At 29.7% G+C, this 72,089-nt stretch overlaps 2 protein-coding genes and 1 long non-coding RNA gene across 3 annotated transcripts; 2 read left to right on the top strand and 1 right to left on the bottom strand.

Annotated features, from left to right (window-relative positions):
* Nucleotides 1-2,147: 2,147 nt before the first annotated feature.
* On the top strand, nucleotides 2,148-3,990 carry LOC124925034 (probable E3 ubiquitin-protein ligase HERC3). Its single transcript, XM_047465014.1, has 3 exons — nucleotides 2,148-2,635; nucleotides 3,265-3,655; nucleotides 3,727-3,990. Exons 1-3 carry the CDS (start codon nucleotides 2,148-2,150, stop codon nucleotides 3,988-3,990), a joined length of 1,143 nt encoding a protein of 380 aa, XP_047320970.1.
* A 33,324-nt stretch (nucleotides 3,991-37,314) lies between these two features.
* LOC124925026 (probable E3 ubiquitin-protein ligase HERC3) lies at nucleotides 37,315-39,158 on the top strand. The gene is made up of 4 exons (XM_047465004.1): nucleotides 37,315-37,802; nucleotides 37,977-38,218; nucleotides 38,591-38,829; nucleotides 38,901-39,158. Exons 1-4 carry the CDS (start codon nucleotides 37,315-37,317, stop codon nucleotides 39,156-39,158), a joined length of 1,227 nt encoding a protein of 408 aa, XP_047320960.1.
* A 19,159-nt stretch (nucleotides 39,159-58,317) lies between these two features.
* On the bottom strand, nucleotides 58,318-58,950 carry LOC124922719. The gene is made up of 2 exons (XR_007097858.1): nucleotides 58,872-58,950; nucleotides 58,318-58,776 (listed from the first exon to the last, which is right to left on the bottom strand). It is a non-coding gene; the product is annotated as an uncharacterized LOC124922719 (long non-coding RNA).
* Nucleotides 58,951-72,089: the final 13,139 nt, after the last annotated feature.

The following is a 72,089-nucleotide window of genomic DNA, read 5'->3' as shown; positions in this document are numbered from 1 at the left end:
TTGTTTGAAAACTAAGTAATTAAGTTGGTATTTGTTTAGGTTCAACTTTGTGTTTAAATTTATTAAATTTTAATCTTATATATAGTGTCGGCCCTGAGATTTTGGCTGCCTCAGCCTTGGATAAAAAAAGATCAAAAATATTGTTGCCCAAAGTCTATTTTAAAAATGAATTAAAAAAATAGCTCTTAATGAGATTTGAACCCACAATCTACTAAACATTTTAAATATTTATCTTTCACCACTAAACTACAACACTTATTTTTTAAAATTATAAAAAATTTAATAAAATTATTTTATTAATTTTAATAATTGGGTTGCCCTAGCCCAAGGGTTTGCTAGGCTTAACCCAAGGCTGGGGGGTTGGCCCTGATTATATATTGTTAAATGATGTACCTAGAAAAATGAAGAAGAATGGATGAATAAGAATTGTTGGTATTAGATTGAATGTTTAATAAATAGATAGGATTTATATTAATTCTCAATAAAAAAAAATGTAAAAAAAAAATTATTAAAAATACAACAAGTTTAAAATAGAGACGGTCACTATTGACGAGTACTAATGATAAAGCGCTTAGGTCCTTTCTTAATTGGAATAGAATTTCAAAAAAATTTGTTTAAACACGCAAAATATTTATTTTTACTAATTTTAGAGGAAATTAAGTGACGACTTTGAAAACCAAAATTAGTCTAAAATCAACCCCAAAATTTATAAATTCGAGACGAGAGGACTATTCGAAGAGAAGGTGAATAAAAAGACATTAATATTTTTTAAGTTTCAAAATTGTGTTTTATTTAAAAAAAATATTGACAATTTTATTTTAAGTTAAGTCAAAACTTGAGGGACTTAAACAAATAAATGTCATTTTTGTGAGAATAGACGCAGTTATAAATAGTTCCATTTTCATAATTATAAACCTACCTTGCCTATCTTGTAATTTCCGCCGCCTACCTACTTAACCGAGTTTCGAGATTTCAACGCTTATCTTCTTCAATTGTGTGCAAGTTTTTGGTAAGTTTTAGCTTGAAAGTTTCTTATTATTTGTCTTTAGATTTGAATTATTTATAATTTTTTTCTATATCTTTCTTTTTCACAATAATCGTATTCATTATCTTATTGTCAATATTTTCCCTTATTCTTTAGGAATTTGTTCTTAATTTTGTGTTCCATTTTTTTTTTTAAATTTCTTCATGTTTCTCACAATCTCAATACAATCCTGATTTTTCAATCAATGTTAAAGTAAAAACTAAGATGGATTAATTTTGTTTGTTATAAAATTATTTGTTATGTACAATGATTAAAATCACTTATTCTTTAAAGTGTCATAATATGTTTAATTTGATTAAATTATTTTTTAATCACTATTCATATTTATATTTAGAACATTTTAGTTATAAAAAACACAACAAGTTTAGTTTTCTCCTTTTGAATTATGGTAGTACCATAAAACATTATACAAATTTGTCCACTTTATTTATCAAATAAAATGGTCTTTTAATTGTTTGAGGTGATTTGGTATTTTTATTATTATTTTTGGTTTACTTTAATTTGAAATAAAATCATATATATTTAAATATACAATAAGAAAAAGAGAAATTTATTAATTGTCATATTTTTAATGAATTTTCTTTTACAAAATCAATTTTCTAGGAAAGAAAGGCACTTTTCTAAAAAAAAAAAAAGAAAAAAGTAAAAGAACTTTAATTTAATGAAAAAATATTACTACCTATATCAATCTTTTTAACAACCAAAATATCTTTATTTATTAGCCATATTTATCATCATTTTTTTTCTTTTAAGATTTTCAACATCTGGTAATTTTAATTATTAAATAATAAAATAATATTTATATTAATATAAAAATGATATTCTTGAACAATAAATTATACACTTAGTCTCATATTTGGGGAGTGACTCGTACAGCGAAACGAAAGTGACATCACTATTATACGAAAGTGACCTCGTTGTTATACAAAAGAGACCTCGTTGTTATACGAAAGGGACGAGGTCTCTTTTTATAACAGCGATGTCACTTTCGTATAACAACGATCTTACTTTCGTGGTACGGAGTCACTTCCCAAAGTCGTGTTTCCTATGCTTCTTTCATTTATTAAAGTTAATTAATTTTTTATATGATTTTTACAGAGACATGACAAGTACGAAAGCTCCATCATCATCTTCGATGATTGAAACTGAAAGTCCAATTGGGACATTGTCTTCAATCTCTTCCCTTCTCCATCAGCTCCTAACAGAATACAATCTGGATGCTCATGATCTCACAAGCCTAGAAGCTTCATGTTCCTTCTTCAGCCGGATTGCTCAAGACGAAGAAACCCTCTCATGGACAGAGGCTGCAGCTTTGGATCTCTGCAAGAAGAAACTTCTCAGCTTTGAGTCTATGACAGCCTCACAGATTGAATATCTGAAGAACAGGTGTGGAGGCTTATGGAAACGCGTCTTGAGATTCCTGCTCGCCCGTGAGTTCTGCTCCAGGTGGGGGAAATCTAAAGTGCTAACCGGACCAGGTCATAGCATTGCGATCAGCTCGAACGGAGTTGTTTCTTCATTCGGGAGCAATGAAGCGGGGCAGCTTGGATACGCAACCCAAGGCATCAACTCTTTGCCTCAACAAATTAGGTCAGTTTTTTTCTACTCATGAGAAACCATGCATGCACGCATGCATGAATATAAATAAGAGATTGAATATATATATATATATATATATATATATATATATATATATATATATATATATATATATATATATATATATATATATATATATATATATATATATAATGTCTTGTGTTTGTAGATCTTTGTTCGGGGTTAGAATAGTTCAAGCGGCAGTTCGGGGGTAGAGTATATGCCTCGGGTGTAACTTCATTCGGTGAAGTAGTGCCATTTGATAGAGATGCAGTTACATCATTTGTACCGCAAATAGTCGACTCGTTGAGACACATATTTGTGGTAGACATTACAATCGGACATTACTTCTCGGCGGTATTATCTAGAGAAGGTAAGGTCTTCACGCTTTGTCTCCAAGGTAATGTAATCGGTCATCGATCCGACGTAAATAATATTATACCTCAACCTCTTCTCGGTGAGCTCCAACACCTTCCCGTAGTTCAAATTTCCGCGGGTCAATGTTTCCTTCTCGCATTAGCGTGCACCTCCACCGGAATGTAAGTGAATTTCCTTCATGAACACATGCAATTTCTTCAATACTACTATTTTTTAACACTTCATGCATGGTAAAATATTAGGTCGGTCTACTCTGTTGGATGTGGACAAGGCGGACAGCTGGGACATGGAGAAATAGAAAATAAGAAAAAATCAAAAATGATTACAAAATTGATAGATTTGAATTTTGAACCAGTTATGATTTCCGCCGGACATATTCATTGTGTCGTGTTAGGGAAAGACGGAAGGGTTTGCACATGGGGTTGTGGGTTTCATGGATGCTTGGGATATGGAGACGAAAAATATCAAACAGTCCCTAAAGTGGTGGAGTCATTGGCTCACCTCCAAGTGGTCTATGTGTCGGCCGGAGCATTTACCACATTTGTCGTGACAAAAGACGGTGATGTATATTCTCTAGGATATGAATATCCATCGAGCGTCGGACTCCGCGAGGATGAAGTTGCCGTTTTTAATGTTAGTTTGTTTTATATTTATTACATTTTATTAATTAATAAAATTAGTGACATGTCTTTTTGTTTTTACAGGATGATGTGAATCCCAGCCTTCTAAGGCTGCTAATTAAGGTTCCATATCTTAAAGAGATCTTACAAGAGCGGGTAGTACAGATTAGTAGCACGAAATCGTTGATGGAGGTACCCCATACTCTGGTTCTCACTGAATCGGGCAAGGTTTACGGTTTTGGAGCTGGAAACACATGCCAATTGGGAGTGGAGATGGTCGTCGTGCCCAACAATGTGGCTCAAAGGGCGGAACCCTTACCCAAGCGAGTTGAGATTAATTTCGGATAGGTTACCTGGATGAATTTACATGTTTATTGATAAAACTTTATCATAAAATTGAAACCCTATTTTAATAAAGAAAGAGATTGGTTGAATTTAATTTATTATGTGGAGAATGCTAATTTTATTTACTGGACTGAGTGTCAAATTCATTTATAAAATCGTAGAATTCTATTTTTGTATATACAGTTGTCAAAAAGTGTCAAAAATATTTAAGATAACGAAAACCATCTAACTGAGTTAAATTTGTATCCACATGGCATTCACGTATTATTCATCTATTTTATATAAGAAATAGAATGAGAAAACTGAAACTGAAGAATCAAAAAATCAAAATGAAGAAGTTAAAGAAAGACGTAGATGCAAAGGATGAGAATAATGAGATATCGAAGGAAATAAAAGATGAAGATTCAGCAATCAAAGATGATATCGTTCCAAACTTGCACATCGTTTCTCCTAGTCCTTAAGAAGACTCTAGCATTTCTTTCCATCCATGTTTAATACACAATCGCCCTGAAGTAACACTTCAAGACATTAACGAAAAATGTGTTACCCTTAGCCTTTTCAATCATGAATTCCTTTATTTGATTTCAATGAAGGGGAAAATTCAGAAAATTCATAGCATTAACAAACCACCTCCACAATTTAACCGTAAAAGGGAAATCAGTAAACAAATGATTTATAGATTCTTCCTCCGTTGAACACAAAATGCAACATATACTTGGATCGTCATAAACCTACTAATTCGTTCCCTTGTCGAGAGCCGATTACGGAACATAAACCTACTAATTTGTTCCCTTGTCGAGAGCCGATTACGGAAAGAAAGCCATAGAGTAATTTGATGGCGCAAGATGATCTTATAAGACCACACTAAGGAAGCCCACTCCACAATCTGCCCCTTCTCTCGAATAAACTCCCACGCTATATTTGAATTAAAATTCTACCATTCTCCATCATCCAATTCCTTAAATATATAAGTACCATTAATATGCAATGCTTGAATGAAATTGAGAATTCTTATACCTTCTAGAAGCCTTTAGAGTGTGTTCCATTCCCCATCTCTTATGTCTCTAACCGTGCAAGACAGTCTTTCCTTATTCGAATACCTCCAAAATTTTCCTTAAAAACAATAGACTAGTTTTCAAATCAAGGATCGTGCCAAAACTGGGTTCTCAGAAATCTTAATGCCCAATCCTAATTGTTTAATCATCTATCGATAATGCATTTCCTCATCTCATCATTTCCTTGCGTAGATGACCAAGTGAAATCATTTCCTAAGCTAGTTGGTTCAGTACACCGAACATTTCTAATACGGTCGTTAAAGTAAATCATAGTCTGTGTTGTGTCTATTTTAAGACTCTTCTCATAGCCAAACCTAATAACATTGAAATCTTCAAAATTGACCCATGAGTTAGTATATCTATTAAAGTCCCTCCACAATTATTTTTTAGTGCAATCAGAATTGCTACCATAGACCTCAGAAACATGAATATTAATCAATGGGACCTTACATGTAACATCCATCATGATAACATGTTCACTTGTAACAAACTTTTGACCTCCACCAAATTAGTATTTCAACTCACCCAAATTCTACCGTTTGCATTTGAATTATGAATAAGATCCCAATTTATACCAAAACAGAGTGACCTGATTCTATCCATATTCCTCAATTTGACATTTGTTTCCAGAATTCCGAAAATCATAATCTTGTGCTTTTGAATAATCTTCTTGACCTCCTTGTATTTAAGAGGGTCATTTTCATTGAGACCTTTTATGTTCCATGTTGTGATTATCATGAATGTGAAAAAGAATTAGGCTTTTTGCTGCATTTTTCTCTTAGCCGAGTTCTCTTTTTTCTTTCCTCTTTTTTGCTCTTGTTGACTTATTTATAGCCAAATCTGCATCTTCATGCCCCTGTTTAATGCCTGCATAGAACCTTTTTTCTTTAGGAGCCGGAGATTGGACAGTTTCACTTGAAAATGTTTGTTTTTAATTCTCCTCTTCTTCCTCTTCCTCATTATAAATCTCACAGAATTTGCTGAATGGAGAAACTGAATTTTTCACAAGTTTTGAACTTGCAGAAATTCCAGCAACTCACAATATGATCTATTTGCTCATTCTCAACCTTTGCTACTGAAAAATACTTGCTTTTGTTAGTGTAATCCGCTGATCCTGAGTAGATTTAATGATTTGCCTAATACCAGTCAGCCCAACATAATTCATGTCATTCTCTACCTGCTTTACCCACTTTCTACACCACCCTGACTAAATGTTGATCTTTACTAATAGACTTTTGATATTTAAATCCATTAACCTCATCATGTTGCCCTGCTAGATCATGATTCTCCATAATTCCATGAACTTTCTTCTGCTCTAATACTGACAACTGCACCTCAATAATAATTTGATTCTGAATTACTAAATCCTCCAAAATCTCCACCAAACTTTGATGTTGTCTATCTTTAAACTCGAGAATTTTCTGTTGCTTTGAGACTAGCCATGGATCTTCCGAATTCCTGTTGTCCATCCTTAACCTCATAAGTTTGTTGCTGCTTAAGACATGATATTTGTTGTTCATTCAAACAAACCCCAACATTGTCTTTAACCTCCAAATTATGATGTATGCCCTACATCAAACTTTGCACCTCATTAATCTGTCCTGCTCTAAAACTGGAATCTTCTCATTAGTAACATCTTGTTGTCAATTCAAAGTTTTGACATCATCTTTAATCTCCAAGTCTGCTATTGGGTTTTGCCTTGCTGTTGAGGATTGAGATTTTGGTTTTAATTTTTGTCCTAATTTCTTTTCTTACCATCACTTACCACCCTTCTTGGGCATTTAGGTTTAGAATGTGCAAATATAGAACATTGATTACATCGATCAGGCCTCCATTCATACTTGATCCTAATGTGAATAATGTTTCCATTTCTATCCTTCAGCTCAAGAAAATTTGGAAGAATGCTTCCCGGGTTAATTTCAATGTTGACTCTAATAATAGAGGCTCTTTCATAGTTTTTCATGGTTGAATCATATCTCAAAGGCTTTCCAAGAAGACTAACAAAATAGCTCAAAGCATCCTGTTGGCACATGGTGGGACATTATAGAAGTTTACTTATTTCTATTTTATTTGTAGAGGCTGCAGTTTACTGTTACGAAAAGAATTGAGAATTAGGGCTGTAAGCTCTAGAATAAATTGGCGGGTATAATTGTCAGCATTTATTTTACAAATAAGATGTTTTATCAGCAAATATTTTATATTTTAGTAGTTGGACAACTGTAATTGGTTTTGGAGGGAAAAGAAGTTGGGTTAGACAGTTGTAATTGATTTTGGAGGGAAAAGAAGTTTGGTTGGACAACTGCAATTTGTTTTGGCGGGAAAACTTGAAGGAAAAAAAGTTACAACATTTGAATAATTAAGAAGGCAACAATCTGAGAATGCAATTCATTCAATAAATATTTCAATCTAAGTTTAGTCATAACTATCTCTCCTCAATTCCTATTCTCCTCTACAATTCTAATCCCATCTATCTGATTGCAGAATCTGTAATCACAATTCTCTTCTTATGTGTTCTCTTCTCATCCTATCCAATCTCAATCTCTTACTAAGGTACTGTTTTGCCCTAGATCTAAATATTACTGAATCCTAATTCATAGCATATCACTAGTATCAGAGCACCTTTCTTGGCATAATAGTGGAAACACGTATGGAAACGGAATTGAATGAAATTCGAAGTCGTAGTCAAGCACAGGACGATCGATTGTCGGCGTAGGATGCTCGCTTCGATCGAATTGAAGCACTGATGGCTTCCATGGATGTGGCAATTAGACGTTTAACTTTAGCATCAGGTAGCAATAACCGTAAACCAGGAGGTGCATAGGAAAGAGACTTCCAAGGCGACAATTTTCCCAATCGTAGACGAGCTAAGGAAGCGAGAAATCGGAATGGTGATCGGGACTATCGAGATCATATGTACCAACCGACAACAAAATTTCGAAGATGGATTTCCCAAAGTTTAACGGCGATGAGTTAGATGACTGGATCTATGGAGTAGAGATGTTTTTCTAAGTTGATCGAACGTTGGAAGAATCCAAACTGGAGTATGCCTGTGCACACCTGTATGGACGAGCTCACTGCTGGTTTAGCTCGCATCTACAACACCGAGTACCTGCACGAGCTATGACTTGGACAAAGTTAAGAAAGCTGGTCCTAAAAGAGTTTGGTCCAAGCGAATTCGATGATTTTTTAGACGAATGAAAAGATCTCAAGAAAACAGAAATAGTGAAGAAGTATGGCAAGAGTTATCTAGATGTGATCTATAAACTCCATCATCTAACTGAAGAATATTCCATTAAAGGCTATCTGAATGGTTTAAGAGAAGAAATAGCTAATCTTATTAGAATTCAGAAACCAAATTTTTTATCAAAAGCTATGGGAATGACCAAGCTGCAGGAAAGGACTAATAAAAAATTACAAGATGCATTCTGTGAATCATTGGCGCGAAGAGGCTACTTATCTAATAAGGGAAGTCCACTTTTGCTTACACCGAGGTAACCTATATTTGGCAATAGAATAGGTGCTGTCTTGGCTACACTTCATATTCCAATCTTGTACACTAATGATACTTTAAAACTAGCGTCTATTCTGGATGAAAGAGTGGTGTGGAAAGAAGGAATTAGTATGAGTCAATTCTAGATTAGATAGTCTAATTCCTCCGATGATGATGCAACATGGGAGAAAGAATCTTGGCTGATGGATCATTATCCCGATTTTGTGCTGTCAGTGGGGAAAATTGATTCTGATTTTCAGCTTATTCGTGGTCGAACAAGATGTGATGGAGAGGCTAATGTTACAAAAGGAATTGAGAATTAGGGCTATACCATTTCCTTTCATTCTCAGCATCACTTGACTGTCCTTGGATATTATTTCCAGTAGGAGCAGAACCTTTGCATCAATGAGAATGTTTTTCCTTTTTACTCCAGTAGCAACTCTAGTAATTGAATTATGCCCAGTTATTAATTTATGTACATTGGAAAGACTTTCTACAGCAATATCCTGTAGTTTATTTCCAGTAATTGCCCCCGCTCCGCATCATTAACCGCAGGAGTATCAGAAGCTTGCCTTCAATTGAATCATGGTTATATTTCCCATCACCAAGAACCTTTGGCAGAGTTTAAATCAGCAGCTTCATTTGCACACATATTTCTTTCTTCCAGTATTATTCTCAACATCACATGACTGTCCTTGAGAATTATTTCCAGTAGCAGCAGAATCTTTTCCATAAATGTGACTATCTTTCCCTTTTACTCCAGTAGAAACTCTGGTTTTAACTGAATTCTTTGGGTATCCATTAAAATTATGCTCAGCTATTGTTCCATTTACGTACGTTGGGAGGACTGCCCTCAGCATTTCTAAAAACTGGTCCTCCACTTGTATCTTTAATAGCAGCCGTTTGCACAAATTCTACAGAAACATGTTCTCCAGTTGAAGCCTACTGAAGTTTCCCATTAATCACGTACAAAAGGTTGCATCATTGCAGAGCTTAAATTCGTAGTTCCATTTGCACAGTTCTTACTTTCAGCAATATTTTTATAAACATTAAAAGCTTTGAATCTCTGCAAGAGGTTGCAAACCTAGACTAACTTCATTTGGTTAGAAAGATGAATTAACATGTATATTGACTTTATCATATATATATATATATATATATAGTTAATCAAGTTGAAATAAATAATCCTATTTAAATATTTATTTTTAAAAAAAGAGATGGACCAAATTTTATTGTTCACTAAATGACTTGTTTTTAATTATTACATCTCATCATATAATTAGAAGCACAAAGAAGAGTAATAGAAATTCCAATTAATTTGATTTCCAACTTTGGAATAGTTGTTGAGACTGATTTGTTGGTTTTTGATTTTCAAAATGTCATGACTATCAACGGCTCCAGGATAGCCTTGTTCGACACTTTGTTTATTTTGAAAAAACACTTATTTTTAAGTTATGCATTCCATGTTCGACTCTTTTTTATTTTGATAAAAACCTTATTTTTAAGTTATGCATTCCATGTTTAGCATCTCACAGGACCATGCTGAACATGGCATTGTTCGGTACTTTGTTTATTTTGAAAGAAACTTATTTTTCAGTTTTGCATTACATATTTAGCGCCGAAAAGGGATATGTTAAACATTGTCGTATTCGGCACTTTGTTTATTTTGAAAAAAACACTTATTTTTCCGTCTTGCATTCCATGTTCAGCGCCTTATAAGGTCGTGTTCGACACTTTTTATGTTGAAATTTTTTGAATTTTCCAGTTGTGCATTCCATGTTCAACGCTGAACAATGCCATGTTCGACACTTTTTATGTCGAAAGAAACTTGAAGTTTTCAGTTCTACATTCAATGTTCAGTGCTGAAAAAGGGCAGGTTCGACACTTTTTATGTTGAAAAAACACTTTTATTTATCAGTTTTGCATTCCATGTTCAGTGCCTTTTAAGGCTATGCTCAGCGCTGAACAAGGTCATGTTCGGCATTGAATAGGGCCATGTTCGGCACTTTTTTATGTTGAAACAAACTTGAATTTTCAACACTTTTGTATCTGATTTTTTAAGCGAGGTTCATTTATCTATTTTTTGTAGAGTATATCAAAGGAGCCATGGGCCATCGACAACACTAAAACTACTAGTTACAACATGTCTTGATTATGAAGGGTGTGCAACTCTCCCCCTAAAAAAAGACAAAATTTTAGTAAAAACATATCTATGATGAGAATCTCGTTAATGTGCATTTACAATCTTGTTTAACAATTATCAGACGAACAAAAAGAGGTCGTGAAGGTAATAGGCTTCGAAGTACGTTTGTCACTTGGCATCTCAAAATGCCCTGTAAAATTATCTTGACATGTCATTAGGTCATTCAACTAGAGGAGGTGTGCGCTCATCCTAGAGAATGACAAAGATATCCAAATGGATGAAGATGTTCAGTGCGTACTAAACATCCCTAAAGGGAGATCGAAATCACCAAGTCAACTATAAACGACTCAAAAGACTCCAAATACGATCAAAAGTTCATGAAGTGGAAGAGAAGATAGAGAATCCTCCAAAATAGTGGCGCTCCCAAAACAACTGAAATGCCATAGAAAATTCTACAAAACTGAGCAACTAACAATAATTTTAAGATAGACTTTGTAGTTTATCTTGTCAGCAGCTTTATGTGGACCTCATAAAATCAGCAATCCAAGTATAGAGTTAATCTTAAAACTGACATTCCAAAGCATCGTACATTCATATACACTTCTGACCAATTTTTGTGATCTTTAAATATTTAATGGATGTTGATAAAATCCAAAAATTGATTTGGTACTAGTTTATCATTAAAGGATTGGTTGATTTCTGCGACAAGTGTCAAAGAAATAAAATTACTCATTTTCATGGACCTTAAACATTTCTACTGGTATTTAATCTTTTTCAAATATTAGTACTTTATTTTGGTGGTTATTTAAATGTAATTTTTCTAACATATTGAATATATATGTTTTTAGTTGTGCTACTTGGAGTAGAAACAATAGTGGACAAGTCTGTCCATTCGTTGAAGTTCGAGTAGAAACACCTCTGAAATTAGTATGTAGGATTTTGAAAGAAAAGAACGTATATGAACTCGAAAAAGTCCATATCAGACAACACCCTAATAGGAAGAATCAAACTCTATTAATGGCTCTTAGAACTTCATACTTGACAACATATTTCAAAAAATATACCAAACACTTCGAAAAGGCCAAATTAAGTCTCAAAGAAAAACGGTTTGTGGACTTAATATTTACAAATGATTTTGAATTAAGGTAACATCTTTAGAACTCTTCATATTCATTATAATGTTTTCTTAACTCTTATTAAGATGTGTTTTCTTAAATTTCTTTACAACGAATTTTATTCCAATGTCAACACACCACCATGACCAAAGAAAATATATGTACCATGAAAATTAAAACATATCTAGACTGTAAAATATTTTATGTCTAGGCTTATACTCTAGATTTGTGGAATATTAGACAACCCAGACATAGAATCCACAATTTTTTCTTCTCTACAATGTCCCATATCCAGTTCTTAACTCTATATGTTTTTTACATATTATGCCTACTCTTTTTGAAGACACAATTAAAAATATTATTTAATATATCATTTGATGACTTAAAGACTATTGGTGTTTTAAATAACCTTTCTAATATTTTATTTTTCAGCTACTTAGCCATATGACATCCTAATATGGGACTTTGCAAATCTTCATCTCTATTATACAAAGTGGATATATTATATTTTCTACATAAGCTTGACATTCAAACAAATCCAAATAATTATCAACCTTCCATTGCTAAACAACAAAATGGGAGTATAAATATTTGATTGCTTCGGCCTTGGTAATACGTTAAACTTCTAAAAAAAATTGGAACGTTCCATTACCAAATAATCTTCTTCCATGTTTATATTTTTCTTGCCTTGGTAAAATAACAGCTCGCGTTTGTGGATTTCCTTAAAAGTATTAACTCACCAAGCGCCTCTTTAATAGCTCAATTCTTGATCCGGATTTTAAAATTTTCATGGCAAACACTAAAGAATAAAACAGACTGTGGAATCTACTATATGAGGCAAGTGAAAACCTATGTATGAGATGAAACATAATAAAATTGTGATCTTACAAAATAAAATGTAAGTTATACAGTTTTAATATTTTGATTGTTTGGGAATTCTCAATACTAACATGTTGATACTTGTTTTTTTTTAAGGCTAGTGGAATAATTGAGAGGCTTAGGATAAAATATAGTGCAGTGATCTTGAAGTCTTGAAGTCAGTGCTAACACTTATAGCATCTCATTGCCTAAAAAATGTAGTGACTTATACAATGAGCTCAAAACATGAAGAAATGTGTAGAAATTTTACACAATTGTATAGATGAACATTTGACAAAAATTGTGATCGATTTTAAAAAAAAAAATTGATCGACTAGTTTGAAAATTCTGGGACACTCTTTAAAAAATTTATTTTTTTGATAATGTGAGGGGAATTAATTTTAATGTTTGAAAAGTTGAAGTTTTAAAAATAAGGCTTTGTAGACAACTACATATCTTACCTTCTCATCGAATCTGGGAGAGATTAAAAGTTTTTTAATGGGAAGTATGTCATAGGCCTTTTTTTTAACTTTTTTGAATATTAATTAACCTCACGACTAGAGAGTCTCCACCTAATTTTAAAAATTAGGAAATTAAGATATGTGAGTTAGGCGTTTGGTTACGTGTGTGAAAGAGGTTTTTAGATGCTATGTCCCACAATGCCCTTAAGGTCTCTACTAATTAATTTTGGCATTTTTTAAAAATTTTTTACACTTTACATTTTAGAAATTTTCCATTTTAAACATTTAAAGAGTTTGCATGAGATAAAAAAAGATAAAAAAAAATAAAAAATAAATAAAGAAAGACAAAAGAAAACTAAAGCAAATAAAACTGTACAAAGAAAACAATTTTTTTTTAAATTTTATTTTATATTTTTTACTTAGGGTTCTTCAAATTCAAATGGCTCTTAAAGTTTTATAAAAGTTTACTAATATATAATTCAACATCTTAGATCTAATTATTCAAATAATAATAATAATATTATAATAATAATAAAACTGTAAAAAGAAAACAGTTTTTTTTACTTAGGGTTCTTCAAATTCAAATGACCCTTAAAGTTTTATAAAAGTTTATTAATATATAATTCAACATCTTAGATCTAATTATTCAAATAATAATATTATTATTATAATAATAACAATAAAACTGTAAAAAAAAAACAGTTTTTAACCTCTTATTTACATTAAACTTTCTGTTTTTTTAGTTATATTTTATTTTAGTTACATGTTAAATATGTTATTAATATTTACATAAATCATACATAAAGTTAAAGACCCTAATTAACTAATAATCATACATACAATCATATTATATAATAGAAAAACCAAAAGCAATCTTATTATATGAAGACAAAAATCTTTCTTGACTCAAGTGGATGAACTTTTTTATTTCAAAGGTGCAGCTTAAAGGCACTTGAATATTAAAAAGTTGGGTTTTGAAAAGAGGAAGAAGAAGGTCACGTGAAATGTGAAAAGAGAGAGTAACCCCTTTTGCTAGGGTGTTAAGAGGGGTATTTATAGGTAAAACTATGAAACTCCAGAGCCTTGCACTTGAATATTAAAATGTGGGGTTTTGAAAAGAAGAAGGTCACGTGAAATGTGAAAAGAGAGAGAGGAACCCCTTTTGCACTCATATCCCTTTACATATATTACCATCATCTTATCCCTTCAAACACAAATTTATACGGACATCACCATCAATATTTTTTAAACACATATAATCATTCAAATTTGTACTCACGTTTTTAACACCATCACACTATCCCTTCAAACACATATAATTCATTTAAATTTGCACATAAATATAAAATAGTCACACAATCCCTTTAAACATATAATTCACTCAAATTTGTACTTATATATAACTAACCATCACATTATCTGATATGTCATTTAGAGGAAGTTAGAAGTCCATGTTTTAATTATTGGTTTCATGTAATTCTAAATAAAATTTAATATTATAATATTATAATATTTTTCTATTTTAATATGGTATTAATGCCATATTTTTTATTTTAAGGGGAGACGATTATAGTTGTAGAAATTTATTTTTTACCCCCTAAGTTTATAAATTAGCAAGAATCCGAGCCAAAAATATTTTTCAAAATTTATATATGCGTTCATTATACTAAATAAAAATAAATAATTATTTTTTAAAAATCAAATTTAATATGTCGTTTTTATGAAAGTTATAGAGATATGCTCGACATTGTTCAAAAGTTGTATATGCGGGTGTAAAAATCAAGTGTGTGTTTCTTCATATATTTTTTACCTTGCTCTTATCGTTCTCTTTACTGTGTTAGTCTTTATTGACTAGTTTTTAAGATAAATGACATTTTCTCCTAAAATAATATTTACTATAATGGTCATGAGTTGACCTTTAAATCCAAGTTTGTTGATTGTGATTGGCATCTCTTTTTGTTTTCAATAGGTTCTATATTGACAATTTTGGCCTTATTCTAAACATTTTGGTTGAGCTATTTGATTTATATATAAATATATGAATTGCAAAAATTTCAAAAATAAATTATTCTCTTTATGTAATTGATACATGTTCCCAATGTTCCCAAGAATTCATTTTTAATTTAGTCTATCTATTTAATTAAAATGTAATATAGAGAGAGAGCTGAAATTTAATGTAATGAATGGTCAGAAATAATGTATTAACACGTGATTGAACTTAGAAAATAAAATTTATTGCCTATATTAAATTTAAGTTTAATCAAGTGTTAATAAAATCAAATTTTTGCAACTTTATCATTACTCTTAATTAAATATCCATATCAATTATTTATCTAATTTTAAAACTAATTAATACAACGTGGATCACAAATAAATTATTTATTTTAATTTTTAATTAATTAAAATTATAAATTGAAGGGTATAAAATGAATATCTAAATCATGTAGTTAAAGATATATATTTATTTGCGAGTAAAAGTTTTGATATTTAAATATATAAAATAAGTGTTTAAATAATCAATAAAATGATAGTTGAATTTTGTAATAAAAAAACATCAATAATCACTAAATCAAACTAGACCCAAATTCATAGTGTGTTTTTTTAGTGTAAAAGACTACCTATAGTCAATTAAATAAAATGCACAAAAGTAAATTTGAGTCAATATAGAAAAGGAGTAATAATAGGGGAGTGAAAGATTTGCAGCGAATGTGCATCGAACTGATGTGGAAGGTTGACTAGGCATTAGGCATTAGACATGATGACTCAACATTTTAAATTTTATTTACCTCTCTCTCCGGATCATTAATAATTTCTCTCTCTTATCTTTATTAATCATTTATTTTTTATCTATTCTTCAATTTTTATTAAAGAATTTGAAATGTTGAGTCATCATGCCTAGTCAGCCTTCCACCTCAGTTCGCTGTACATTCGCTACAAAACTTTCGCTCCCTCTATCATTACTCATAGAAAAGTATGATGTAGGGTTGTGCAAAAAACTAAAAAATTGGTAACTTAACCGAACCGATAGTTAACCGGTTTCATTTTAACGGTTTATTGGTTAACTGGTTCTAGCGGTTCCAGTTAACTGGTTTTTTACCGGTTAAACGGTTCAGTTTTCGGTTTATCTATTTTTCTAACGGTTTAACCGGTAAACCGGTAATAATTTAAACTTATATTTTATAATTTGTATTAGTTATTTTATAAATAATAGATATATTATAAATAATATTTAATTATTTATAAATTTTTTTATTTTTTATTTTTAAATTATATTTTATATAGAATATTTTTTTAAAATATTATAATTTATATAAAATTTTACAAAATAAAAACAAACTGAAATAATTTTATTAAAATATGTAAAATTGTTTTTATAACGATACAATAATGTGGAATTATAAATTAACAAAATTAAAATAGTTAAACAAATTAAAACTTGATGTCATCAACTTCCTTTCATATTTTAACTTTATGTAGAATGAGCATGAGGTAAAAATTCCATATTGATTCGAATTAACTCATATGTTCCCATTTTTTGACGCAGAGGGCATCCCGAGAGCAGCGAGGGATTTCGTAACATTTCTAATTGGCTGTCTTCCAACACTTAGTGGGTAAAAAATTGACATAATAAATTTGAATTTTCTCAATAAACATATAAAAAACTAACAAAATAGCTATAAAATATATTATATTATTATAATAAAATAATATATTATAATATATTATAACATATTCTTAAATATATCAATAAATATAGTCTAATAATATAATATATTTTAATAATGATATATTATATTATATTATAAATAATATAATATATTATATTATAATAGAGAAAAGAAAGGATGGAGAATACTATAATAGGAGAGTGCAAACAATAATTTAAAAAAATCATTTCATAAATTTATTATTTAATTTAAAAAATTGAATTATCGATTCCTGGTTAAACACGGTTAACCGACCAGAACTGATCAAAACCGGTAGAACTAGAACCGGTAAAACCGATACCATTAATGGTCGGTTAACTAGTTTGTAAAAAAAAAGGTAAAACCGGTCTTAACTAGAACCGTTTAACAGATTAACCGGTTGAACACACTTAGTATGATATTTGAACTAGTTTTTTATATAATTTAATGTGATTTTATTGAGGAATTGTTTTTAGCTTTAGAAACATATTAAGGATCTTTTTAATTTAATATATTATTTAAATATTCTAGTAATACAAAATGTCTTTTTATATCTAATCTATTAAACATTAACAAAAACAACATATTTAAGATTATAGATGTTAAATATAATTATTTATCGAACACATATACTTTGTGAAATTTATTCACTAATTAAATAATAATAATAATAATTATTATTATATTTTTTGAAATACATTTATATTTATATTGCCACATGTAAATCAACTTTTAATCGCACTAATTGATCGTACTTATAATTATTCATTTACTTATATAATTTTATTTAATAATTTTATTTAAATTAGTAAATAATAAATTATTATAAAATTATTATTTTATTTAAATTTTAATTAGATTGATAATTTTAATTTATATACATATAATCTATATTAAAATAAAATATTTACTAAACAAATATGGAACTAAATCATTAAATAATAAAAAATATTTTAAAATAATAATTGTTTTTATTATTATAAACTCATTTTAATTGGAATGACAAAAAATTTATATATTTTAAATAATAATGTATTATAATATTATTATATATAAAAATTAAGATTATTAATCTTATTAAAAATACAAAAATTAATCATATTAAATAAATTCAAAATATAATAAAATATATAATAATTATTTTTAATATTATAAAGTTATTCTATAATATAAGACTTTTATATATTTTAAATAAGAATATAAAATAAATAGAATTGTATATATAAATAAAAATATGAATCTTATTAAAAAAATATTTTTATTCTAAAATATCATTAGTTAATTATTTAGTTGTTTTAAATAAATTATATATATATATATATATTAAAATATTTATTTATTTTTAAATAAATGTTTTGATTTAAAATATTTTATTTAAAGTTATCATTGATTTTAATAATTATAAATAGGTAATTTATAAATAAAAATTATTAACCTTATTACAATTTAATAATATTATAATTTCAAAATATTTTATTTTTTATTATTTTAAATAAAATTATTAATTAAAAAAATATATTTTAAACCAGTGATATTTAGAGTAGAAGGTAAATTATTGGTTTAGACGTTAGAGTATGTTTTAATTACTGACGACAATGACGGTTTGAGGAATGAATTTGTCATTCCTTCATTTGTCATTTTCGCGCCTAGATTTTATTTTTGAGATTTTTTAATATAATTTTTGCCCTTTTTGGTTTCGGGAAATCTCACGGGAACCTTTTATAAAATATATTTTTTAAATAAATATTATATAAACAGATTTTTTAAATATTAAAATTTTTTATTGTTAAAATGAAACAAACTTATAAGTCTTATAAGATATAATGAATAAATATATTAGTGATTTTATATATTTAATTGTATTTATATTATTCATCACAGAATCGGAATGAGATAGCAGGTCATAACGATGGACACAAGTATATTCCTGTCTCATCTAAGTACAGTTTTAGGGAAAACTGTCCATATGAACAATTTGGTTCAATTACTTTTTCAAATTTCAAACCTTGCATCTTCTTTCTTGAAATTTTTATTTCTTTTGAATTTAAATGTCATCTGTGTTTTTAATAAATTTTAAAAGTTTGGACCATAATTTGACCACAAAACAAATTTAAGGTTTTAAATTATAAACAAACTTGAAGTTATTAAACATATAAAAATTATCTTATTTATTTGAGAAAATCCATTTTAAATACTGTGTAAATTTGGGTAGGTTTTACTTTTTAACACCATCCATACTGTCCAAACCATATTTATTTGTCTTCTAAATTTGAATTATGTATGATTTCTTTGTAAATTTTGTCATTAAACTACATTCATTCTTTTTATCAATCCCTTATTATTTATGGATTTCTTCTCAATTTTGTATAGCCAGTTTAAAATTTTAAAATGTATTAATCTTTGTTATAATCACAATCATTGAAAAAATAGTTAAAATAAAAATAAATTTATTTTGATTTTTAAAAATTATTTGTTATTTTTAATTATTAAAATTAATTATTTTATATGTTGATATGATTAAAGTGATTTTTGTTTAATTTTATTAATTTATTTTAATCATTATTCATATAAAATTTTAGAACATTTTAACAGTAAAACACAACAATTATTTTTTTATTTGAATCATAGTCGGATCAATCAATATGTTCACTTTGTTACATATAAAGAAATGGTTTATTACTTATTTGAAGGTGATTTTGTATTTTTTTTATTATTTGTTACTTTAATTTGAAATAAAGTCAAATATATTAAGAAAAAATAAAATTTGAGTAATAATCGCATTTTTATTATTTTTTCATTCATTACAAATATTTAATAGACTTCATTAAATACCTTATTTTTAAATATTTAATATTTATGAATCAATAATAAAAGCATTTTGTTTATAAAAAATAAAGAAGAAAAAGAAAATCACTTTAATGTACTTAAAAAAACACTGTAATTTAAAAATATATAGAATATCAATCATTTTAACAACCATTAATATCATAAATTAAATACCATATTTAATAATTACAATTGTTATAATAATTTTTCTTTTACAATTTTCAACATCAGCTTACAGTTTAGTTTTAATGGTTAAATATTAAATTAATATTAATATAAGAATTAAAGTGATTTAATTAATATAAGAATAAAGTAAATATTAATCCTTTTAGGATTTTGTTTTAATTGTTGTTAAGTTAAGAAAAATAATATAAAATTGTTTGATAAAGTTTATATATTTTTCCTTTATCAATTTTTTTAAAGTTTTTTTTTTGTCTCTTACTTTTTTTTATTCACTTATTTACTAATTACAAGGCCACGATCTCCAGTATAGATCATGGTCGGCTTGGAACAACCAAAACTTTTGGTCCTATGCCTAAATATATTTTTTATTATTTTTAATTTAACTTTTTATATTTTATATTACATTGAAAACATTAATAATTTAGTGTTATTTTTAATATAAATAATTTAACTTAATTAGTTAAATGATATAATAGTATCTAAGATGTTTTAGGTTTAAACTTTACTAAGCTATTTATTTTATTTACAAAAAATTTTGGGACCATAAACGACTGCTTTGATTCCCTTCCCTATTGTCACAGCCCAATCTTCCTGGCCCAGGAAGAGGAGGCTTAAGGAGAATGTCACGGCCCAATCCTCCTGGCCCAAGAAGAGGAGGAGGGTTGAGCCCTCTTAAGCCCAACCCAAGGAAGATTCTAGACGGGAAGGGAGGTCCTTGATTAGCGCACCTAATTGAGAGTTAAAAGGAATTCCTTGATTAGTGTATCACTAATTGACATATAAAAGGAATGTCCTTGATTGATAATTATAAGGAATCCCTAAATTAGTGCACAATCAATGTAACAGCTAGAATTAGTCCTATAAATACATGTGAAGTATTACATTGTAAATCACCAAGTATTCGAGTAATATACTACTATTTTTTTTAAGAGTTACTCTCTCTCTAGAATTCTTGTGTCAATTCTATTAAACGTCGAGTGTTGCGTCGAGTAAGGCTGACTAGTTACTCGTTCTTGCGAAGATCGTAACTAGTGCTGCACGGATCGTTAGTGAAAAGACTGAGCCCGTGACAATTGGTATCAAAGTTGAAATGACGAGGAGATCGGAAGAAATTTCAAAGGTCGTGGACGAAGTAGAGAATCTCCCCCACGGGACCGGAGAAGATGGGAGGAACTCTCGCAAAGTTCAGGCGGGAGGAACCAAAGCTACCAAAGAAAGAGAAAGATCAAGAGATGCTATCGTTGACATTATCGCCAAGTTGGAGAAGGTAGAACTCACCGTGGCGTACAGGCAAGATAATGACGGGGACCTAGAGGAACGCATTGCCGAACTTGAGAAGGAGAGAGACGAGCTCCGAGGAGGAATGCAAGGTGCCCTGAATGAAGGCTTGTCCAAATGTCAAGAGCAAGCTCAGATCGTGGAGCAGACCCTCCTTGGTGAAATCAGGACCTTGAATGAGAAACTCGAGGTAATGATTTCAAAGTTACAAACTACCGAAGAGGATGTAGTGTTACTCAAGAAGGCGATTGCGCAAGAGTGCGGACGCGCGCCTGTAGGAGTCCCCAATCCGATAAGGATAGACGTTCCAAGGCCTAAAGGGTATTTAGGCGAGAGGAATGCGAAAGAGATCGACAACTTTTTATGGAGTCTGGACCAGTATTTCAAAGCACTCGGCCTAGTAGAAGAGGCGAGAAAGATAGATACTGCCACGGCGTACCTGGAAGACACCGCGATGTTGTGGTGGAGGCGAAGGAGTAGCGACATTGAAAAAGGTACGTGTTCTATCAATACCTGGGGTGAATTCAAGGAGGAACTCAAGAGACAGTTCTATCCTGAAAACGCTATTCGAGAAGCAAGGGCCAAGTTGCGGCGACTCTCACAAAGAGGGAGTATCAAGGAGTATGTCAAGGAGTTCATCGCTACTCTCCTTGAGATCCCTAACTACTTAGACGACGAAGCCTTGTTTGCCTTCACTGATGGTCTACAAATGTGGGCGAAGTTGGAATTGGAACGACGTAGTCTCCAAGATCTAAGCTCCGCAATTGCTGTGGCTGAATCTCTTGTCGAGATGAGAAGGAAAGAGAAACCAAAGTCGACCTATGAGAGGAATGACAATGGGGAAAATGGTGGAGACCATCTCCATAACAATGAAGACCCAGTTAAGTTTATCAAATCCAATGATAAAGGAGATCGGGACGAGAAACGTGGAGAGAAACCCCGGATAAAGTGTTTCTTTTATGAAGGGCCGCACAAAGCAAGAGAGTGCCCAATGAAGAACAAACTATCAGCATTGATGGAGGAGCAAGAACGCCTCCACGATGAAGCTCGACTGGGGTCGTTAAATCTAATTAGTGCCGTTATAGCAAAGTTTGATGAGCCAAAGTCCATGAAGAAAGGACGAGTATTTGTGGAAACTAGAGTAAGAAACCACATGGTTAAAGCTTTGTTGGATACGGGAGCCAACAACAATTTTCTAGAGGTAAAGGAGGCGAGAAGACTGGGGATTAAGTACACTAAAGAGAAAGGGTGGCTTAAAGCAGTCAACTCGGCACCAAGTGCGACTTATGGAGTTGCTCGTAATGTAAAGATCAACTTGGGGGAGTGGACCGACCTTTTGGATTTCTCCATTATCGACATGGATGACTACAAAATGGTTCTCGGCATAGAGTTCCTAGACAAGGTAAATGCCATCTTACTCCCTTCTGCCAGGCAATATGATGTACATTCTAGAGCAAGGTAATACTCGCACAATACCTCTAACAAGAGAGAGCAGGAGAGAAACTAGGCACCTATCTGCCATGCAACTCTCAAAAGGTGCGGAGGACACCTATCCATCATCTTTTGTCACTGTGAAAGAAGATGAGAAGACTGCGTCTAAAGAGAAGATACATTCAGAAGTTACAATTGTCCTAGAGAAAGGTCACGATGTAATGCCCGCTGGAGTATCAGAGAAACTCCACCATAAGAGAGAGGTGGAGAATAGAGAAGAGTTAGTCAAATGTACTAAACCATCGGCGACGGTTCTTTATCGCATTAAACCTCCCAAATTGGAGGAATTGAAGAGGCAACCAGAGGAGTTTCCATTCAAGAAAGAGAAGTGCGAAATAACCAAGACCGCCAAAAGAATAAAGAAATGGGAGGAAAAGAAGAGAAGACACTTGGAGTTCGGAGAAAACCGAGTGATAGTAAAACTTCTCCTCCATCAAGAGAGACAATTTTCCAAAATTCATAAGGGGCTTGTAAGGCAATACGAAGGCCCTTTCTTAGAGAAGAAACGGGTTAGAAAGCCAGCACGTCGCTCAAAACTTTTATCTCATGTGGAGACATCATCCAAGCCTACAAGGAGGAAGCGACGAGGACGTCGCCAGATTGAGTGGGGGAGAATGTCACAGCCCAATCTTCCTGGCCCAGGAAGAGGAGGCTTAAGGAGAATGTCACGGCCCAATCCTCCTGGCCCAAGAAGAGGAGGAGGGTTGAGCCCTCTTAAGCCCAACCCAAGGAAGATTCTAGACTGGAAGGGAGGTCCTTGATTGGCGCACCTAATTGAGAGTTAAAAGGAATTCCTTGATTAGTGCATCACTAATTGACATATAAAAGGAATGTCCTTGATTGATAATTATAAGGAATCCCTAAATTAGTGCACAATCAATGTAACAGCTAGAATTAGTCCTATAAATACATGTGAAGTATTACATTGTAAATCACCAAGTATTCGAATAATATACTACTATTTTTTTTGTAAGAGTTACACTCTCTCTCTAGAATTCTTGTGTCAATTCTATTAAACGTCGAGTGTTGCGTCGAGTAAGGCTGACTAGTTACTCATTCTTGCGAAGATCGTAACTAGTGCTGCACGGATCGTTAGTGAAAAGACTGAGCCCGTGACACTATGCACTGGTTTAGATACAACTTATTTTTGACAAACAACTCCACCGGATTGTAAGTGAATTTCCTTCTTGAACATATTATTTTAATTTTGTCATTTTTTTACATTTCATTGTTAACGGTTGGTTTATTCGAATTGATGTTGATCGATATGGAGATACAATAAGTAATAGAAGTGATTAATGATCTTGGGACATAATTAGTTTGTATATATTTATTTTAGTTGTTATTATTTTATTTTATTAATAGGATTAATGACATTTTTTTTTGGTTTTTTATAGGATATTATGTTTCAGTATTGATTTAATTTAATTTAAAGTTTAAAAGAAAAATCGAATAATTAAAATTCAATCCAAAATTACTAAACCCAAATTCAACCAACTAAACATTAGACAAAAATTTTAGAGATAAAATTATTTAGACTATTTTTTTTCTTGTAATTACGTACAATTGTTTTTTAAATTTTTTTGTTAATTATGTCACCACTACAAATAAAAACTTGAATAATTTGGAATCTAATTAATTATTAAAAATAATTGAAAATTTAAATAAAGTTTTATGGAGTTTAAAGTATCTATTTTATAAATAAATAATATATATATATATATATATATATATATATATATATATATATATATATATATATATATATATATATATATATATATATATATATATATATATATAATGTGCATTTAAAACATAAAATAAAAATAAAAAGAGATAATTTTATTAATAATTACAATTTTTATTGTTTTTTCATTCATTACAAATATTTAATGGGATTCATTAAATACCTTATTTTTAAATAATTAATATTTATAGATCTATAATAAAAAGCATTTTGTTTAGAAAAAATAAAGAAGAAGAAGAAAATTACTTTAATGTACTTAAAAAACACTATAATTTAAAAATATATATTATTAAATATTAAGAATGCCAATCATTTTAACAACCATTAATATCCTAAATTAATTTTAATAATTACAATGGTTATAATAATTTTTCTTTAAAAATTTTCAATATCGCCTTACAGTTTAGTTTTAATAATTATATATTAAATTAATATTAATATAAGTTTTTATTAAGAAAAAATAATATAAAATTGTTTGATAAAGTCTATATATTTTTCCCTTATCAATTTTTTTAAAATTTTTTTCTCTATTATATATAGTTCCTACTTCTTTACCTTCACTTATTTATTAATTACAAGGTCATAGTTATATATAGTTCCTACTTCTTTACCTTCACTTATTTATTAATTACAAGGTCACGATGTCTAGTATAGATCATGCTCTGTTTGGAACAATCCGAACTTTTGGTCCTATTCCTAAATATAATTGTTATTATTTTTAATTTAATTTTTTATATTATATTGAAAATATTAATAATTTAATATTATTTTTAATATAAACAGTTTAACTTAATTAATTAAATAATATAATAGTTTTTAAGATTTTAGGTTCAAACCTTATTAAGCTATTTATTTTTTTACAAAAAAAAATTGGGACCCTAAGTGACTACTTTGATTCCCTTACCTTATGTATTGGTTTAGATACAATCTGTTTTTGACAAACAACTCCACAGGATTGCAAGTGAATTTTCTTCGTGAACACAGTATTTTAACTGTTTTTTTTTTTACACTTTATTGTTAAGGGATTGTCTCTGCGTTTGGTTGTGTTATAAAATTATTTTTAATTTTACACGTAACATTTTATTTTTTATTAATTTCATGGTCGTGTTTAATGGCACGACAGTGGCGAACAATGCTGCTTGCGGTGCGTGTCCACCGCCCAGCCAACTTCTTGAACAACTCTCTAACATCAACGTCTGAGTCGTTCACCCCTTAGACTCCTGGAGCTCCTTCGACTAAACTCGTTGGCTCCGCGTTGCTTGGTCACCTTCAGCACTCGACATGGGAAGACAAGAAAAGAGAAAGTAATATAAGTGATTAATGATCTTGGAAAATATATATATATATATATAGTTTGTTTGTTTATATTTATTTTAGTTGGTATTCTTTTTTTTTTATAGTATATTATGTTTCAGTATAGATTTAATTTAATTTAAAGTTTAAAAAAATAGAATAATTCAAATTCAATCCAAAATTAACCAAACCCAAATTCAAAGTTTAATTTACCCTATTTTTTTCTTGTAACTACAATCAGTTTTCTTAATTATGTCACCAATGCAACTAAAAACTTGAATTATTTAGAATCTAATTAATTATTAAAAATAATTAAAAAAATAAATAACATTTTATGAAGTTTAAAGTATCTATTTTATGAAAGTCCAGTTGGTTCATTGTCTTCAATTTCTTCACAAACCTATGTTCCTACTTCAGCCAGATTTCTCAAGATGAAGATAACCTCTAATAGACAGAGGCTGCAAGAGGAAACCTAGAGGCTGCAAGATGTATATTGACTTTATCATATATATATATATATATTGAACAAACAAATATTTGTCAAAATGGCCTTGTAGGCTAACTATATAACCTGACCTCCACTTAATTTTAATTTCTTTTTTATATTTTACAATATAATAATAATTAATTATATAATGGTAATATTATTATTATTATTATTATAAATTAAACTTATATCTAATTCATAATTATACATTCTAATTTTATTAAATAATTATTATTATTATTTTATTTTATATAAATAATATTTTATCTTATACAAATATTTATAATAATACATAAATTTTAATTAACATATAAATAAAATTTATTTATATAATTATATAAATTAAAGTATAATAAATTATATAAAAAACAGTGTTATAATAATACATCAATTTTAATTAACATATAAATAAAATTTATTTATATAATTATATAAGTTAAAGTATAATGAATTATATATATATAATAGTGTAAATTATATAATAATATTAATTATTTTAAAATTATATTGATAGGATAATTATATATTATTTTTTTTATTAATTTTAATATAATTAATAATACAAATTATTTATAAGATAAATATCAAAACAATAATTTATATAAATATAAGAATAAAATATTCTTTTATATTTTATAATTTTAAATTATTTTAAATTTATAAAAAAATATAATTAATATTCAAAAACAAATTAAAACAATTATATTAATTTGGTTATTTAAATAAATAAAAAGAAATGATTGTGGGAGAGAATTTGAAACGAAATTACTAGCGCAATCTGAAAATTTAATAAATTTTCTCACTCTCTTCTTTTTTTTCTCACAATTTATCATTTTTTCAGCTAGTGATGTGGTGACACGTCATTCCCTCTCCCAAATTCCCTTCACTCCTCATAAATAAATTGATATATTATTTATTTTTCCAAAACGGTTTATAAACATTAATATTATATAATCGTTTTCTTTATAGACTTTTGATAAGATCATTGTAATCAATAGAGACGGGGTCTAGCGATTGATGACAACTTCGTACAAAAACGGTTTGATAGAAATCCTGTTAGGGATTTAAATCACTTTCTATTCTTGACAAACCCTTGCAAAATCTTGAACGATTCAAGTGCGGAAACGTTTGTTCAGGTTTGAAGCTAATAACCAAAGAAGGTGAAGATGAGAGAATATAAATGACACAAAGAGTTGTTTATGGATGTTCGGAGCAAAACTCTCTTACGTCACCCCTTCTTTCAACCACCGGAAGGATTCACTCAGGGCTGGCCCTAGGGTAAGCCCGGCAAGCCCTTGGACTAGAGCAGCCCAATCCCCAGGGCAGTCTAATTATTAGATTAGTAAGATATTTTATTAAATTTTTTATGATTTTAATTAAAATGTGTTGTAGCTTAGTGGTGGAAGATAAGTATGTAAATTTTTTAGTTGATCATGGGTTCAAATCTCACCCAAAGTTATTTTTTTAATCAATTTTTTAAATTAGACTTAAGGCAACAACAAAAATATCGATTTTTTCTACCCGAGGCTAGGGCAGCCCAAATCTCAGGGTCGGCGCTGGATTCACTATACTTTTCTTAGAATCAAATACAGTTGCACGGCTAGCTCACTGTTGAACAGAACAGACTCTGTTCAACCTACGGGTGCAAAGGACTCATCAAAGTCGATGCCTTCCTCCTGTCTGTATCCTTGAGCAACTAAACGGGCATTGTTTCTAATAACTAGGCCATCTTCACTAAGCTTGTTTCTAAAGACCCATTTTGTTCCAATGACTGTCTGATCTATCGGTCTAGGAGTTAGATGTCACACTTTATTTCTCACAAATTGGTTTAACTCCTCTTACATTGCATTGATCTAGTCTGGATCAACCACAACTTCACCAATTTTATTGGGTTCAATTTGAGAAATAAAGGCAGAATTGGCCATTTCATCCATCAATTGGCGTTTGGTCCTACGAGGAGAGTTAGGATTCCCGATGATCAATTTTGGTGGATGATTCTTGTTCCATATGAAGTTGGATCCTAAAGGATTGATCATCTGAACAAGTGACTCTGCGACGTCCGAACTCTCAACAGTTTGTTGAATATGAGTTTGTACGTCTAGTTGGATTTCAACCGGATCAGCCACAAGATCAGACAACGAAATCCGTTTATCTAGAGTTTCATCCTCACTTACAGACTCAAGACTCATTGCTTTTAATCTGTTAGCGAGGTCAATGGGATCGATGGAGTTACTCTCAACAGGCTCATCAAAGATGACATGAAGGGATTCCTCAACAGTTTGTGTTCTGTTGTTATATACTCTGTAAGCCTTGCTTACTGAGGAATATCCCAGCATGAATCCATCATCTGCTTTAGCATCAAAAGCGATCAAATAAACCTTTCCATTGTTATGGATAAAACATTTACACCTGAATACTTTAAAGTATTAAACTGTAGGAATTCTTCCGTAATTCAATTCATAGGGATTTTTTATCAAAACATTTGTTAATTATTGACCGATTTTGTGTGTAACAAGCTATGTTGCTTCTGCCCAGAACTTCTGAGGAATGTCTAATTCAGCTAGCATAGATCTCGCTGCTTCCTTCAGAGTCCTCACTCTTCTCTCAGCAATGTCATTCTGCTGTGGAGTTCTGGCACTAGACAACTCGTTCCTAATTCCAGACTCCTCGAGATAAGAGAAAAGGTATCTGTTTGTGAACTCAATTCCCTGATCACTTCTAATGCAAGTAATATTCAAAGATTTATGATTCTGAATTCTTTTAAAGATTCTAATCAAATTTTCAACAGTTTTATCCTTTGATTGTAAAAATGCAACCCATGTAAATCGTGAGAAATCATCAATAACAATTAGGGCGAATCTCATTCCTCCTATGCTTTTCACAGGAATTGGACCAAACAGGTCCATGTGTAACAGTTCTAAGCAGCAGCTGAATTGGGATTTCCCTTTACTTTTGAATGATGATCTCCCTGTTTTCTTAACTAGCAAGCAGAACATATCTTGTCCTTAAAAAACTGTAGTTTAGGAAAATCGAATACTAGATTATTCGAACAAATGTTGTTGATGGTTATGAAATTTAGATGGTTTAACCTTTAATGCCATATCTATTTCTGGTCATTTTTGACAATCATGCACATAGGATTAGATGCTTTATCCTCCCAGTTCATTTTATATGAATTTCCTACTCTACTTTCAATTAATAATGTATTACCATGTTGATCCTTAACAAGGCATACATGAGTTTGAAAATCAAATGACAAACCATTATCACATAATTGACTAATACTAATTAAGTTATATCACAAATTGTCAAGAAGTAACACATCATTAATGGTTAGATTACCATGGATAATCTTACCCTTACCCATGGTCTTAACCTTCTTGTTGTCACCAAAAGTGATCTTAGGTCCAGAACAATCTTCTACATCAGAGAGAAGTCGTCTATTTCTTGTCATATGTCTGGAACAACCGCTATCCAAATACCAAACAGATTCCTCCAAGCCGTCACTCACATTTACCTACACAAAATAATATTTACAATCGTTTGGTACCCACATTCAATTGGGTCCTCAGTCAATCAGTCCCTTAGGAATCCATATTTGAGTTATTCTGATGGATTTCCCATTTTGTGTTGTGATTAATGCATATGATTTTGACATAGCAGACGCCTTCTTGCTAGCCTCTGATCCCTTAGTCTTTGAAGATGATTTTATTTTAGAAATGCTTGACTTCTTGTCAGGTTTCAGATTGCTAGACTTACTTGATGCATTTAACTTATTTTTCAGCCAGCTAACAGTCGGCGGAACATAAGTTATTTCATTCTTCAAAGCTAGCTCTTCATGAATTGGATTAGATTTAGTGTAAGTTAAACTCCCTTTAACAAAACTTATTGGCTTAAGCTTGTCAGTTGGTGAGTTTGACTTTTTGTGGGACTGGTTTGGGTCATTGCTATCAAATCCTAAACCGGATTTAGATCCAGCAAGCTTCAACAGACTAATCTGATATTTGACAGCTTCTCTAGACCTTGTCCACTCACTAACAACGTAGTTTAACATTTTGTTTTCAGAAGAAATAGTTTGGATTCATTCTTTGAGCATCTCATTCTCGGATGAAATCTCAACTACTTTCTTTTCAAGGACATTTGATTCAAAAACGTTGTGTGAAGAAAAAGTGTTTGTCTCATATTTTACTTTCATTTTATAAAAGGAATCTGATAACTTCTTGTACTCAATGGCCATGTCATTGAGTGCAGTAGTTAACTCTTTGTTGGGAAATTCTGGTTGGGAAATATCATTTACCTTAGATTGATCATCTACCATCAAGCATGTGATGGTTTCAGTATCCTTTTCAATAGGAGAATCCTTTGAGTCGCTATCGGCCCATTTGGATTTGTTCTCAACACACATGAAGACTTTATGATCTTTCTGGTTCTTCTTTGCTTGAGCGTTTCAACCATAGATCTGAATTAGCTTCTCCCAGATTTCTTTAGCAGAGGAGCATGATTTGGTCTCATGGAATATTTTCATGTTGATCGATAGATACAAGATATTTTTGGCCACATTATCCAGGTTGTTCGTCATCTTATCTTCAGTTGTCCACTCACATCTTGGCTTTGAAATTTTTATGGGACCATCAATAATGACACTCCACATATCACAATCAAGAGCAGCCAAGTGAACTTGCATTATCATCATCCAATAGTCGTAGTTATCTTTCGAAAACAGAGGGATCTCGTTGATGATAGACATGATTTAGGTTCTAGAAGCTTGAGACGGGGTCTAGCGATTCATGACAACTTCGTACAAAAACGGTTTAATAGAAATTCTGTTAGGGATTTAAATCACTTTCTATTCTTCACAAACCCTTGCAAACTCTTGAACGATTCAAGTGCGGAAACATTTGCTCAGGTTTGAAGCTAAGAACCAAAGAAGGTGAAGATGACATAATGTAAATGACACAAAGAGTTGTTTATGGATGTTCGGAGCAAAACTCTCCTACGTCACCCCTTCTTCCAACCACCGGAAGGATTCACTATACTTTTCTTGGAATCAAATACAGTTGCACGGCTAGCTCACTGTTGAACAGAACAAACTCTATTCAACTTACAATATATTGAAGAATATCACTTAGTTAGACAATACTTTTATTCTATCTCTCTTGATGTACACACAGTAAAGCAAGAAAGCAATTCGTGAGATTGTAATGTATCAAGTGTCTGGTTGATTGGTAGTTCGGTGATTCATCCGTTGTCATTGAGAATCTTTAAATAGAGAGCAGTTACCAACAGTCGAATCTTCTATATATATATATATATATATATATATATATATTTAACTAATATAGTTAAATTTTAAATTTATTTGTTAATAAATGGAGCAAAATCATATAATGTAATAGAAAAAGTTTAAAAAAATAAATATACCAATTATCCGGTTAAAAAGTTATAAATAACAGTAATTTTTTTTCAAGTTTTAATTTACTACAAACTTTAATTATAAAATTGGACCAATTGATCGAAGAGCTAGAATCAATATTTATAAGGAAGTCTAAAGTTTACAAGATTCTATTTTCTCCACAATTGTTATGCCAAATTCCTTTATTGGATCATATGTTGGTATGCAGATTAGATGAAGGGCAATTCAAACATGTATTAAATAAGAGGAATTCAATTGCTAACTCCTCAAGGATTTAAGTTCTACATGTAATCAATGAAATCATCTCATGAAGGAATCAATCACAACAAATCTTGCAAAAATACTTAAGTTCAAACTTTGCATTTCTTCTTCTTTTATTTCCTTTTAGAAAGTGTTTAATATTATATACCTACAAAGATTACATTTGTTTATAATCACTCGTTTTTCAAAAAAAAAAAAATTCTTATTTGTCAAAAAAAAAAAAAAAATCAAATTTTGTGATACTTTGTCAGATAAATTCTCTTACATTCACCTAATATGCCATTTGATTAATATGGCTTGTTGTAAAACTACATTGTGTCATCCTATGAAACATTGACAAATTTCACTTAATCTCATAAATTCTTTTTACCAAGTAAAATGGATATGAATAAAAGAGTGTCAGTTTAAACCATTCCTCTCTTAAATAATAATAATAATAATAATAATAATAATAATATATATAAAAGACTTGGAAATATAATTTTGTAGACACTATTTTTTACACCTAAATTTATAATTTTTAAATAATTTCGAGTTATCGAAAGTATTTTCTAAAAATCGTATATGGGCTCATTGTACTGCATTAAAATAAATAATTAGTTTGAAAAGATTGTTAGCTGCAGCCAACCATTCGAGTAGACCAGACCAGCGGCAGGGCAGACATCCACCTAGCTAAGCCCGTCAACGTGCAAAAGGATAAAACTATAGGTGCGTAACTCACGTACACAAAATCCTATCACATGCCCGCGATCAAAGGAACGCTCGAAGCCAAGAAACAACGTTGTTTCGTTTAGGATATAATTTTCAACCTCGCGACGTAACATCGATGCAACAACTCCGTTTGAAAATAATTAAAAACTATATCTCCTTGAGCTCTATCGATACTCCACCGTGAATATTTTTTCATTCTACATGGCGTGACATTGACCATGATGTGAGAATTCAATAGAGGAAGTGACCGACCATGCTAGGAATAAGCTTATAGACACTCATATTTCGTTCATAAATTTATAATTTTAAACAATTTCGAGCTAATAATTTATTTTCTAAATTTACTATTAAGGTTCTTTTCACAAGATTTAAAATAAATATTTATTTTAGAAACTATGTCGTATCGATAGAATTCTAAATTGACAAATGAAAGACTATTTTCAAATAAAACTCAATATATGTATATATAAAATAAATAAATAAATAAATAAGCCAAATAAAATAAAAATATATTAATTTTAATTAATTTATTTATTTTTTGCATGAGTTAAAGGAAAAAAAGATTTTGTTTAGAAATTGCTAATTTGTCATTGAAGTAACCAAAAATGCTACATTATCGAGCAAATATGAGTAAATTGGTGATGGTGGTCTTTCCCTTGATAGCTAAAGTCTCCATATTTTACATTGGCAAACCAAAAATATTGACGTTAAAATAGCAAGACACAAATTGACATACATATAAATAACTTTATAAGACCAAGGAAAAGGAGACAAAAAAAATGGTTGAACCACCTAGGGAAATTCAACATTTTTGTTTGTTTTTTGATTAATTTTTTTCTAAATTTTACATTTTTTTGTGAGAAGTTATTTAATTGTTAGCTATGTGTTTAATAAATTTCTAATAATATCTATACTTTAAGACCCACACACTTTTGTAGAAGGTTGAAGATGAAATTCATCAACTTACCCAACCAGTCCGCCCATGCGGCCATGCCCACAAACATAATTTTGGCCTACAAATCCTAAGTTGACCCAACCCCAATAGCTTTAAGGGCCTGTTTGTTTGTCTTCTTTTCATTTTATATACTTATTTTGTATTTATTTTACATTTAAATGACTTGAACATTTTATAAAGTTTTCAAAAAAAATAATAAATATTTAAAAATTATATTTTTAGTAAATTATATTTTTAATTCTTCATGACCTATTAATTTGCTTCGTTTTTTATCATTTAATTACTTTTTTGTGTTCACATACATAATATAAAAATTACAAAATTTCATGAGGTTATTTATTTATAGTTATAAAATTAATATAATAATATAATAATGTTTTAATTCATTTTTGATTTTTTTTCTCATTTTTCCTATGTTTAAGACATTAATTTTATTTAATAATTATTATTATTTTAGACTAAGATAGAGAATAAAATAGAACTTTGACAAATAAACAAATTAAAATAAGTGTAAAATATTTTTACAAAATGACCAAAATATTTAAAATAGAGACCGTTTCTAACGTGCATGTAACGTTAATATCTTTTTTCATGTCTAACCAATCACTGAACTCCTTAAGAATCTTTTTTTCGTTTTACGCACCAAAATATGTTTTCCGTGAGAAAGATTAGTTACCGACTCTTAAGTCAAAAATTGGTTTTTAACCGTTGTCCGAATTTAATTTAATTTTGTTATTTCAAAATATTCAAAGAGAAATTTATATTTTATATTCATTTCTAATTTCTCGAAATGTATTTTCGAGACAGATTTAAAAGCGTACAATGCTGGACATCACGAGATTGAGACCTCTATAAAATGATGTCATCATTATTCAAAGGAAAGAGAGGAGGAACGAATGATCCGTCATTAAAGGCCATTTTTCAAGTTTTTGATTTTTTAACATTTTGTGAAGGAAGACTTTAAGGGCTTTTCTAAGCATTAAAAAACTTCACTAAGATAATAGAAGCTATTTACCATCATTTGTAACCTTTCAATCTGCATGTAATACAAATTTAAAAAAAATTAAAATTTTACACATTTGAGTTTATGCGTTCTTATATACTGTGTTGTTCTATGAATTGGTGATTGAGAATTGATCCTACATCGTTTAGAAAATTTCTATTGAATTAAAATCAATCCATTCATCTTAAAACAGAAATGCACAATTTCATTTTTTAAATAAAAAAAATTAGGTTTTTTTTCCTTGAGCTATAGATCAGAATTGCAACTCAAGAATGATCAAAATAGTTTCTAAATGTGATAGAGAGCATTTCTAAACCATTCTTGATCGATTTGGTGGGTGTTTGCTCGATATCACAAATTTTGAATATAATTAAATTTGGGTTAAAAATCAAGAAACCCGTTTTTCTTGTGTAGAGCTCGGATTCCCGTTGAAGCTCCAACGACACCCCGACATGTTGAATGACGACCTTTGGAATGTGAAGAAATGTTCAACGTGTCAAGGGGGAGTTTTCCATCAATTTGCATTCGCATTCGGAGGCTCTGAAGATGAAACTAACAAATCTCGATTTGGGAATTTGGGTGTTTGTTGGGAATTTGAAGAAGAAGCCTCACGACCGAAAGGGCTTTCCGCGTTGACCTGTCCGATTTCCTATTGAACTTGGGTTCATCTCGCGCCCAAAATACAAAACTGGAGGACAAATTGCACGGCCATTGGTCTTAAGGACCAATTCGCTTGCAACAATATGCAATTTTATGTTTATAATATTTTTTTGAAATTAAAAAAAAATTAAAAAAAAATACCAAACGCTTTTAAACAAAATTTACAACAAAAATGCAAAAATAATTGTGCTTAGGGCTTGTTTGTTTCCTTTTATTTTTTTCTCTTGACATTTGTACATATATATTGCATTTAAAAAAAATCCAAAAATTAATTTTCTTATGATCACAAGTTAAATCTGTATTGTTTGAAAACTAAGTAATTAAGTTGGTATTTGTTTAGGTTCAACTTTGTGTTTAAATTTATTAAATTTTAATCTTATTATATATAATTAAATGATGTACCTAGAAAAATGAAGAAGAATGGATGAATAAGAATTGTTGATATTAGATTGAATGTTTAATAAATAGATAGGATTTATATTAATTCTCAACAAAAAAAAATGTAAAACAAAATTATTAAAAATACAACAAGTTTAAAATAGATACGGTCACTCGACGAGTATGAATGATAAAGCATCTAAGTCCTTTCTTAATTGGAACAAAGTCCCGAACTAAAAAACAGAATTTCAAAAAATTCGTTTAAACACGCAAAATATTTATTTTTACTAATTTTTTAGGAAATTAGGTGACGACATTGAAAACCAAAATTAGTCTAAAATCAACCCCAAAATTTATAAATTCGAGACGAGAGAACTATTCGAAGAGAGAGGTCAAAATAAAGAGACATTAATATTTTTTAAGTTTCAAAATTGTGTTTTATTTAAAAAAACATTGACAAATTTATTTTAAGTTAAGTGAAAACTTGAGGGACTTAAACAAATAAATGTCATTTTTGTAAGAGCAGTTATAAATAGTTCCATTTTCATAATTCTAAACCTATCTTGCCTATTTTGTAATTTTCGCCGCCTACCTACCTAAGCGAGTTTCGAGATTTCAACGCTTATCTTCTTCAATCGTGTGCAAATTTGTGGTAAGTTTTAGCTTGAAAGTTTCTTATTATTTGTTCTTCATGTTATTTAGATTTGAATTATTTATAATTTTTTTTCACAATAATCGCATTCATTATCTTATTGTCAATATTTTCCCTTATTCTTTAGGAATTTGTTCTTAATTTTGTGTTCCATTTTAATTTTTTTTTTAAATTTCTTCATGTTTCTCACAATCTCAATACAATCCTGATTTTTCAATCAATGTTAAAGTAAAAACTAAGAATGGATTAATTTTATTTGTTATAAAATTATTTGTTATGTACAATGATTAAAATCACTTATTCTTTAAAGTGTCATAATATGTTTAATTTGATTAAATTATTTTTTAATCACTATTCATATTTATATTTAGAACATTTTAGTTATAAAAAACACAACATGTTTAGTTTTCTCCTTTTGAATTATGGTAGTACCATAAAACATTATACAAATTTGTCCACTTTATTTATCAAAGAAAATGGTCTTTTAATTGTTTGAGGTGATTTGGTATTTTTATTATTATTTTTGGTTTACTTTAATTTGAAATAAAATAATATATACTTAAATATACAATAAGAAAAAGAGAAATTTATTAATTGTCATATTTTTAATGATTTTTCTTCTACAAAATCAATTTTCTAGGAAAGAAAGGCACTTTTCTAAAAAAAAAAAAAAAAAAAAAAAAAAAAAAAAAGCACTTTAATTTAATGAAAAAATATTACTACCTATATCAATCTTTTTAACCACCAAAATATCTTTATTTATTAGCCATATTTATCATCATTTTTTTTCTTTTAAGATTTTCAACATCTGGTAATTTTAATTATTAAATAATAAAATAATATTTATATTAATATAAAAATGATATTCTTGAACAATAAATTATACACTTAGTCTCATATTTATTAAGAAAAATGTTTGGAAGCACGACTTTGGGGAGCGATTCGTACAACGAAACGAAAGTGACATCACTGTTATACGAAAGTGACCTCGCTGTTATACAAAAAAGACATCGTTATTATACGAAAGGGACGAAGTCTCTTTTTATAACAGCGAGATCACTTTCGTATAACAGCGATCTTACTTTCTTTCGTGTACGAGTCACTTCCCAAAGTCGTGTTTACTATGATTCTTTCATTTATTAAAGTTAATTAATTTTTTATATGATTTTTACAGAGACATGACAAGTACGAAAGCTCCATCATCATCATCGATGATTGAAACTGAAAGTCCAATTGGGACATTGTCTTCAATTTCTTCCCTTCTCCATCAGCTCCTGACTGAATACAATCTGGATGCTCATGATCTCACAAGCCTAGACGCTTCATGTTCCTTCTTCAGCCGGATTGCTCAAGGCGAAGAAACCCTCTCATGGACAGAGGCTGCAGCTTTGGATCTCTGCAAGAAGAAACTTCTCAGCTTTGAGTCTATGACAGCCTCACAGATTGAATATCTGAAGAACAGGTGTGGAGGCTCATGGAAACGCGTCTTGAGATTCCTGCTCGCCCGTGAGTTCTGCTCCAGGTGGGGGAAATCTCAAGTGCTAACCGGACCAGGTCATAGCATTGCGATCAGCTCGAACGGAGTTGTTTCTTCATTCGGGAGCAATGAAGCGGGGCAGCTTGGATACGCAACCCAAGGCATCAACTCTTTGCCTCAACAAATTAGGTCAGTTTTTTTCTACTCATGAGAAGCCATGCATGCACGCATGCATGAATATAAATAAGAGATTGAATATATATATATATATATATATATATATATATATATATATATATATATATATATATATATATATATATATATAATGTCTTGTGTTTGTAGATCTTTGTTCGGGGTTAGAATAGTTCAAGCGGCAGTTGGATTTCAACGTACTTTGCTGGTTAGCGATACCGGTAGAGTATATGCCTCGGGCGTAACTTCATTCGGTGAAGTAGTGCCATTTGATAGAGATGCAGTTACATCATTTGTACCGCAAATAGTCGACACGTTGAGACACATATTTGTGGTAGACATTACAATCGGACATTACTTCTCGGCGGTATTATCTAGAGAAGGTAAGGTCTTCACGCTTTGTCTCCAAGGTAATGTAATCGGTCATCGATCCGACGTAAATAATATTATACCTCAACCTCTTCTCGGTGAGCTCCAACACCTTCCCGTAGTTCAAATTTCCGCGGGTCAATGTTTCCTTCTCGCATTAGCGTGCACCTCCACCGGAATGTAAGTGAATTTCCTTCATGAACACATGCAATTTCTTCAATACTACTATTTTTTAACACTTCATGCATGGTAAAATATTAGGTCGGTCTACTCTGTTGGATGTGGACAAGGCGGACAGCTGGGACATGGAGAAATAGAAAATAAGAAAAAATCAAAAATGATTACAAAATTGATAGATTTGAATTTTGAACCGGTTATGATTTCCGCCGGACATATTCATTGTGTCGTGTTAGGGAAAGACGGAAGGGTTTGCACATGGGGTTGTGGGTTTCATGGATGCTTGGGATATGGAGACGAAAAATATCAAACAGTCCCTAAAGTGGTGGAGTCATTGGCTCACCTCCAAGTGGTCTATGTGTCGGCCGGAGCATTTACCACATTTGTCGTGACAAAAGACGGTGATGTATATTCTCTAGGATATGAATATCCATCGAGCGTCGGACTCCGCGAGGATGAAGTTGCCGTTTTTAATGTTAGTTTGTTTTATATTTATTACATTTTATTAATTAATAAAATTAGTGACATGTCTTTTTGTTTTTACAGGATGATGTGAATCCCAGCCTTCTAAGGCTGCTAATTAAGGTTCCATATCTTAAAGAGATCTTACAAGAGCGGGTAGTACAGATTAGTAGCACGAAATCGTTGATGGAGGTACCCCATACTCTGGTTCTCACTGAATCGGGCAAGGTTTACGGTTTTGGAGCTGGAAACACATGCCAATTGGGAGTGGAGATGGTCGTCGTGCCCAACAATGTGGCTCAAAGGGCGGAACCCAAGCGAGTTGAGATTAATTTCGGATAGGTTACCTGGATGAATTTACATGTTTATTGATAAAACTTTATCATAAAATTGAAACCCTATTTTAATAAAGAAAGAGATTGGTTGAATTTAATTTATTATGTGGAGAATGCTAATTTTATTTACTGGACTGAGTGTCAAATTCATTTATAAAATCGTATAATTCTATTTTTGTATATAAAGTTGTCAAAAAGTGTCAAAAATATTTAAGATAACGAAAACCATCTAACTGAGTTAAATTTGTATCCACATGGCATTCACGTATTATTCATCTATTTTATATAAGAAATAGAATGAGAAAACTGAAACTGAAGAATCAAAAAATCAAAATGAAGAAGTTAAAGAAAGACGTAGATGCAAAGGATGAGAATAATGAGATATCGAAGGAAATAAAAGATGAAGATTCAGCAATCAAAGATGATATCGTTCCAAACTTGCACATCGTTTCTCCTGGTCCTTAAGAAGACTCTAGCATTTCTTTCCATCCATGTTTAATACACAACCGCCCTGAAGTAACACTTCAAGACATTAACGAAAAATGTGTTACCCTTAGCCTTTTCAATCATGAATTCCTTTATTTGATTTCAATGAAGGGGAAAATTCAGCAAATTCATAGAATTAACAAACCACCTCCACAATTTAGCCGTAAAAGGGAAATCAGTAAACAAATGATTTATAGATTCTTCCTCCGTTGAACACAAAATGCAACATATACTTGGATCGTCATAAACCTACTAATTCGTTCCCTTGTCGAGAGCCGATTACGGAACATAAACCTACTAATTCGTTCCCTTGTCGAGAGCCGATTACGGAACATAAACCTACTAATTCGTTCCCTTGTCGAGAGCCGATTACGGAAAGAAAGCCATAGAGTAATTTGATGGCGCAAGATGATCTTATAAGACCACACTAAGGAAGCCCACTCCACAATCTGCCCCTTCTCTCGAATAAACTCCCACGCTATATTTGAATTAAAATTTCTACCATTCTCCATCATCCAATTCCTTAAATCTATAAGTACCATTAATATGCAATGCTTGAATGAAATTGAGAATTCTTATACCTTCTAGAAGCCTTTAGAGTGTGTTCCATTCCCCATCTCTTATGTCTCTAACCGTGCAAGACAGTCTTTCCTTATTCGAATACCTCCAAAATTTGCCTTAAAAACAATAGACTGGTTTTCAAACCAAGGATCGTGCCAAAACTGGGTTCTCAGAAATCTCAATGCCCAATCCTAATTGATTAATCATCTATCAATAATGCTTTTCCTCATCTCATCATGTCCTTGCGTAGATGACCAAGTGAAAACATTTCCTAAGTTAGTTGGTTCAGTACACCCAATATTTCTAATATGGTCGTTAAAGTAAATCATAGTTTGTGTTGTGTCTATTTTAAGACTCTTCTCACAGCCAAACCTAATAACATTTGAATCTCCAAAATTGACCCATGAGTTAGTAGAGTCAATCTATCTATTAAAGTCCCTCCACAATTATTTTTTAGTGCAATCAGAATTGCTACCATAGACCTCAGAAATATGAATATTAATCAATGGGACCATACATGTAACATCCATAGACCTCAAAAACATGAATATTAATCAATGAGATCTTACATGTAACATCCATCATGATAACTTGTGCACTTGTAACAAACTTTTGACCTCCACCAAATTAGTATTTCAACTCACCCAAATTTTACCGGTGTTTGCATTTGAATTATGAATAAGATCCAAATTTCTACCAGAGTGACCTGATTCTATCCAGATTCCTCAATTTGACATTTGTTTCCAGAATTCCGAAAATCATAATCTTGTGCCTTTGAATAATATTCTTGACCTCCTTAAATTTAAGAGGGTCATTTTCATTGAGACCTTTTATGTTCCATGTTGTGATTATCATGAATGTAAAAAAGAATTAGGTTTTTTGCTGCATTTTTCTCTTAGACGAGTTCTCTTTTTTCTTTCCTCTTTTTTTGCTCTTGTTGACTTATTTATAACCAAATTTGCATCTTCATGCCCCTGTTTAATAACTGCATAGAACCTTTTTTTTAGGAGCCGGAGATTGGACAGTTTCTCTTGAAAATGTTTGTTTTTAATTCTCCTCTTTTTCCTCTTTCTCATTATAAATCTCACAGAATTTGCTGAATGGAGAAACTGAATTTTCCACAAGTTTTGAACTTGCGGAAATTCCAGCAACTCACAATATGATCTATTTGCTCATTCTCAACCCTTGCTACCGAAAAATACTTGCTTTTGTTAGTGAAATCTGCTGATCTGAGTAGATTTAATGATTTGCCTAATACCAGTCAGCCCAACATAATTCGTGTCATTCTCTACCTGCTTTACCCACTTTCCGTACCACCCTGACTAAATGTTGATCTTTACTAAGAGACTTTTGATCATTTAAATCCATTAACCTCATCATATTTCCTTGCTAGATCTTGATTCTCCATAATTCAATGAACTTTCTTCTGCTCTAATACTGACAACTGCACCTCAATAATAATTTGATTCTGAATTACTAAATCCTCCAAAATCTCCACCAAGCTTTGATGTTGTTTATCTTTAAACTCGAGAATTTTCTGTTGCTTTGAGACTAGCCATGGATCTTCCGAATTCCTGTTGTTCATCCTTAACCTCATAAGCTTGTTGCTGCTTAAGACTTGATATTTGTTGTTCATTCAAACAAACCTCAACATTGTCTTTAACTTCCAAATTATGATGTATGTCCTACATCAAACTTTGCACCTCATTAATCTGCCCTGCTCTAAAACTGGAATCTTCTCATTAGTAACATCTTGTTGTTCATTCAAAGTTTTGACATCATCTTTAATCTCCAAGTCTGCTATTGGGTTTTGCCTTCCTGTTGAGGATTCAGATTTTGGTTTTCATTTTTGTCATAATTTCTTTTCTTACCATCACTTACCACCCTTCTTGGGCATTTAGGTTTAGAATGTGCAAATATAGAACATTGATTACATCGATCAGGCCTCCATTCATACTTTATCCTAATGTGAATAATATTTCCATTTCTATCCTTCAGCTCAAGAAAATTTGGAAGAATGCTTCCCGGGTTAATTTCAATATTGACTCTAATAATAGAGGCTCTTTCATAGTTTTCATGGTTGAATCATATCTCAAAGGCTTTCCAATAAGACTAACAAAATAACTCAAAGCATCCGGTTGGCACATGGTGGGACATTATAGAAGTTTACTCATATCTATTTTATTTCTAGAGGCTGCGGTTTACTGTTACGAAAGGAATTGAGAATTAGGGCTGTAAGCCCTAGAATAAGCTGGTGGGTATAATTGTCAGCATTTATTTTACAAATAAGAAGTTTTATCAGCAAGTATTTTATATTTTAGTAGTTGGACAACTGTAATTGGTTTTGGAGGGAAAAGAAGTTGGGTTAGACAGTTGTAATTGGTTTTGGAGGGAAAAGAAGTTGGGTTAGACAGCTGTAAGTCGTAGTCAGGCACAGGACGAGCGATTGTCGGTGTAGGATGCTCGCTTCGATCAGATTGAAGCACTGATGGCTTCCATGGATGTGGCAATTAGACGTTTAACTTTAGCATCAGATATCAATAACCGTGAACCAAGAGGTGCAGAGGAAAGAGACATCCGAGGCGACAATTTTCCCGATTGTAGACGAGCTAAGGAAGCGAGAAATCGGAATGGTGATCGGGACTATCAGGATCATATGTAGCAACCGAAAACGAGACTTACGAAGATGGATTTCCCAAAGTTTAACGGCGATGAGGTAGATAACTGGATCTATGGAGTAGAGATGTTTTTCCAAGTTGATCGAACGTTGGAAGAGTCCAAACTGGAGTATGCCTGTGCACACCTGTATAGACGAGCTCGCTGCTAGTTTAGCTCGCATCTACAATACCGGCTACCTCCACGAGCTATGACTTGGACAGAGTTAATAAAACTGGTCCTAAAAGAGTTTGGTCCAAGCGAATTCGATGATTTTTTAGATGAATGGAAGGATCTCAAGAAAACAGAAACAGTGAAGGTGTATGGAAAAAGTTATCTAGATGTGATCTATAAACTCCCTCATCTAACTGAAAAATATTCCATTAAAGGCTATGTGAATGGTTTAAGAGAAGAAATAACTAATCCTATTAGAATTCAGAAACCAAATTTTTTATCAAAACCTATGGGAATGGCCAAGCTGCAGGAAAGGACTAATCAAAAATTACAAGATGCATTCTGTGAATCATTGGCGCGAAGAGGCTACTTATCTAATAAGGGAAGTCCACTTTTGCTTACACCGAGGCAACCTATATTGGGAAATAGAAATAACAGCAGTGGAGTCTCCTTTAGACCAAGTACGCAATATTCTGGTACTTCAAGCAGTAGTAGTGAAATTCATAAACCTGTAACAATCGGTCAGAATCCTATGAGGACTAATTTGGACCAGAAAACCATGGATGAACGAATGAAGCAAAATCAATGTTTTGATTGAGAAGAAAATGGGAGTATGGACACAGGTGTAAAACTAACCCGATTATTATGAATATTGATGTATGTGAAAGGGAGGTACAATTGGAGGAGGTAGTTGAATACGGAAACAAAGAAATCCTGGAAGAAACACCTTTGTTTAACATAGAAGGATGTCAGAACTTTGAAACCATTAAGGTTAAGGGTACTGTGGGAAAAAAATAGTGTATATATGCTGATAGATTCGGGTAACACTCATAATTTTGTGAACCCTCGAGTACTTCGTAATACTGAGTTTGTAAAGACTGTTGTTGAACAACTAATGGTAACAGTGGCAAGTGGACATTGGTTAATGAGCAATAGTGAATGCGTTGGTCTTAAATGGTTTTCTCAAGAAGCTGAGTTCGTTATAAATGCCAGAGTATTATCAATTTCAAAATATGATATCATTCTTGGAGTGGAATGGTTATCAACTCTTAATGGTATAAGTTGGAACTTCAAAGAATTGTTAATGAGTTTTGAGTATTTGGAAAAAATGGTAAAACTGAAGGGTGACAATACAAGGAAGGTAGAACTGTCAGATGGCAGCATGCTGAAGTAGCAGTTCTTACTATCAGGGAGAACGAGATCAGTCCGAAAAAATTATACTCCATCATAGCTTCCTTACATGAGAAAAATGTGGAGGACCAGCTGAAGAATCTATTAAAAGAATTTGAAGACTTGTTGATCGTAGCCTATCTGGCCGGGGATTCAAAAGTAGAAGCAATTGATCGTAGCCTATCTACTAGGGAAGAAGACCTTAAGCTGCTGAAATTTTATCTTCAAAGAGCCCAAAACCGCATGAAATAACAAGCTGACAAAAAACGGATGGACTGTGTGTATGAAGTAGGGGATTGGGTGTTTGTTAAATTACAGTCATACCGACAATTGTCAATTCGAGGAAAAATGCACAAACTTAGTCCAATGTTCTATGGACCCTTTCTGGTGGTGGAAAAATTGGAAAAATTGCATATAAACTGGACATTCCTTCAATTGCACGAATGCACAATATTATACATGTTTCACAGTTGACGAAAAGAGTAAGTGATGTCTTGGCTACTCCTCATATCCAATCTTGTACACTAATGATACTTTAAAACCAGCGGCTATTCTAGATGAAAGAGTGGTGTGGAAAGAAGGAATTAGTATGGGTCAATTCTAGATTAGATAGTCTAATTCCTCCGATGATGATGCAATATGGGAGAAAGAATCTTGGCTGATGGATCATTATCCCGATTTTGTGTTGTTAGTGGGGAAAATTGATTCTGATTTTCAGCTTATTCGTGGTCGAACAAGATGTGATGGAGAGGCTAATGTTACGAAAGGAATTGAGAATTAGGGCTATAAGCCCTAGAATAAGCTTGCGGGTATAATTGTCAGCATTTATTTTACAAATTAGTTGTTTTATCAGCAAGTATTTTATATTTTAGTAGTTGGACAATTGTAATTGGTTTTGGAGGGAAAAGAAGTTATGTTAGACAACTGTAATTGGTTTTGGAGGGAAAATAAGTTTGGTTGGATAGCTGTAATTGGTTTTGGCGGGAAAACTTGGAGGGAAAAGAAGTTATAGCAATCTGAGAATGTCATTCATTCAATCAATATTTCAATCTAAGGTAGTCCTAACTCTCCCTCCTTAATTCTTATTCTCCTCTACAATTCTAATCTTATCTATGTGATTGCAGAATCTGTAATCACAATTCTCTTTTTATCTCTTCTCATCTTATTCAATCTCAATCTCTTACTAAGGTACTGTTCTGCCCTAGATCTAAACATTACTGAATCATAATTTATAGCATATCATTTTTTTTCTTTTTTTCCTTCTATTTGTTAATTTTGAAGCAATGATTAGCTACAAATATGAACTCCGCTGTTAGTATCCTCGATATTTGACTTCCTTCCCTAAATGAGAGAAAATAGTAACCATATGGATTTACAGTAACTCTTTCCAATCCTTCATCTTCCCATTTGCCGAATAGCTCCTTTTTCATAGCCAAAAAGGTCACTAAAACTCTCCCCATGAAATGTCCAACAATGACATTCTTCCAAGCATTAACACATTTTTCTTCAATATCCGAGGGCAATTCAAACTAAAATGGATGATCAAGTGTTTTTACTTTTGGAAATCGGCTTTCCATGAAGAGTTTGCATTGATCTAGATTACCAACTTTATTATTTTTCCAAACCCTTCCAATCTTCCACGACTGATTTGCATTGTTTTTAACCGAATAGACCCGAAGTCCTTGCACATTTCCCATTTTTTTCATTGTCTTAACATAACAGACCAGCTGACCATTTCATCATACTTCTTTTTCTTGAGCAAATTCTAATCTTGGAGATAATGGACATTAAATTGTATTTTGAGTTGACTAGTTCTTTCTTTGCTCATTACTAATTATTGTCTTTGAATCTGGAACATCATTTTTTAATCTGATTTCTCATTCCCTGCAAGATTAACAATCTCAGTTATCCCCATGTACCATTTCCTTTCATTCTCAGCATCACTTGACTGTCCTTGGATATTATTTCCAGTAGGAGCAGAACCTTTGCATCAATGAGAATGTTTTTCCTTTTTATTCCAGTAGCAACTCTAGTAATTGAATTATGCCCAGTTATTAATTTATGTACATTGGAAAGACTTTCTACAGCAATATCCTGTAGTTTATTTCCAGTAATTGCCCCCGCTCCGCATCATTAACCGCAGGAGTATCAGAAGCTTGTCCTTCAATTGAATCATGGTTATATTTCCCATCACCAAGAACCTTTGGCAGAGTTTAAATCAGCAGCTTCATTTGCACACATATTTCTTTCTTCCAGTATTATTCTCAACATCACATGACTGTCCTTGAGAATTATTTCCAGTAGCAGCAGAATCTTTTCCATAAATGTGACTATCTTTCCCTTTTACTCCAGTAGAAACTATGGTTTTAACTGAATTCTTTGGGTATCCATTAAAATTATGCTCAGCTATTGTTCCATTTACGTACGTTGGGAGGACTGCCCTCAACATTTCTAAAAACTGGTCCTCCACTTGTATCTTTAATAACAGCCGTTTGCACAAATTCTACAGAAACATGTTCTCCAGTTGAAGCCTACTGAAGTTTCCCATTAATCACGTACAAAAGGTTGCATCATTGCAGAGCTTAAATTCGTAGTTCCATTTGCACAGTTCTTACTTTCAGCTATAAACATTAAAAGCTTTGGATCTCTGCAAGAGGTTGCAAAACTAGACTAACTTCATTTGGTTAGAAAGATGAATTAACATGTATATTGACTTTATCATATATATATATATATAGTTAATCAAGTTGAAATAAATAATCCTATTTAAATATTTTTTAAAAAAAAAGAGATGGACCAAATTTTATTGTTCACTAAATGACTTGTTTTTAATTATTACATCTCATCATATAATTAGAAGCACAAAGAAGAGTAATAGAAATTCCAATTAATTTGATTTCCAACTTTGGAATAGTTGTTGAGACTGATTTGTTGGTTTTTGATTTTTAAAATGTCATGACTATCAACGGCTCCAGGATAGCCTTGTTCGACACTTTGTTTATTTTGAAAAAACACTTATTTTTAAGTTATGCATTCCATGTTCGACTCTTTTTTATTTTGATAAAAACCTTATTTTTAAGTTATACATTCCATGTTTAGCATCTCACAGGACCATGCTGAACATGGCATTGTTCGGTACTTTGTTTATTTTGAAAGAAACTTATTTTCCAGTTTTGCATTAGATATTTAGCGCCGAAAAGGGATATGTTAAACATTGTCGTATTCGGCACTTTGTTTATTTTGAAAAAAAACACTTATTTTCCCGTCTTGCATTCCATGTTCAGCGCCTTATAAGGTCGTGTTCGACACTTTTTATGTTGAAATTTTTTGAATTTTTCAGTTGTGCATTCCATGTTCAACGCTGAACAATGCCATGTTCGACACTTTTTATGTCGAAAGAAACTTGAAGTTTTCAGTTCTACATTCAATGTTCAGTGCTGAAAAAGGGCAGGTTCGACACTTTTTATGTTGAAAAAACACTTTTATTTATCAGTTTTGCATTCCATGTTCAGTGCCTTTTAAGGCTTTGCTCAGCGCTGAACAAGGTCATGTTCGACATTGAATAGGGCCATGTTCGACACTTTTTTATGTTGAAACAAACTTGAATTTTCAACACTTTTGTATCTGATTTTTTAAGCGTGGTTCATTTATTTATTTTTTTGTAGAGTATATCAAAGGAGTCATGGGCCCTCGACAGCACTAGAACTACTAGTCACAACAGGTCTTGATTATGAAGGGTGTGCAACTCTCCCCCTCAAAAAAAGATCAGTGCGTACTAAACATCCCTAAAGGGAGATCGAAATCACCAAGTCAACTATAAACGACTCAAAAGACTCCAAATACGATCAAAAGTTCATGAAGTGGAAGAGAAGATAGAGAATCCTCCAAAATAGTGGCGCTCCCAAAACAACTGAAATGCCATAGAAAAGCCTACAAAATTGAGCAACTAACAATAATTTTAAGATAGACTTTATAGTTTATCTTGTCAACAGCTTTATATGGACCTCATAAAATCAGCAATCCAAGTATAGAGTTAATCTTAAAATTGACATTCCAAAGCATCATACATTCATATACACTTCTGACTCAATTTTTGTGATCCTTAAATATTTAATGGATGTTGATAAAATCCAAAAATTGATTTGGTACTAGTTTACCATTAAAGGATTGGTTGATTTCTGCGACAGGTGTCACAGAAATAAAATTATTCATTTCCATGGACCGCAAACATTTCTACTGTTATTAATCTTTGTCAAATATCAGTACTTTATTTTGGTGGTTATTTAAATGTAATTGTTCTATCATATTGAATATATATGTTTTTAGTTGTGCTACTTGGATAGGGTCATGGACTGTAGAGTACAACTACCTTATGACCGACGATTTTCAATATTGTAATGCTCAAATGATAGTAAGATGAAAAATAAGATAAAAATGGAAGTGAGAGGAGGAGAATTAGAATTTGGAAGATATGTTGGATGTCTTCCACTTCCAAGAACCCACCAGATGGTAGTGGATGAGCCTAAGATGGTGGAGGATCAAGTAGAGCCTCAGATGGAGATGGAGATGGAGCAAGAGTTGGAGGATCAAGGGGAGCAGGGTCTGAGAAAGAGGAGATCACGTAGATATTCACCTCCCCTAGGGTTACAACTACATTCATTATTATTGTTGAAATTGCACAGAAGATGACAGATGCCACACGAGAGTTGGAAGATATAGAAGCATCAACACAACAATAGAAAATCAATGTAGATTAAATATTTGAAATCGGAATCCATGTCTTATACGAGATCATCAACACAAATGAATACAAGAATGATGGCCTCTTCAAATTCTTCACAAAGACACCGGTTGGACAAGTCTCTCCATATGCAGAGGTTGTAGTGAAAATACCACCTGTAGATGGTGGACAAGTCTCTCAATCAACAGAGGTTCAAGTAAAAATATCACCCGCAGATGGTTGAGAAGTCTCTCAATTTGCAGAGTTTCGAGTAGAAACACCACCTGCATATGGTGGATAAGTCTCTTGATCCATAGAAGTTCGACTAGAAACATCACCCGTAGATGGTGGACAATTATCTCCATCCGTAGAAGTTGGAGTAGAAACACCACCCGCAGATGGTGGACAAGTCTGTCCATTCGTTGAGGTTCGAGTAGAAACACCTCTAAAATTAGTATGTAGGATTTTGAAAGAAAAGAACGTAGAGGAACTCGAAAAAGTCCATATCAGACAACACCCTAATAGGAAGAATCAAAATTTATTAATGGCTCTTAGCACTTCATACTTGACAACACATTTCAAAAAATATACCAAACACTTCGAAAAGGCCAAATTAAGTCTCAAAGAAAAACGGTTTGTGGACTTAATATTTACAAATGATTTTGAATTTAGGTAACATCTTTAAAACTCTTCATATTCATTATAATGTTTTCTTAACTCTTATTAGGATGTGTTTTCTTAAATTTCTTTACAATGAAATTTTATTCCAATGTGAGCACACCACCCCGACCAAAGAAAATATATGTACCATGAAAATTAAAACTTATCTAGACTGTAAAATAGTTTATGTCTAGGCCTATACTCTAGATTTGAGAAATATTAGACAACCCAGACATAGAATCCACAAATTTTTCTTCTCTACAATGTCCCATATCCAGCTCTTAACTCAATATGTTTTGTACATATTATGCCTACTCTTTTTGAAGACACAATTAAAAAGAGATGCAAATATTTAATATATCATTTGATGACTTAAAGACTGTTGGTGTTTTAAATAACCTTTCTAATATTTTATTTTTCAGCTACTTAGCCATATGACATCCTAATATGGGACTTTGCTAATCTTCATCCCTATTATACAAAGTGGATATTTTATATTTTCTGCATAAGCTTGACATTCAAACAAATCCAAATAATTATAAACCTTCCATTGATAAACAACAAAATGGGAAGATAAATATTTGATTGCTTCGGCCTTGGTAATACATTAAACTTCTAAAAAAAATTGGAACGCTCCATTACCAAATAATTTTCTTCCATGTTTATGTTTTCCTTGCCTTGGTAAAATAACAGCTCGCGTTTGTGGATTTCCTTAAAAGTATTAACTCGCCAAGCGCCTCTTTAATAGCTCAATTCTTGATCCGGATTTTAAAATTTCCATGGAAAACACTAAAGAATAAAACAGACTGTGGAATCTACTATATGATGCACGTGAAAACCTATGCAGGAGATGAAACATAATAAAATTGTGATCTTACAAAATAAAATGTAAGTAATAAAGTTTTAATATTTTGATTGTTTGGGAATTCTCAATACTAACATGTTGATACTTGTTTTTTTTGAAGGCCGGTGGAATAATTGAGACGCTTAGGATAAAATATAGTATAGTGATCTTGAAGTCAGTGCTAACACTTATAGCATCTCATTGCCTAAAAAATATAGTGACTTATAAAATGAGCTCAAAATATGAAGAAATGTGTAGAAATTTGACACAATTGTAACATTTGACACAAATTGTGATCGATTTTTAAAAAACATTTTGATCGACTAGTTTGAAAATTCTGGGACACTCTTTAAAAATTTTATTTTTTTTGAAAATGTGAGGGGAATTAATTTTAATATTTGAAAAGTTGAAGTTTTAAAAATAAGGCTTTGTAGACAACTACATATCTTACCTTCCCGTCGAATCTGGGAGAGATTGAAAGAATTTTAATGGGAAGTATGTCATAGGCCTTTTTTAACTTTTTTCAATATTAATTAACCTCATTATTAAAGAGTCGCCACATAATTTCAAAAATTAGGAAATTAAGATATGTGAGTTCGGCGTTTGGTTACGTGTGTGAAACGGTTTTTTAGACGCTATGTCCCACAACGCCCCTAAGGTCTCTACTAATTAATTTTGACATTTTTTTTAAAATTTCTTACCCTTTACATTTTAGAAATTTTCCATTTTAAACATTTAAAGAGTTTGCATGAGATAAAAAAATAAATAAAATAAATAAAAGAAAGACAAAAGAAAACTAAAACAAATAAAACTGTACAAAGAAAACAAATTGTTTTTTTTATTTTATTTTTTATTTTTTACTTAGAGTTCTCAAATGGTCCTTAAAGTTTTATAAAAGTTTACTAATATATAATTCAACATCTTAGATCTAATTATTCAAATAATAATAATAATATAATAATAATAAAACTGTACAAAGAAAACAGTTTTTTTTACTTAGGGTTTTTAAAATTCAAATGACCCTTAAAGTTTTATAAAAGTTTATTAATATATAATTCAAAATTTTAGATCTAATTATTCAAATAATAATAATAATATTATAATAATAATAAAACTGTAAAAAGAAAACAGTTTTAGTTTTTTTTTTAACTTCTTATTTACATTAAATTTTCTGTTTTTTTTAGTTATATTTTATTTTATTTACATGTTAAATATGTTATTAATGTTTACATAAATCATACATAAAGTTAAAGACCCTAATTAGCTAATAATCATACATACAATCATATTATATAATAATCATATTATATAATAGAAAAACCAAAAGAAATTTTATTATATAAACACAAAAAGCTTTCTTAACTCAGGTGGATGAACTTTTTTATTTCAAAGGGGCAGCCTAAAGGCACTTGAATATTAAAAAGTGGGGTTTTGAAAAGAAGAATAAGGTCACATGAAATGTGAAAAGAGAGAGAGGAACCCATTTTGCTAAGGTGTTAAGAGGGGTATTTATAGATAAAATTATGAAACCCTAGGGCCTTGCACTTGAATATTAAAATGTGGGGTTTTGAAAAGAAGAAGGTCAAGTGAAATGTGAAAAGAGAGAGAGGAACCCATTTTGCTAGGGTGTTAAGAGGGGTATTTATAGGCAAAGCTATGAAACCCTATGGCCCAAAGGCCCATTTAACACACTTTTCCGTTGGAATGAGGTTTCTCTTTTAAACATATACAAATGTTTAAAAAAATTTATCAATCTCCACTTGACATGTCACCAAATGTCAAGTAGGATTTAAGCTTTTAATAATAATGATATAATACTTGGTCATTTTAGTTTTTAATAAAAAAAAAATACCAAGCCTTCAATCTTTTCTTCCACACACGGTTGAAACTTTCTTTCTTGCATCTTCTTCCTTTTTTTTGAATCTTCCCTTTCATTCTTTGACCGCACATGATAGGATCGAGATTTCAAGATTTGTGGTTGTCACCATCAAGAAGGTGACCGCTGTCTTCACCTAATTCTTTTTTAGCATTTGATTTCATGGGTCGGATCTTGGGCATGGGTTGGTCCATTAGTCGGGTCATCGGTCGGATCCGTCAATTGGATCCTTTCCTTGGCCTTACTTCGGGTTGACTTGCCTTTGATTTGGATCTTTTTGGCCCTATTCATAAATTTGGTCCCGATCTTACATGTGGATCTTGGATTGACCCATTTCCCTTTATCCTAAAAAAGAAATAAAATTAAAACAAACAAGTATAGAAAGTAATTTTATTATTATTAATTATTCCTATTTCTAAGGAACAATTCTAATTATAATAAAATGCTAACTAATTAAGTCAAATAATTAAATTGCAAAACCTAATCTAATAACTAATCTAACAAACTTTTATAAAAACGTTAATACATATTTTCTAAAATATATATTTTAAATATAATTAATTAAATAAAACCCTAAATATTCTAAGTATAATAACTTCCCTAAGTGTTGTAACATAGACAAATTACTACTTAACTTATTAAGAATCCAAAATCAATTATTTTCGAAACTCAATTGTTCTAAAATTAATCGTCTTTAAAATAAATCGTGCAATAAGCCCGTGAATGAATTCGTGAAACTTGTATAGTCCCAGATTTATTAAAAGCATAAACTATAAAATTGAGGGGTAAAAAATGAGTGTCTACACAAATGTATAGAGATTTCACAATTGTATAGATGAACATGGCTTTATAAGGCACTAAACGTAGCTTTATGAGGCACTAAACATTACATTATGAGGCGTTGAACATGACATTCGCTTGTTGTTCCTAAGCTTTTGCTCAAGAATGTCAAACTCAAAAGTATCGTAACATGTTATAAATTTGTGTATGACCAATCCTACACCATTTCCACTAGTTTGATGCATGTCCTCAAAATTAAAAAAATGTTAATAACTATAGGATTTTTGTTCAAAGAATAAGATTTGTGTAACAAGTTTCTATAGGGTCAAGCCAAATCAATTTTAATTTGATTTTAAGTAATCACATTTTTCTAATAAGCCTCTATTGAGTCTCTTCCCCATTGAGTGATGACTCATGTGGCTATAATGGTAAGTTCTCAATGTGATGAGAAACATTTGTATCTAGTTAGATCTTAAGTTAGAGGTCGGGAACAAAGAAAGCTAAAAATTAATTTGACAAAAAAAACTTGGTCGACTAGAGGTTGAAGACGACTAAGGTCCTTCACCAGTGATCGAGGAACGTCACTAGAAAACTGGTAACCTAGTTTTTGTCTGAGGTAACGAGGTCGCTTTGCTTGCGACCGAGAAAAAAACTCAAGCTTGTTTTTCGAACAAGAGTCCGACTAAGAATTCATCAAGGTGCACGACCGAGAATTCATTAGCCGTTCGACCAATGGAATTCCCTACTAGATTAAGAGGATTTTTTTCCTTCGACCGAAGGATGTTGGTTATCGTTCCGTTACCGAGAGGTTAGGCTTTTAGCCTAGTTTTCAACTGAGACCAACCCATATGCCGACCCAAGACCCGATCCACACATGCCTAAATCCTTATTTGTTTTTTTGTTTTATTTCTTTATTTTTACACTTTTATGTCTTGTTTGATTTTTATAAAATAAAAATAAAATAGAAAAATAAAAATAATATTTTTAATAAAAATAAAATATTTCTTTTTAATTAGGGTTTGTTTGACTCGTTTTTCAAGATTTCGCTACATTAATAAATTGTCAAAGTTTGGGCCATAGTTTCACCAAACCACAAATTGTGGGTTTTAAGTTACATTGAAACTTGAAGGATATAAACAAAATGTAATTTTTTATTCCAAGAAAAGCGTTTATAAATAGTTTTGTCTTTCACAATTCTAAACATAGCTTGTCCATCATCATTTTTGACGTCTACCAAGAAGATGAGTTTCGAGATTTCAATGTTCATCTTCTTTAATCGTGTGCAAGTTTATGTAAGTTTTACCTTGTATATCTATGTTTCTTATTTTTATCTTTATATTTGAATTAATTATAAATTTTCTTATATCTATAGTTTTTTATACTCAAATGGTATATTGTCAATATTTTTTCTTTTTAAATAAGAACTTCTTCTTATTTTTGTGTAGCCCATTTTTTAAAGGAAAAAACTCACATAGACATATATATACTTCTTACACATATGTACTTGTACAACTTACTTAGACGTATATACTAATAAAAGATCATTTAAATATGCGTACTATCAAAAATATGCTCATTTAACTTAAGTAAACATAGTTAATTTTTACTTTTTACTTTATATATTTATTAATTAAATAATAATATATTTTCTCACTCTTTTTTTTCATTAATTAAACCATTTAAATTTATCTCATTTTTAAATTTTTTATTATTTTTATATTAGTTTCTCTTTCTTTCATTTCATCATTTTTTTATCTTTTTTTATTTCTCTTAGTACTCAAATTTTCATTTTGAATTTTTCAAAAGATTTTAGTAACTTAATTATGAATTTTGTTCTACTGTAATATTTTTGTGAAAGTTTTATTTCTTTATTTAATTTAATATTAACAAAAATGAAATTAATAATTTTTTATTTAATTTTTTATTCATGACTTATAGGAGTAGTAAGGAATATTGTTTTGTCTAATATTTGATTATTATTCTTTTATTGTTTGATGAATGAATTGATATTATTAGAGGTGACAATTTAGTTAAATTTCATGTTGGCGGGTTCGGGTTAGCAGGTTAAAGGGTTCAACGATTATAACATAAACTTGACGTGTTTAATAAATCCGATCAAAAATCTCTAACCTGAACCTGACCTATTTATTTGTGTTTGACCTGAACCTGACTCGTTTAACCCAATTTTACATAACTCAACTCGAACCAAACCCAATATAATTAATTCACATCTCTATATTTCAAATTAAAATGTGATCAATACAAAATAAAGATGAAGTTAAATCACAAATTCACTTATAAAAAAATTTATAAAAGAAAATGAGTGAGTGAATAAGAACAAATAACACAAAACTTAACAAAAGAAACTTGTAAACGGGTTATCGGGTCTATTTTGGGTCATGTTAGGCCGACCCAATTTGGATGACAATTTAGGTAAATTTTAGGTTGACAGGTTTGGGTAAGCAGGTTAACGAGTTCAACGATTATAACCTAAACTTGACTTGTTTAATAATTCGGGTCAAAAATCTCTAACCTGAACTTGACCTATTTATTTGTGTTTGACCTGAACCTGACTCGTTTGACCCAATTTTACATAACTCAACTCGAACCAAACCCGATATAATTAATTCATATCTCTCTATTTCAAATTAAAATGACATCAATACAAAATAAAGATGAAGTTAAATCACAAATTCACTTATAAAAAATTTACTAAAGAAAATGAGTGAGTGAATAAAAACGAATAACACAAAACTCAACAAAAAAACTTGTAAACGGATTATCGGGTCTATTTTGGGTCATGTCAGATCGACCTGATTTTGACATGTTTATTAATTAGGTTAAACAAGTCTTAATTTTGATATGAACAAAAAAATACATGACTCTAACTTGATGTTTTCGTGTTCGGTCCGGGTCGTACTTTCGTGTCGTGTCCAAAATTGTCAGCCCTAAATATTATTATTCATTTCTTGATTATTAAATTATCTGTTAGGTACCATAATTAAACTAATTTATTTTTAGAAGAGGATTCCAATTAAAGTGTCATAATTTGTTTTAAAAGTAATTAATCTCTATTCATATTTATTTTTCGAAAAAAAAAAATATTATAGTAAAACACAACAAATTTAGTTTTTTTTTTTAATTAGGGTAGTATCATAACACATTATACAAATTTGTCCACTTTGTTTACCATATAAAAAATGGTCTATTAATTGTTTCTGTGTGATTTTTTATTTTTATTATTATTTTTTGTTTACTTTAATTTGAAATAAAATCATATATATTCAAATATACTCTAAGAAAAAGATAAATCTATTAATTCTTACATTTTTAATGATTTTTCTTTTACAAAATCAATTTCTAGGAAAAAAAGGCACTTTAATGTCCTTTTTTAAACAAAAAAAAATGAAAAATAAAAGCAATTTAATGTAATGAAAAAATATTATTACTTATATCAATCTTTTTAACAACCAAAAAATATTAGCCAAATTTAATTAATCCAACTATTAACGTTATTTTTTTTTCTTTTAATGTATGTTTGGATCGGTGGAATTGAAATTGAAATTGGCATTGCAATTCCAATTTCAATTCCATGAGAATTGACATTTAAATACAATTCAATTATTATGTTTAGAAAAAAGTATAAAATTATAATTCAATCCCAATTTCTATGTTTGAGAAAATTATAGAATTGTAATTAATCTCAATTTCTATATTTGTAAAATAGAATATAATAGAAATAATTTTAATATATATTATTTATCTTATTAAAATATTAGTTTGACAAATTTCATTAAGATTTTAAAGATTTTTTTATGTTTTGATTTTTATTAAAAATATATTAGTTTAACATGTTAACTTAATATATTAAAAATAAAAATATCGGTTCGACATTTTAACTTCCAAAATTCAAAATTAAAATATTGGTTCAAAATGTTAACTTTTTAAATATATTTTCACATTTTTTTCACGTTTAATAGGTTTTTGACATGTTTAACATGTTCAGCACGTTTAACGCATTTTTTATATTTTTTGCACGTTTAAACACGTTTTTGACATGTTTAACACATTTTCACACTTAAAACACATTTTCACACGTTTATTATGTTTTCATGTTTATGACACGTTTAACATATTTTTGACATTTTTAATATGTTTTGACAAGTTTAACACGTTTTCCAGGTTTTGACACGTTTTTCACATTTTTGGCACGTTTAACACGTTTTTCACACATCTTACACATTTTTAGCACGTTTAACACGTTTTTAACATATTTGACACGTTTAACACGTTTTGACAAGTTTAACACATTTTTGGCATGTTTAACATATTTTTAGCACATTAAACATGTTTCGACACATTTAACACATTTTTCACGTTTAACAGATTTTTCACATTTTTGACACATTTTTTTGCACGTTTAACACATTTTTGACACTTTAACACGTTTAACACGTTTTTCACATGTTTAATATGTCTTCACGTTTTTTGCTCGTTTAACACGTTTTTATTAAGTTTAACATGTTTTCCACATTTTTGGCACGTTTAATACGTTTTTAACATGTTTAACACGTTTTTGGCACGTTTAACACGTTTTGACAAGTTCAACACATTTTTGGCATGTTTAACATATTTTTAGCACATTATACACGTTTTGGAAAATGTAATACATTTTTTACGTTTATGGCACGTTTAACACGTGTTAAACGTGCCAAAACGTGAAAAACGTACCAAAACGTGTTAAGTGTGTCAAAAACGTGTTAAATGTGTCAAAAACATGAAAAACGTGTCAAAAACCTATTAAACGTGCCAAAAACGTGTTAAACATGTCAAAAACATAAAAAAAATGTGTTTAACATGAAAACCATGTTTAACGTGTCAAAAATATATAAAAAAACTTGTTCAACGTGTCAAAAACGTGAAAAATGTGCTAAACGTGCCAAAAACGTGAAAACATGTTAAACGTGTGAAAATCGTGTTAAAAACATGTTTAATGTGGTTAATGTGTGAAAAATGTGTTAAACATATTAAAAGCGTTTTAAACGTGCCAAAAACGTATAAATACATTAAAATTATGTTAAACATATCAAAAAAATGTGATCAAAATACCAAAAACGTAAAAAAACATTTAAACTTAACATTAAATACTAAAATAATATTTATATTAATTCTCTTACAATAAATTTATACACCTAGTCTCATATTTATTAAAGTTAATTAATTTTTTATCTGATTTTTATATAGACATGACAGGTACACGAGAGCATCAGCATCAATGATTGGAAGTGAAAGTCCAATTGGGACATTGTCTTCAATTTCTTCCCTTCTCCATCAGCTCCTGACTGAATACAATCTGGATGCTCATGATCTCACAAGCCTAGACGCTTCATGTTCCTTCTTCATCCGGATTGCTCAAGACGAAGAAACCCTCTCATGGACAGAGGCTGCGGCTTTGGATCTCTACAAGAAGAAACTTCTCAGCTTTGAGTCTATGACAGCGCCCGTGAATTCTGTTCCAGGTGGGGGAAATCTCAAGTGCTAACCGGATCGGTCATAGCATTGGGGTCAACAATTTATATAAACTATCCTAGACATTTAGTATCACTCTCCTCTTTGAGGAGAGATGGATTTCTCCTCTGGATTCAAAACCCTTTTCAATGACCATTTTCTCACCTTTCATCTTCTAATCTGAACTCAGTCTGAGAATAAGATGGATTGAGAAAAAAAAAGTTAGATTAAATTTCAGGATTTTTAATCTGTATACAAAACTCTATTTCAAAGAAATGATTCTTACCTTTCATCTTCCAATCAGAACTCGATAATCACCTAAGAAATCTTAATCTTCTGTATCATTTGTGGTTTATTTGTGCTCTATTACTTGTGATAACAGTTTATTTATAGGCACATTGAAATGAGAAGGCGGCGGCTACTATGAGAAAATGTTGCTAGGTTAAGTTCCGGACATTTCTTATGGGCCCGACCCGATCACCGGGCCCAGTTTTGTTAATTAGACTTTAAAATTTTATCAATTATTTGTGAAATGGATTTAAACTTATAATAAAAATTATAATGAAACAAGAAAATTATTTTCAATTTTAAATTATTCATTTATTTCAAAAAATTTTTTAACTAATATATAAAAAATTTATTTACAACTTCAACCCGAACCTGAAGCATTTTATCCTCGAAATTGCTTCTATATGTGACAAATTTTTAAAGACAAATAGTAAAGGACAATCTAATAAATCATAAATTTGAATTTAAATTATATAATAATATTATATTACACGAGATTAAATGCAAAAATATATTATTTTAACAAAATAAATATTTGTTAAGAAGTCTGCAAAAGTTATATAGTAAATCACCATTCCATTAATATTCCAACATAATGAGTACTTATCAAAACAACCATCATCCATGCATTCACATACAAAAACTATAATTGATATTCCAACATATTAAACACTCATCAAAAAAGAACAATTATCCATCTATCCACATCCAAATTAATATTAACTATACCTCAAAAATTAGTTTTGAAAATGTAATTATAATATAAAAATAAATGAAAAGGAGATTGAAATTAATCTTTACTTATCCATATAAATATGAAGGTTAAAAAATTGTGTGAAGGATTGAGTTACTTTCTAAATCTAAAAATATGAGTTTATGTATAAGCTTAATTTTCAATTGAAATTTGTACACACAAAATAAAGATCTTCAATTGTGGAGCTAAATTTAAATTATTATACATAAATTCAAACACATAAATTTTTGCAGTTTTACTTCCCACGTATTTAAATCCTCGTATTATCCTCATTTCGTGCTGAAAATCATTTTATAAGGTGATGTAGGGCTGTGCAAAGAAACTAACAAATTGGTAACTTAACCGAACCGATAGTTAACTGGTTTCATTTTAACGGTTTATTGGTTAACTGGTTCTAGCGGTTCAAGTTAACTGGTTTTTTACCGGTTAAACGGTTCAATTTTCGGTTTATCTATTTTTCTAACGGTTTAACCGGTAAATCGGTAATAATTTAAACATATATTTTTATATTTTATAATTTGTATTAGTTATTTTATAAATAATAGATATATTATAAATAATATTTAATTATCTATAAAAAAAAAATTAATTTTTAAATTATATTTTATGTAGAATATTTTTTTAAATATTATAATTTATATAAAATTTTACAAAATAAAAACAAACTGAAATAATTTTATTAAAATATGTAAAATTGTTTTTATAACGATACAATAATTTGGAATTATAAATTAACAAAATTAAAATAGTCAAATAAGTTAAAACTTGATGTCATCAACCTTCCCTTCATATTTTAACTTTATGTAGAATGAACGTGAGGTCAAAATTCTATATTGATTCGAAGTAACCCATATGTTCCCCATTTTTTGACGCTGAAGGCATCCCCGAGAGCGAGGGATTTCGTAACATTTCTGATTGGCTGTCTTCCAACACTTGGTGGGTAAAAAATCGATATAATGAATTTGAATTTTCTCAATAAACATATAAAAAACTAACAAAATAGCTATAGAATATATTATATTATTATAATAAAATAATATATTATAATATATTATAACATATTCTTAAATATATCAATAAAATATATTTTAATAATAATATATTATATTATAAACAATATAATATATTATAATATAGAACAGAAAGGAGGGAGAAGACTATATAATAGGAGAGTGCAAACAATAATTAAAAAAAATCATTTCAAAAATTTATTATTTAATTTCAAAAATTGAATTATCAGTTCCTGGTTAAACCCGGACCGGAACTGATCAAAACCGGTAGAACTAGAACCGGTAAAATCGATACCATTAATGGCCGGTTAACTGGTTTGTAAAATAAAAAGGCAAAACCGGTCTTAACTAGAACCGTTTAACAGTTTAACCGGCCGGTTGAACCCACTTAGTATGATGTTTGAACTAGTTTTTTTATATAATTTAATATGATTTTATTGAGGAATTGTTTTTAGTTGGATCTTTTTAATTTAATATATTACTTAAATATTCTAGTAATACAAAATGTATTTTTATAGCTAATCTATTAAACATTTAACAAAAATAACATATTTAAGATTATAGATGTTAAATATAATTATTTATCGAACATATACTTTGTGAAATTTATTCACTAATTAAAAAATAATAATTATTATTATGATTTTAGAAATACATTTATATTTATATTTATATTGCCACGTGTAAATCAACTTTTAATCGCACCAATTAATCGTACTTATAATTATTCATTTACTTATATATTTTTACTTAATAATTTTATTTAAATTAGTAAATAATAAATTATTATAAAATTATTATTTTATTTTAAATTTTAATTAGATTGATAATTTTAATTTATATACATATAATCTATATTAGAATAAAATATTTACTAAATAAATATGGAACTAAAACATTAAATAATAAAAATATTTTAAAATAATAATTGTTTTTATTATTATAAACTTATTTTAATTCGAATGACAAAAAATTTATATATTTTATATAATAATGTATTATAATATTATTATATATATAAAAATTAAGATTATTAATCTTATTAAAAATACAAAAATTAATCATATTAAATAAATTCAAAAGAGTAATAAAATATATAATAATTATTTTTAATATTATAAAGTTATTCTATAATATAAGACTTTTATATATTTTAAATAAGAATATAAAATAAATAGAATTGTATATATAAATAAAAATATGAATCTTATTAAAAAAAATACTTTTATTCTAAAATATCATTAGTTAATTATTTAGTTATTTTAAATAAATTATATATGTATATATATTAAATATTTATTTATTTTTAAATAAATGTTTTGATTTAAAATATTTTATTTAAAGTTATCATTGATTTTAATAATTATAAATAGGTAATGTATAAATAAAAATTATTAACCTTATTACAATTTAATAATATTATAATTTCAAAATATTTTATTATTTATTATTTTAAATAAAATTATTAATTAAAAATATCTATTTTAAACCAGTGAGTAAAAGGTAAATTATTGGTTTAGACGTTAGAGTATGTTTTAATTACGGACGACAATGTACGGTTTGAGGAATGCATTTGTCATCCCTTCATTTGTCATTTTCGCGCCCATATTTTATTTTTGAGAATTTTTAATATAATCTTCGCCTCTTTTAGTTTCGGGAAATCTCGCGGGCACCTTTTATAAAATATATTTTTTAAATAAATATTATATAAACAGATTTTTTAAAATATTAAAATTTTATATTATTAAAATGAAACAAACTTATAAGTCTTATAAAATATAATGAATAAATATATTAGTAATTTTATATATTTAATTATATTTATATTATTCATGGCAGAATCTGAGCTCAAAGCAGGTCAGAACGATAGACACAAGTATCATTCTCGTCTCATCTACGTTCAGTTTTAGGGAAAACCGTCCATACGGAACAATTTGGTTGAATTACCATTTCAAACTTCAAACCTTGCATCTTCTTTTTTGGAATTTTTATTTCTTTTGAATTTAAATGTCATCTGTTTATTTAATAAATTTTAAAAGTTTGGACCATAATTTGACCACACAACAAATTTAGGGTTTTAAATTATAAACAAACTTGAAGTTATTAAACATATAAAAATTATCTTATTTATTTGAGAAAATCCATTTTAAATACTGTGTAAATTTGGGTAGGTTTTACTTTTTAACACCGTCCATATGGTACAAACCATATTTATTTGTCTTCCAAATTTGAATTATGTATGCTTTCTTCATAAATTTTGTCACTTAAACTACCTTCATTCTTTTTATCAATTCCTTCTTGTTTATGGATTTCTTCTCAATTCTGTATAACCAGTTTAAAATTTTGAAATGTATTAATCTTTGTTATAATCACAATCATTGAAAAAATAGCTAAAATAAAAATAAATTTATTTTGATTGTTAAAAAATTATTTGTTATTTTTAATTATTAAAATTAATTATTTTATATATTGATATGATTAAAGTGATTTTTGTTTAATTTTATTAATTTATTTGAATCATTATTCATGTAAAATTTTAGAACATTATAACAATAAAACACAACAATTATTTTTTTATTTGAATCATGGTTTGATCAATATGTTCACTTTGTTAGAAATGATTTATTACTTATTTAAGGTGATTTTGTATTTTTATTATTATTATTTCTTACTTTAATTTGAAATAAAGTCAAATATATTAAGAAAATATATAATTTTATTAATAATCACATTTTTATTGTTTTTCATTTATTACAAATATTTAATGGACTTCATTAAATACCTTATTTTTAAATATTTAATATTTATGGATCTATAATAAAAGCATTTTGTTTATAAAAAATAAAGAAGAAGAAGAAAATCACTTTAATGTAATTATTTTTATAAAAAAAAGCACTGTAATTTTAAAAAATATATTATTAAATATTAAGAATACCAATCATTTTAACGACCTTTAATATCTTAAATTAATTAACCATATTTAATAATTACAATTGTTATAATAATTTTTCTTTTAAAATTTTTAACATCTGCTTTCAATTTAGTTTTAATGGTTAAATATTAAATTAATATATATATATATATGCTTAACTTTTACAATATTCGGATTGCCGGGTCGAGAGCGGAGGTTAATTTGAATATATATGTGAGAGTAAATGGATACTTGGATCGGATTGCGGGCTGACCCGCTCATAAATATAAAACGATTAAAAATAAAATTAAAAATGTTATCACATTTTTATCATAATATTTTTTTCACCGTTTTTTTATATAAATACATATTAGTTAAAGTAATTTGATTAATATACAATAAAGTGAATATTAATATTCCTTAGGATTTTGTTTAAATTATTGTTAAGTTAAGAAAAAATAATATAAATTTGTTTAATAAAGTTTATATATATTTCCCTTATCAATTTTTTTAAAGTTTATTTTGTCTCTATATATAATAGTTCCTAATTTTTTACCTTCACTTATTTAATAATTACAAAATCATCATCTCTAATATAGATCATGATATAGATCATGGTCTACTTGGAACAACCCAAACTTTTGGTCCTATGCCTAAATATAATTGTTATTATTTTTTATTTAACTTTTTATATTTTATATTATATTCAAAACATTAATAATTTAGTATTATTTTTAATATAAATATTTTAACTTAATTAGTTAAATGATATAATAATATCTAAGATGCTTTAGGTTTAAACCTTACTAAGCTATTTATTTTATTTACAAAAAAATTTGGGACCATAAACGACTGCTTTGATTCCCTTACCTATGCACTGGTTTAGATACAACTTATTTTTGACAAACAACTCCATCGGATTGTAAGTGAATTTCCTTCTTGAACATATTATTTTAATTTTGTCATTTTTTTACATTTCATTGTTAACGGTTGGTTTATTCGGATGGATGTTGATCGATATGGAGATACAATAAGTAATAGAAGTGATTAATGATCTTGGGACATAATTAGTTTGTTTATATTTATTTTAGTTGTTATTATTTTATTTTATTAATAGGATTAATGACATTTTTTTTGGTTTTTTTATAGGATATTATGTTTCGGTATTGATTTAATTTAATTTAAAATTTAAAAGAAAAATCGAATAATTAAAATTCAATCCAAAATTACTAAACCCAAATTCAACCAACTAAACATTAGACAAAAATTTTAGATATAAAATTATTTAGACTTTTTTTTTCTTGTAATTACGTACAATTTTTTATTTTTTTTTTAATTATGTCACCAATGCAACTAAAAACTTGAATAATTTGGAATCTAATTAATTATTAAAAATAGTTGAAAATTTAAATAAAGTTTTATGGAGTTTAAAGTATCTATTTTATAAATATATATATATGTGCGCATTTAAAACATAAAATAAAAATAAAAAGAGAAAATTTTATTAATAATCGCAATTTTTATTGTTTTTTCATTCATTGCAAATATTTAATGGGCTTCATTAAATACATTATTTTTAAACAATTAATATTTATAGATCTATAATAAAAAGCATTTTGTTTAGAAAAAATAAAGAAGAAGAAGAAAATCACTTTAATGTACTTAAAAACACTATAATTTAAAAATATATATTATTAAATATTAAGAATACCAATCATTTTAACAACCATTAATATCCTAAATTAATTAACCATATTTAATAATTACAATGGTTATAATAATTTTTCTTTAAAACTTTTCAATATCGGCTTACAGTTTAGTTTTAATAGTTATATATTAAATTAATATTAATATAAGTTTTTATTAAGAAAAAATAATATAAAATTGTTTGATAAAGTTTATATATTTTTCCCTTATCAATTTATTTTAAAGTTTTTTTTGTCTCTATAGTTCCTACTTCTTTACATTCACTTATTTATTAATTACAAGGTCACGATCTCTGGTATAGATCATGCTCTGTTTGGAACAATCCGAACTTTTGGTCATATTCCTAAATATTATTGTTATTATTTTTAATTTAATTTTTTATATTATATTGAAAATATTAATAATAAATTACTAGCGCAATCTGAAAAATTAATAAATTTTCTCACTCTCTTCTCTTTTTTCTCACAATTTATCATTTTTTCAGCCAGTGATGTGGTGACATGTCATTCCCTCTCCCAAATTCCTTTCACTCCTCATAAATAAATTAATATATTATTTATTTTTCCAAAACGGTTTATAAAAATTAATATTATATAATCGTTTTCTTTATAGAAATTTGATAAGATCAGTGTAATCAATAGAGACGGGGTCTAGCGATTGATAACAACTTCGTACAAAAACGGTTTGATAGAAATACTGTTAGGGATTTAAATCACTTTCTATTCTTCACAAACCTTGCAAACTCTTGAACGATTCAAGTGCGGAAACGTTTGTTCATGTTTGATGCTAAGAACCAAAGAATGTGAAGATGACAGAATATAAATGACACAAAGAGTTGTTTATGGATGTTCGGAGCAAAACTCTCCTACGTCACCCCTTCTTCCAACTATCGGAAGGATTCACTATACTTTTCTTAGAATCAAATATAGTTGCACGACTAGCTCACTGTTGAACAGAACAGACTCTGTTCAACCTACAATATATTGAATAATATCACTCAGCTAGACAATACTTTGATTCTCTCTCTCTTGATGTACACACAGTAAAACAAGAAAGTAATTCGTGAGATTATAATGTATCAAGTGTCTGGTTGATTAGTAGTTCGGTGATTCATCTATTGTCCTTGAGGATCTTTAAATAGAGATCAGGTACCAACGGTCGAATATTCTATAATGACACGTGGCGAATACCTATTGGAGAGCCTCCATAGTACACAGGTACAGCTGACTCTGAGTACAAAGATCGTGGTCGTACCAATCTGGTAGTGCGCCGAATATTCTTCTAGGATTTTCCTGCAAGAAACAAGTAGTGGGAAGAATATTTGTTTACGTGGCATTGATTCATTGGATGTAACTGACTGTCATACTGATCTGCATGGAATAGTGGAGCAGGAGTAGCATACAGCTAGTTGATCGTGGGTAGACGGATGCTAGCTTCAAACAACTGCTAAAACATGGCATTAGACGTGCTTTAATTAGACTGACAAGTCTAATGAAGTTAGACGCCCCCGTCTAATAGCAGGATCCATTAGACCACCAAGTCTAATGGAGTTAGACGACATGTCTAACTACGAATCCTATGTCTAATAGTTAGTAAGTCTAATGAACCTCATTCAGACTTAGTCTAATTTAACACGTTTTTGATACACCTGCACCAAAAACAATTAGACGGCTTAATTTAAGTTTTACACAAACTCATCATCAAAATTCCGATAGTCAAAATGATTTGACCCTTAGTCAAAATAATTTGACCCAACAACTTTCCCCCTTTTGATGATGATGTTAAAACTTTGCCCAATTAAAAGATTAGAATATTCAATAATGCAGTAGATGGTATTAAACCGTTCATATTTCATGGCAGATAAAAACATAAATTGAAACATCAGGAATATTTTTCAAAAGATAATACATAAACACATAAAAAGATCAACATCAAAACAACATCAAAATATTCTTCCTTCCCCCCAAGTCCTAGGCTAATCTTTTTCTTTTCTTTCCCCTTTTTTTAACATCATTTGGGAAGGGAGTCTACGGTTGATTCTAGCGCTACAGTTAAAGTCGAGTTATTGGCTTCCCTGTTTCGTTTCTTAGATTTGAGCCTACCCACTCAAAGAACATAGTCTAGGACCCTTGCACCGTTCAGGACATTAGAAGGATTGGCATGAAACCCATGACCAGGTTCGGTAAGGAGACATCAAAGAAATGCGCAAAGGGTAGCATCATAACCGAAGATCTTCTTTCGAGAGGAGATCATTCTAACCAGATTGTTGAAGAGGAATTTCGACTAGTTGATGGCTACACCTCTTGTGATTGTCACCATTATTTCAAAGACTTTTGTACAGTAGATGTAGGAAGAGTCCTTCGCAAGAATGGATTTGGAGATGATATCGTTGAGTAGGGCATACTCAACCTTCATATACTCTTCCCGTGAGACTCAACAGGAAGGATTTGCCCTTTGAAGACTTGATCTGAAAAGACAAGCGTCATTTTAGACAGAATTTCATTTGAAGAAGAAGGAAACTCATGGATCCCTTCGGTTGGAAGTCTGAAGAACATGCCGAATGTTTCTTCAGAGAAGCAAATATTTTTGCCAAGTACATTCACACGAATGTACTGATTATGATAAAAGCCAGCGGTTTCAAAGAATTCACGAATTGCTTGTTTGTGATAGATGCAGTGAGAACGAAGAAACTTCTTCAGCCTATAAGCTTTCAAGGATTCAAACATTTGAACCATTTCAGGAATTATTAGAGTTGAAATAGACTTGAAGTCTATTTGCAGGGATTTTGGCGAGAGAGAAGTCATTTTGGCAAAGATTAACACAAAATCTTGGCGATTCAAATTTTAGAGAGAGAATAAGGATTTAAGAGTACTCAACCATTTGAGTGACACCATTCATTAAAAATGTTTTAAAAAATAAATATACCAATTATCCGGATAAAAAGTTATAAAAAACAGTATTTTTTTTCAAGTTTTAATTTACTACAAACTTTAATTATAAAATTGGACCAATTGATCATAGAGCTAGAATCAATATTTAGGAAGTCTAAAGTTTACAAGATTCTATTTTCTCCCACAATTGTTATGCCAAATTCCTTTATTGGATCATATGTTGGTATGCAGATTAGATGAAGGGCAATTCAAACATGTATTAAATAAGAGGAATTCACCTTATCTGATAAATTCTCTCACCTTCACCTAATATGCCATTTGATTAATATGGCTTGCTGTAAAACTACATTGTGTCATCCTATGAAACATTGAAAATTTTCACTTAATCTCATAAATTCTTTTTACCAAGTAAAATGGCTATGAATAAAAGAGTGTCAGTTTAAACCATTCCTCTCTTAAATAATAATAATAATAATAATATATAAAAGACTTGGATATATAATTTTGTACACTATTTTTTACACCTAAATTTATAATTTTTAAATAATTTCGAGTTATCGAAAGTATTTTCTAAAATCATATATGGGCTCATTGTACTGCATTAATAACGATCCGATTCCAAAATAATTAAAATTTAGACTATTTTAAAATAAAACTTAAGTATAAATAAATTAAATGAATTAACTAAATGAGATATATATCTTGATTTTGTTTAGATTTATTTTGCCAAAAATAAAATGTGAACTAAAAGTGGTCAGTAACGACTATGTACGGCCGCATACCACCGCGGATTATTAGCTGTAGTCAACCATACGAGTAGACCAGCGGTAGGGCAGACACCCACCTAGCTAGGTCCTGTTGGAATTTTTAAACTAATTTTATAAATTCCATTAATGAATGGAAATTAGAATGTGGGTAATAAAATCAAATCAAATTCACATGAAATTCAAACGTGAATTAAAGGGTGAAATTTGATCCAAATGTAAAATTTAAATCAATTAATTTAAATTAATTGATCTAAAATGCCTTGATGACCAATTAACAAAATGTTGTTAATTTGTAGTGTAAATTATATGAGTTTGTTATTATTATTATTTGTTATGATAATTAATATTATTATTAACAAATTGGAAAACCATGTAACGTTAGTATTGAATTGTAAATGCCTTAATTGTTTTGGCAAACAATTACTCTATAATGAAGAGAAAAACGTTAAGGTAATGAAGAGGCAAACAATGTCAACCGTTGGATCAAATGATGATTTTATTTAATGGTTTAACTTTTCAACAATATAAAACCTCTCATCTCTAATCAAAAACTCACTTCATCCTTATTTTGTGAGTGTTCTTCGAGTTCTTCGCTTGATATTTTCCGTTGAAACCCGGTGATAGTTCAGGTACACTGATCAACCTCGACGAGTAGTGATTTCAGTGTAGAATCACTACTGGATTCATTGTACCCTGGGAGACAGCCATCTACGATGAGCTCCAGCACAAACGGGAGGTGATAGAACTGTTTTAAGGGAAATGTGCCAAGCACATGCCTCAAATCAACATCTCAATCGTTGATTTCGTTCTTTGTATATATTTTTTTTATTTATTTGTAACACCATTATATATATATATATATATATATATATATATATTCTGTTATTTCAAGACAAGATATCTATAATAATTTTAAAACAATTTCATGTGCTAAGTTATTTAGTAGCTTGTGCCATCGAAATTTTTGTCTTTGATGTTTCAGGAATACGAGTTATGATGTTATAAACCAGATGATCAATTATTTCGACAAGATAAAGTTGTTAATCTAAAGGAATAGAAGAATTTACAAATAAAGATAAGTCTTTATTATATATATATATATATATATATATATATATATATATATATATATATATATATATATATATAATGTTAATTATTATTAATATTATTTGTATGAAAGCTTACATTTATAAGCTAATATTCTAAAGAAAAATTATGTATATTTATTATACAAACATTTTCTAGAAAATAAATTAGAAAATAATAATTTATTTTATTTTTAAATAAATTTTTGTTGGTTATTAAAATTATTAATAATAATGAATAAAAATAAGAAAGTAACTAATATGTTAGTTTTTAATTTTTAGAAAATTAATGGTGTTAAAATTAATTATAATTGAAACATATGGTTTCAGTTTTAAAATAATTAATTATTATATATATACATTCTTAAACTAATTAAGTTTGATAATTAAAAGAATGTGATATGAAGATTAATAACTAAGAAGAGATAATATATTTATTTATATAAGTATATATATTGTCAATCTTATATATTATATTTTGATTATGATGTTAAGTTAAATGTGTAATATATTTATTTGTTGACAGAGTTTAGTCAAATATAAAATATAATTTGTCTCCGAAAAGAAGACAGATTGTTGTAAAAGTGCCAGAATGATGAAAGGGTGCATTGGCGCAGTGGTTCAAAGTTCAGACGCAATTGTGCGTGGCGGAAGGGAGGTCTTGTGTTCGAATCTGATGAGATGATTTCTTTTGTAGAAATCAGATTTCTTATAAGAAATTTGATTTGTCAAAATGATATTAATCATTATTGTTGACATAATTATAATTTCTCATGTAAAAAATTATGAAATGAATTGGGGATCCTAACCGATTTCTTATGTAGAAATTTAATTTGCTAAAATGACTTCGTCATTTATATTTTGAAGCATTTTAATTTTTTTTATAGAAATTATGTGATTAATAATGACAGAAAATGAAGGTCAAATAATGAGATCAAATAAGTTGTTTCTGTTAAAACTTATTCTAATCATGTATTTAAAGAGACTCGGCTATGTTAGTCAAAATTGTCTTCGCCAAAATTTGTCTCGGTGAGAACGATTTTCCCAGATTTATTTTGAGCATGCATAGTCGCTTCACGCCGATTATTGTTCAAAACATGGCAATGTAAATGCTTCGATTAAGACATAAAATATATTTGTAGTTATATTTAATTTGATTATGTTGTTAAGTGATTATTAATATAAATCATGCATATTAGTTAATTATATGATGATTCATGTTCATTCATAATAAGTATGATCATCTAGAAATTTATATACATATATAAATAAAGATTTATTTTCTATCTATTTTATTTTAATAAATAATTTTGAAATTTGTCACAAATTATGTGTTCTTTGATGGAGAGAGATTTTTTATGGAATGTTAAAGATTATCTAATTAATTAAGAAACGAATAATTGATTACATGAATACTTATTTATATAATTAGTTAGTTTTGCATTTGATTAAAGATAAATGGTCAACATTCTAATTAAGTGTAATATTTAATATTCTAATTATTTATCATTTATTTTTTAAACGTATTTTTAATGATAAATGAAATTGTATATATATTTGTTTAATAATATATGACATATTATTTATTTGATTATGTTTCTATGTTATTGACTATATATATTATAGTTGTTTTGTCGTGGTGAAAGCGATAATATACAATCACATATATGGATATATTAATTTTGGTTTAATATAATATATTTGATATACATTGTTCAATGCATAATTAAGACTTACTTAATTTGATAATTTTGAAATCAAATAATTACAAGGAAAGTCTTGTTTGATTTGAGAATAATGTGGCAAACGTGCCGAAATTATGGGATGCAAACGTGCAACCGAAAATAAATGTTTAAGCGACTTCGGTCAAAGATGCTTGAAACATTATGATTTCTTTTGTAGAAATCATGTGATACGGTGAATATTTATTTGATTAAATATTCTAATTTCTTTTATAGAAATGAAGTGTTAAAATAAATATTTTAATTGATTAAATATTTTTAATTTCTTATGTAGAGATTACGTGAAGAATGATTTATAAATGAATAAACATTCTAATCTCTTGTATAGAAATTACGATTTATTCAA

Source organism: Impatiens glandulifera, chromosome 1 (assembly GCF_907164915.1).
Source record: "Impatiens glandulifera chromosome 1, dImpGla2.1, whole genome shotgun sequence".
NCBI lineage: Eukaryota > Viridiplantae > Streptophyta > Magnoliopsida > Ericales > Balsaminaceae > Impatiens > Impatiens glandulifera.
This window is presented reverse-complemented; position numbering and strand designations above follow the sequence as displayed.

Excerpts from the sequence above, each read along its gene's own strand:
- LOC124925034 (XM_047465014.1), top strand. The coding sequence starts at position 2,148 with ATGACAAGTACGAAAGCTCCATCATCATCTTCGATGATTGAAACTGAA. Across the intron at positions 2,636-3,264 it reads TCTTTGCCTCAACAAATTAG|GTCGGTCTACTCTGTTGGAT; the intron begins GTCAGTTTTTTT and ends GTAAAATATTAG. Across the intron at positions 3,656-3,726 it reads ATGAAGTTGCCGTTTTTAAT|GATGATGTGAATCCCAGCCT; the intron begins GTTAGTTTGTTT and ends TTGTTTTTACAG.
- LOC124925026 (XM_047465004.1), top strand. The coding sequence starts at position 37,315 with ATGACAAGTACGAAAGCTCCATCATCATCATCGATGATTGAAACTGAA. Across the intron at positions 37,803-37,976 it reads TCTTTGCCTCAACAAATTAG|AATAGTTCAAGCGGCAGTTG; the intron begins GTCAGTTTTTTT and ends GTTCGGGGTTAG. Across the intron at positions 38,830-38,900 it reads ATGAAGTTGCCGTTTTTAAT|GATGATGTGAATCCCAGCCT; the intron begins GTTAGTTTGTTT and ends TTGTTTTTACAG.